Below are 70621 nucleotides of genomic sequence, written 5' to 3' on the forward strand. Positions count from 1 at the left end.
CTCAGATTATCTGTTCTTCCTGAGGTTTGATATCTACGAAAGTTTTGTTAAATCCGTCACAACATTGGCACAAATAGAGTGAGATGGTTGGAAGAGCAGCCTGTGTTATTTCTTTACCTACCTCTGAGGATGTGCAGTATGCTCTTCCCCTGTATGTGTGAGGTGAGCACAAGTGAAGAGGCAAATGCATGCTTAGTAAATTCTGCAAAGTAAAAACACAGCAGGTCCAAAGCAGCTTTCTCATCATGTGAGCTGCTCGGCCGCATGGCACCTCTTGTGGGTGCTCCTAAGACCTGTAGCAGAGGATCCATCCCCAGCTATGGAGGAGGTTGTTAACCTCTCGCAGCTTACACAAAATACGGTTATGATGTTGAGAAAAAGGAGCGGCCCAGTTCAGCAGCAGAGTTTCCTTAAAATCCTGTGTGTAGTAAACAGTCAAACTTCCCAAGGGAGGTTTTGACTCTGAGCTTTACAAAGGTTATTCCTAAAGGTGATGTGTAAGCTTTTCTCCTTCTTGCCTCACTTTTGGATTAAGCACCCTAAGTTTGATGCTTGAGGTTGATCAGGATTGATGTCTTCCAGATTGCCTCTGCATTGCTAAAACTGCAGTCTGGCTCCTTTATTTTAGAACATCCTTTATCTGATCTGCAGGTATATCTACTTCTATAGTTAATTTATAACAATTTTAGGAACAAACTTTATTTTGAAGAAAAAAAATTGATGCTTTCTATAATTTTTTCTATAGTGCATTACCTTGTGTTTGACCATAGATCATCAGCTATTTGTTTCCTTTTGATTAATGAATTTTGCAGTTCTTCCAAGTTTTCTCGAAGCTTGACAATCCTTAATAAATGTGTAGTTTTGCAAGTACTTCAACCCTATTTTAATAATAGTTGTACTTACACAAAAGCCTAGTATTCATTCCAGGTTTGCTGATTATTACGTGCTATCTCATCATAGACTGAGGCAAGAATACTGCATTTTGGGTCACGGCAGGTTTGGATTGCATTTTTCTTACGATCCTGTGATTGTTTTAGACTTTGGAATGGTGCTGATTTAGAGGGAGTGGCAAATGGATTACCCACTGCCACTCCAGCTACTCAGTAGTCACTAAGGCATCCTCACATAATCACATTTTTCTCTTTAAAGATAACCTTTCCCAGAAGGAGCTGGTGTTAATTCCATGTACTTGGGATAGTCATCATGCAGCAATATACATATGTGTAAGAGAGAAACAATTTTATGGGGATTTTTTTATTTGTGTTTTGAAGTGAAGCTTGGTTTCCAAGTTTCTACAACACACACAATGGGTGTGTTGGGTCTTTGTGGCTGAGTGACTCTTTATGCTGCTTGCATAATGGCAATGTTGGGAGTTTCTTTAAAGCTCCTTTAATATCAAACTGTAAATCTTTGCTGGTTCATTTAACCCCAAGTTCACTTTCCAATATAGTTTTAGCAGTACTGTTAAGGAAGAAGGAATTAGGATGCGATAGTCTTTAACTGGCCTTGTTTCCTTGGCTTGGTTTTGCATGCACTGGAGGGCAGAGCATCCCATGCCAGCCTCTCCTGTAGTGAGAGGTGAGTGTGCATACCACGGTACCCACTTCAGAAGCGGGTGGGAAGCGATTCCTTACCCAGCCCCTCAGCACTGCCAACTGGGAATTTAAAGGTGGGAACCATAGCTCCAGAAAATACTGCATCTTCCTCTGTGGATATTAATTTTAGATATGTTTAGGTAGCAACAATGTTTTGTCTGGTTCCCATGCTGGCCTTATTAGGCAGCTAAGGAAAAAAAATCTCATCTATATTTATCCACATTAATCCTTTTGTGATGAGGATATGTAAGAGACAAGCTTTCCATATATGCATATTATGCCTGCTGAAAATTAATGCTAAAAATACTCTCAAAAATTCTAAGCAAATGGAGAACTTCTAAGGTATTCTTGAAGTAAGCTATAAGATAAGAATTACAAAATCCTGTGACCCACTAAGAAATTGATTGTGTGGTCTCTTTGTACTGCTAAAATTTCTTTTGGAAACTAACTCCCACTGTCTAAAATACTATAACATTTTACAAGTTTGCAGAAGATGAAAATGTTACCACATGTGAAGTTCAAGGAGAAAGTTAACTGCTGTTGTCAGATGGAACAGATTTTGCTGTAACTTCTCGTTACCTTTTCCCCATCTCTTCTCCTGCCTCCTTAATTCACTTAGCTATGGCTGCTACCAAACTGCCCATCCCTTCTGCAAATAAAGTATTTCGCTCCTGTAGGTGAAGGGAGAAGTCTATGTATTGTATAGTGCAGGTAATTTATGTTGATGGTTGGTTGGATGGCCAAAGTCTTTTTTTGAAATGGATTATCAAGCTAAACTGTTGTAGTTGACTATAGTTTACTATTAAATGCATATTCAATAAGCAGAAGATAAATCACTATTAGCTGACTTAGGCACAGTGAAAATCTGTTAGCGGCGCATGAAAAGGATTGCTAATATCAGGCAGTCTCACCTTAGTGCTACTGCAATGCTGCTATTTTTGCCATAACACTTTTTTCATAATATGATTCAACTATATGAAAGGTTTATGGATTTGAAGCACATCAGAGGTCATTTCCTCCTGTGACTCACTAATCAGCTCTGGTGCTTTCATATATACAGCAGGAACTTTCGGACAAAAGTAAGATTAGTAGCTAACCAGACAAAGAGAAAATGGAGGAAAATAATAGTAGTGGTGAGTACATGCATCAAGTAAGTGTGGCCTAATATTTTTATGGCCTTTTTGATTGATCGCTCTTGATGCTTCTGGGCAACATTGAATGCAGCATTTTTTTATCTCTGTCCCAGAAGGATTATTCCAATGGTTCACCTTAGATTCTGCACAGTATATTACTTTGATACTGTAATAGCTTTGGAAATGCTCTCCTTTGATGTCAAGAGCTGTATGGAACTGGTCTTTTGATTAAGAAACACACACTTGAAAAACCTAATAACAGATTAAAAAAAGAAAGAAAAAAAATGATCATCAGTTGTGCTTTATTAAGCTATGTCTATGGGAGAGATACAGAACGTGTGCGCATCTGTATCCCCTGTCTTGATCGGTTATCTTTCTGTTGGAAACCCTCACAGTATGTATGTCTCTCTCTTGAATAGCCTGGGAGCTTATTTCTTTTTTCTCCTCTTCATTCTAGGACTCTCCTCTTTCTTCTGCCATTGAATGCTTGCAGACTGAACAACCTGGCTGGCAGGCGGATTATTATATCTCCTCTTCCCTCATACTTGATTGATTGTCAAAGATTTATTGCATACAATTTCAGTTTAAAACCTAGCCTGGCCCATACCAGTAAAATTTCTTCTTTACTAGCAAGGATCATAATTGAACTAGTGGCCAACAATTTAACTTCATTCCCTCATTTGCAATCAGTGCCATTTCAGGGAAGTAAATGGCATACAATCATGCAAAGATGCTCCGCTGATGTTGACTGTGTCTGCAGACAGAACTCAGGCTAAATGTCTGTCACGGTTCAGGGCTTATAGGAAAAAGCCCCTTGCGTTGCTGGAGGCAGGGGGGGCTGTATGACAATCCTATCAATAGAGCAGCTGCTTTTAGGTCAAAGTCATGTTAGACAAGCATTTAGGAGGTACTGAGTTAATTTGCCAGTTGAATGGGTGTTGAGATTTGCTCTGAAAACATAGATTAAATCTCTCTTATGCTTAATATATTTACTGAGAGTTTTGTCTCTTGCCCCAGATTTACTCCTAGGATGCACTGCTCTGTTTTTTGCCAGTTAATATCTTAATTACTTTGAGAGAAACTTTTAAGAAAATTTACTGATCCTGTATTGATGGGAAAGGAGGAAGACTACTCCACCCTTAAGCAAGGAAAAACCTTTTTTTTATTCTGTAATTTGTAGGTAGCCTTTTGCTTGTGAGTTTGTTTTGCATTAAATCCAGAGTCACTGCCTGAAGAGAGTTGAGAAATAACTGGGCGAACATTTCAATTTTAGATGTAGGAACGTACTGTACATTCAATATTGCAATTTTGATATTTTAACTAAGAAAAAAAGAGTTGTATGGAAATAAATATATGCTCAAGCAGATGAAATGATTCTTAGCAAAGCAAATTTGGGAGCAAAGCAGAAGTGCCAGTGAATGTGGAGCAATATATTGACCTGAGATACAGGTTAGGAAAGAGACAGGATCTGGGCTTTGGCTGAGTGGTGCCGGAACTGTGCCAACCTGCAGTGGAGTTACAAGAATAGAGGAGACCAGTGAAATAATTGTATTTCCTTTTCTGTTTCAAATTTACATGCCTGTCAGAGAGAGTTCCAGCCATTCAGGCTAAAACTGAGGCTTTGCAGGTTGTTCAATCACCACTGCTTCATGTTGAAAGCTTTAGATGAGCGGAGGAAAGTTGGAACATCGGATCACATCTTCACAAGAGAAGATGTGTTTATTTGACTGCTTCTTCATACTTGTTCATGGGGCAGACCTTTCAGACAGCATTCACTACTCCCTTTGAGTCATTTGTATCTAGCATAGGTACCTTTCCAGACTTTGTGGTGAATGTGCATCATTCACCCCATTTCGGGGAACTGGAGTAGACTGAACTCAGGCTCTCCCTAGTGGATAAGCTTCAGGGATAATAATCAGAGGACTAAATGAAGACATGATGTTCTCAAACACCCAAACTTGCCCTAAGCAGTGTCTGGGACCTCACTGAACACCAAAGAGCAAAGCAGAGTTACGTGTCTTGAAAGTCTGTTATCAGGCAGTATATTCTGGAATCCTTTCTTTGCAACATTTGGAGAAGTTTTTGATGAAGTGTAGTTTGGTGATTAGAGACTATATACTTTTTCTTCATGGTATGTAGCTCTTACTAGATTTTTAGCTTGGTTTCAAGTTACAAGGTTGTTTTTGAGAATGGTATAATACAGTATACCAGAGATTATTTGAAGGAGGTTTCTTAGTCTGTTGATATTTTACTTTTGCAAGCATTGTTAATTATTTACATGGCTAAAAGAGCATAATTTAAGTCTTCAGATGGAAATTGCTTTTGCTTACAGATGAGAGAGGAAAAAAGCCAGAATAGAGGAAAAAAAAAAAAAAAAAGAAATTAATCATCAAGAAGCTATGGATCCAGGCATGAGAGAGATGTAACAAAATGGAAGAATGAAGTGAAGGAGACCAGGAAAGGTATGACTTCTGAAAGGCCAAATCAGTTTGAAGACAGTCTCAGGCTGGAAAGAATAATTCTAGTATCTAGTATTGATATTGTCATGGTTTAAGCTGGCAGGCAGCTAAACACCGCTCAGCTGCTCAGTCACCATATCACATCTGTATACATATGATAGGTGATCCCAAAAGACTTGCCAAGAAAAGAACCAGACATGAGCCTAGATGATGAAGTAGGAACATATATCTGCTTAGGAGATATTTAGTCAATAGCTTGAAGACTATGACAAAATTGTAGGTAGCAACTGGTTGGCTACTTTTGCCCCTTTGGATTTTATCCATACAAAACATCAGGGAGTCAAGATTTGAAGGTGTAAGTGTTCACCTGTAGCCTCACAGTACTGGCATATTTGTTTAGCCTTAAGTAAAGATACTACTTTTTGCAGAAGTTATCATCCTGTGAGGAGCAGGGAGGCATAGTGTGTCTGTGTATTTACATACGCTGTCAGGTGGGGATGAAAGCAGATTGAGCTGAATCTGCTCTGTATTGGCTTCTCAGAAGTGGAGAAGCATCACTGTGAAATGCTGCTGTCTCCAGGTTTATTGCAGTTTGATGTGCAATACAACATGTGACATTTCGTTATTTGTGATGTGTCTCCCTGCTGCCCCTACTCCTAAACCTGGCCTTGAACTTCCAGCATTTAAAAAAGGCCTGATATTGACATGATGGAAGCACTGTCAGCAGCTTTTATTTCAGATATAAGTGTATACTCCATCCCTCCTCCTTTGGCTGGTCCTGAGGCTTATCTGTCAAAATCTACTGTCATATCAACATTAATTAATATGCCAGTTTGGAAGTATGTGTTTAAATTGTATTTTTAATTGCTATATGTTTTCTTCCTGCCAAAAGCATACGTATTGACAAGTATCAGTCCTAAGCTTCCAGCAGGGCAGAGATGAGTGAAGCAGAAATAGACCTGTGTTTGACAGGATGAGAATTAACCGGGACAAGGACCCTGCCAGGAACTGATTGTTTTGGGAGGAACAAAGGAGTTATCCTAATTCACGTGCCAAAACTAGCAAATGAAGTTTGATATATTATGATGTCTTGGCTGTCTTCCTGGAGAACAAGGTATGATGCCCTCTCAAGCACATCACTAGTGAGTAACATCCTCAAATCCCCACCCCTGCTTATTGCAAGGTGTTAGCTGTGGTGCCTTTATTTTCTATTTTCTCTGTGCATTCCGGATAACTCTTTTGTTCCACTTTCAGCCCGCACGCTGACGCAGCTCTCTCCCACTCTCTTTCGCCTTACGCTGTTGTTTAAGCATGCTGTAAACTTATTCATTCCCTAAAGGCATGAGCAGCTATCTGAGCAACACTTTGTCAGCATAATACATTTACAGAATGCATATTTATGAACCTTTGAGCCTTTATTGTTCCAGAGGGCAAATAAAAAACATGAAAAGTAGCAATATAGTGTTTCAAAGGTCCCTCAAGGAAAACAAAAATAGTTGGAAATAAATTTAGGAAAAAGAAGTTCTCCAGAAGACAATCTTGAATTAGCACATACAAAATATGGGCTGGTTAAGACTATTCTTGTCTTCCACCTATCCCAGATTTCCTAATCCAAGTTTTAAGAAATTTTAAGCTCAAAAAATGGTTTTAAGAATTACAAAATAGGATAAATGGCATAGATTAGACATATAGTAGTAAACCAGAGATTCTTCAAGCAGCATGTTTTATGCAATCATAGTAAAATGAATACAGTTTTAAATTGAAATTATAATCTTCCTTGGAAACTACAGGATCAGTGTGATATGGGCCACAAGATTACTACAGCTAAAAGGTAGCTGGGGGAAGCTGAGAAATCAATAAAATACCTTAATTGTTGTTATTTTAATTGACTCTATGTTCTTACTAACTTTACAGTGCATACCTCAGCTTTTAAAATGAATGAGTTGCTGCTCATTACTGCTGATAATAAAATAAAGCTAGTTAGCCAGTGTTTGTGTTCTTAGATGTGTCCATTAGCTTGATTACAATTAAAAGGTTATTATACGAATGTTCCTAGATTATGCAGCCTAAAAATTAAAACATGTAGTGTTGTCTCCTTACATGAACAGTCTCATGTTTTACAATGAGAGTTATCTGTGTGTTTTCATCCAAAGCAAAAACTGGAGTGCATGTCCAACAACAGAGCTCATGGAAATTCAGGTTAATCAAAATTTGAAGTACTAAAAAAAGAGAAATAGCTACAGAAAGCAGGAGAAAAGGGATTAACGTTCAAAACAGTCAAAAAATAAAATAAATACAGATTTTTATCTCTTTTACAGTAGCAGAGCTATAGGGATTTGTGCATTTTTCATTTGGGATAAAAGTTTGTAATTCTGTAAAGACTTGAAAGAGACACGCAATGGGCAATTTGCCTGGACGTGATCTCTGTTACTTTTTTTGGCCCAAACTAGGAAAGGAGACCCATAGAGTTCCCTGTAGAATGATGCAGAACCCTACTGACAGCAAAAACTGATCCTGGGGTGAGCTGGAAACTATGGCACCTCTGCCATAAGGTACCGGATGATTTGTATGGAGGGATGAGGGGCTTAGGGGAAAGGTTTGTTTCCTGAATCTGTCACAGTTTCACTAGTGGATAATTTCTTCCAAAGGGATGCTCCCGTATCAGCTGTCCCTGGTGCTCACAGGCACACTCTAAAATCTTGGGTGGGTCAAATAAATGAAAGGGGCTGTACTGTGTTTGTAGGACATGCTTTTGCTGTGAGCATGAACTCTGATCTAGGGGGTTTCTGGATAGAGGTTTTTTTCCAAAGACAGCAGCTGCATTACAATGGCACACCAGAAAAATGGTAAGAGTTCCCATGTGAAAATTCAGGATTGTGTGAAAGAGGCGACTTTAGCTTTTATGTATGTGTTCAGTTATTTCCAGTAATCAAAATGCAACTGCTTTCACAGATAATTCCAGTGGCTCCAAAGCAGTATTTTTAGCCACTATTCACAAATTACAGATTTTCTTCCCCTCTTTCCTTAAGAATCACTCTTCCCTGCTTTGTGTAAGGCCTGGATATTGAGACCCCCAGAGCAGGTTTGCCTCTGAATGTAACTTGCCAGTGAATTGTGGTAATTGTTTGTTAAACATGAGAACAGCTTGAAATGTTACCATCACTCAGAAGTAACTGCATGGGTAAACCCTGACCTACCACAGTGCAGTGACTTTAAAAAGGAGGAGGAAAAACAAAGTGTATTTGTGTTTCATTGATTTCTCACATTTTAGGTGTCACTGACAATGTTGATTTGCAGCAAGACGTCTGAAATATCAAATGGTTATTTGAAAAACACAGAACAAACCAAAATTAACCTCTTTCCAGGTCTACAAGCACGTTTGCCTCTGGTGTATAGCTGATGACATGGGGAGGATTCATGCTGCCAAGATGGGGTGGGTTTCTTCTAGCCCTATACTGCTGTTTAAAGGACAATGTCTTTTAAGTATATGTAACCTCACTTATAAATATGCTCAAAGCAAATGCTTGGTATCCAAAGTGCCACTTTTCTTTTTGTCTTTTAACAAGCGCAGAAAAGCAGGGCATGATGCTGAAGCCCCAGCCCATGCCCGTCCCTTCTGCAAAGTGGGCTTCTGCATCCACCCATGCAAAACAGTCCTTGCGATGTGCGGGCAGTGCTAGTGCCCAGGGCTTTCACAGACCTGCCCTCTAAGTATTTAAGTGGAAATAATTACATATATATAATTCGTTGTGGAGTACAAACTAAATGTTAGGAATGCAAGATGGACTGTGAGCCAAGGGAGGCAGAAATAGGTGCGGTGGGAGGAGGGGTGTCAGGGATACTGGTTTTGTTCTCATGTTACCCGTACTGAGCATCACGATGTAGAGACTATGATGAAGCCCCTCTGCAGTCCTGTGGTACTCATCAGGCACCCTACCATGGGGATGGGGGCCTGGATACCATGTCTGAAACAGACACTTGCTGTCCCCAGACTCCATATGGGGACGCTCTATCAGAAAAGTCAGTAATGGGGAAGAGGGGGAAGCCCCTTAGTAGAGGTCTGCTGAAACAAGTTTTTATCAACCATGAGAGTTACAAACAGGGCTTAGCCTCAGCAGGGTTGTATGACACAGACAGGAGACTCAATTAAGGTGCACGCCCTGTTCCTATTGTCACCCAGATTCCCACAGACCCCTTAAAACAATCAGACAACAACACTGAAAACCAAAGCTATCGTGCTTTGGTTAACTATGGGACTTTGCTTTTTACTTCCACTCTTGCTGCTGTTCATCCAAAATAGGACTGTCTGTTTTTACCAAAAGAGGAGGTTCTTGGAGAGAAGAAATGCTGGTGAATATACAAAATTTCTTACTGTTGTGAAAACCGTCTAAAGTCATAAAGATTATTAAATAAGAAAAGAGAGAAAATTCAGTTTTCTGTTTCCTAGCTTTCTAAACAGCTTTTCAAAGCTTATTTCACCAATGTGAAATTAAGCATAGATTATTTACATTCTTGACTCATTGTGAGAAAGGCTGATATGTGAAAAGATCCAGAAGTTAAAAAACCATACATGACTACACTGTCATCTTTAAATTCCCTATACATAACAAAAGTGGCAGGATGCAAATATGAGGCATTCTAGATCAAAGCGGTAAAAATATGAAGATATTATCCACAAAAATATACAGTGACTGATATTAATGATAAATATTTTAAATCCAGTGAAAGGAATAATCTATAGGAATCTTTCAGTGTTTGTACAATGTGGTTTCAGAGTTCCAGATTACACTGTTTTGCTTTAATTAGAGGTCTCTAGCATTGAAATAATGAAAATGAAACATTTTACATAATTTCTAGGTACCAAAGGAATGAAGGGAGTTGTCATCATCTTTCTTTTTATGATTTCCTTTTCTCAAAAAAGTAGCAAAAGTATGGAAAAAGGGGCCATATTGTCACTGCAAATCAGAGACTGTACTGGCTTCCTTTATTACAATCAAAGTTGCTGTCATAGGAAGTTATATATTGTTAAAAAAAATTTTACCTTTTCTGAGAGGTTATATTTCTCTCTTTTTCCTGATCAGATTTTTGTTAAATAATCAAAGATCTTGAATATCGTACTGAAAAATGAGTCCTTTGTGAGGGTCAAGTCCAAGCAATTGGGACCACAAGGCAGAAACTGAGTTGAGACAAGTCAAGGCCTTTCAATTTACCTAATATTTGTTTTGAAGGCTGCGACATTATGACTATATTTAAAACCTTGTAACATTAATATTGTATCCACGTTGACAATTTGATGACTATTTTAGAGAACAGCTTTTTAAACCTCTTTGACATGGTTGCTTGTGAAATTCTGGTCACACTGAATGTGTGTACCTGAGGTTTGTCCCTGATCCTAGTGTCTGGGTCTCAGAGGCTGCTCACCAGATCCGTATTTTGCAACTGGAATGAGGAGCTCATGTAATTATGAAGCAAGTAGCAGTATGCCTGCTGTTAGCTGTGCTTCATGATGCTCTTCTGTTTTCCAGTTCTGACTATATGGGAAAAGCTGAAAATTGAACATTTTCAAATGGGTGTTTCCTATGTCCAGCCCCTGCTGAAAAGGGTATTCCCTTTTAAAAAGATAAAGTTTCTCTTTGTATTTTAGCTGTGCATTGCTGGCTTTGCTGAAAAAACAATTAATTGAGAGTTTGATGTGAGAGTTAGGCTGAGGCCTAGTGCTGCCTGCCTGTGCATGAGTAATAAGTTGAAATATTCTTTGTGAGTTACCTATTTCTGTCTGAAAAAGTTTTGTTTCTGAGACATGGTGCCTCCAGTTGGTTCTCATCAGACTGAGTCCTGTTTCTCTGCCTTTTTATTTAGGGGCATTTGGAAGAACTAAGATCTGGCCTAGTATTAGCAAGAATTTGCTGGAGACTGCATGCCAGTTTACAGGGGGGGGGGGAAAAAGGAAATTAGTTTAGAGAGAACATGTTTATTTGAAAGGGACCATGCAGTTTTTTGGGTTTTGCTGAGGACACACTAATATGAGATAGCAAGAGCCTAAGGTTTTAATGAAATTATGCACCTAGGACAATAAAGAGTCTGTAAAAGTGTCTGTAGACCTATAAAAGAATTTTCCTAGTGAAGCTGGTACCAAGATTAATGACAGCCTCGACTGCTTGTCAGCTCTGTGGGCTCAGTCCTCTGGAGTGCAGCTGGAACCGCCGCACCAGGAGGTTGATTATTGCCAATAGTCTCTGCTGTGCATCTGCTTTTTTTGTTGTTCTTGCTTTCCCCCTCTCGCCTCAGTTAGGTCAGTGGCTGCCTTTTTGTCTCCTTCCTTCTCTGTTTCTCATTTGTGCACCATAGGGATACATACTGAATGAACTGAGGAAAAACAAAGAAGAAAATCGGTAATCTTGGCTAATATCCCCAGAGTATCCCCAACAGGTTAGATGACTTCTGTGTTAGGAGACTTTAGGGAGTTATTCTTTAACTGCTTGCTCTTATGTATCCTTTTTTAAAACTTGGATTAAATGTAAGAATGAAAATTAACATTCACTGCTTTTGTTTTGGGCAGGCTTCACCAGTTCAGCTTCTTAAGAGCAAAAAATGAGTTTCGGTCGAGGGTAGAAAGCCTTTTGTTGCAAACTTTCCATGAGTAGGTCAGTAATACCACCCAAAGGCTAAACCAAAAGCATCATGCTACTTGCTTAATAATTAAATGAGCTCCTCATTTCAGTCTCAGTATCTAACACAAGCTAAATCCAGCGAGCCCACCAGCTGTGTACTTGCTCGCAGAAAGTTACTGCTATGATGTTGTACTGAATTTCTCCCAGTCATCCCAGTCTTATTAATGCCTCAGAGTGGCATAAAGCTTCATTCATTATTCATAATAATCCAGTCAGAGGGCACTCTGAGACCTGATAAATTCTCACCTAAATGACAACAGCTGACAGGGCCTAGGGTTTTATAGCCTTTCTCTTGCCATAGCAAGGTGCTGTGGGCAAAGGTCCAGAATGATCTTCTACTAATGACCAGTGTGATATATGAGCAGCTGCTGATTTTCTGACATGAAGTCTACTCTGCTGAGCATCCAACCCGCCAGCCGTGAGTAGTTGGTGAATATCTGACAGGCGATATACTTCAAGAACAGGTCACAAAAAAAAAATCTGTCTCAGGTGGGAGGGAATAAAAGGGTTAATCCTGTGCTGGAGCACTGCAACATCAACAACAACAAAAATATCCTGGGGGCAAAAAATATAATCAGAAGTCTGTAAATTCTGGCCATGCTGATGTGGAAATGAGAATACAGTTCCTACTTCTGAGAACTCTTCCTTTCTGGCACCCAGAGGGTTGAATAATCATGACGTTAGAAGCCTGTAAATTGCTTTATAAAAATCAATAATCATCTACTGAAGGATATTAATTGCAATTTTTCACAAAGGGAAAAAGCTTCATAATATTTTATTGGTTTTTAATGGGCTCTTTGATACCACAGGAGGTAAGTGAAAAGCCTCTTTTTTTTGTTCAGGCACAGACCTAGCCTTTCAAAGGAACGTAGGTACCTATTCAAATTTTAACTTCTCCCTTGTGTTGTGCGTTCAAATTAAAAGCAGGTGGAATTCTTTTATTTTGCCCTTCTATTTTACTTTCAACAGTGATTGACTCAATTATATTATCTTCTCTTTCCTAAGTTATGTTGATAAAATCGTATTTTCCTGTGTTTCATTCCCATGCAATTTTAGGGGTTAATTGTGGATGTTTGACTTATTGAGATATAGCAGAAAGATGAAGCTCCAAGTGCCTTGAAAAGATTCGGGACTGACAGGGCCAAGTCTGACATCTTTTGCTCATTAAAATAAGTAGAGTGAGTAGTCATTTTTCAGTGTGCCTCATCCTTGATTTGGAAGGATAAGCCTTTGAGGGCCTTCAAGGGTGCTGTTATTGCTTTTCCCACATCCACAGTGTGTTGGGTCTCTAGGGCAGGAGTACAAGCAGTTGTTCTGCATGTGGGCTTTGCTCATTTTGAATTTCTGTCCTTTCCATGTAACACCACTCAAGTGGCAACAACAGGCTGCTCTGGCCTGAGATCATAGAGAGCTGGAGGTGAAAAGGTGGTCCTTGTATGATTGAAGTTGAAGGCTATAAATCATATTTATTTGATGCTGTGCTTTGACCTTAGTGGTTCCATGTTTTGTGTCACAGTAGCAGAGAGATCCATATGATCAATGAAAATTTTTCCCCTCTTTCTTCCCACTGATGCCGTTTTTGTTAGTTAATGGCAAAATGGACTCTACCTTATTCCCAGATTGAACTGGTAGATAGTATACCACCAGGCAGAAGCCAGGTTAGTGGAGATGGGTCAAGTTCTACACTGATTCTTATGCTCACATTATGTACAGTACATTGTGGCTGTTGGAATAATTCAGGACTCCACCACTGACAGCTACATCCATCGTTCTAGTGCTGCAGTGCTGGGACTTGCTTTTAGGACCAGACTTTGAGGGCTGAAGGCTGCAGAAATTCACCATCTACTGGCATTATAGGAAGTCTTGAGTTTCCTGACTGAAGTAATTCTGACAGCCTTATTTAGACTTGTTTTGAGAACAAGTATTTCTATTAAAAGTGACACAGACTATTTACAAATGAGGTGTGCCTGAACTATATGAAACCTAAACATATTCCAGACAAGTTTAGGCTTTGTTATGTGCAAGAGCTGTGGGTGAAAGCATTCCTGGAATCTCCCATGGTTGCCTGAGCGACCTGCGACTGTAACCAAAATATTCGTCATTCTTGCTAGGTTCCTCTCTTGGCCTCATCAGACACTTCTTCCTTCTTTCCATTATTTTCCTGTAGAAATAAACAAAATATGACATTTGATTAGGGTGACCCACCAGTCAGTTGTTGAACACAGCCTGACATGCAATTTGTCAGGCCAAGCTGTTGGATTTTGTAGTTGTCTGTTGTCTTCACAGATGTCATGTCTAGGTTCCTTCTTGTTGCTACTCTCCAGGATGAATGCAGTTGGCCGATAGATTCTTTGCTTGGAGCATTAGGAAGGTGATGGGAACGTGATCTAATGGGTGTTGCAGACCAACAAGGACTTTTTATTATTATTTTTTTTTCTTGTTGAGGTAGAACAGAAAGACTTGTCACTAATAGATACAGTGAATCTCCTGTTTAAGTTATGTTAAATGGCCAGGTCAGATTGCCTGTAATGTGGCAGTGCTTCACTCAAGTGTCCATCCAATATGTCCTAAGTTTCTGATAACCCCTCTTTTGGTCTGGGGCTTTACTATTACAATTCATCAAATATTTTTTTCATCTAAGTATGAAAATGTTGGCTTTCTTTGTGGTTTTGTTTGTGTTGTTTTTGGGTTGTTGTTATTTTGTTTGTTTGTTTTGTTTTGTTTAGCTTGGTTTTCTTTTTTGTAGAACATGCATGTTTCATTCCATCTGCTTGGAGGACCTAGAATTCACTGTTGTTTGGTTAACCTAAAATTACCTCCTCCCATAAAAGCAGGAGTAGACAGAATATGGAATTGTTCTACAAAATACTCTAAAAACAAACTGAAAAGGCTTCCAAAAATTACTTTAAAAGAAGATTAAGCTGATTCTTTAAGACTGTTAGTTGTAGCCTATGCTTTTGAAAATCAAGCTGTGTATTTAAATGTTAACATTCCGTTTCCTATCATTAAAAACTTTGTCCAAAGATCTTAAGTTTTCATATGAAGTAAATTAATAAAAATTAATGAAGGTGAGCAAAAGATGAGGGGAACCTACACCTCTAAAAAGGTGTACTCAGAGCGAGAAGACAGTTCCATCTTTAATGCTTCCTTCAGGGTGAAGATTTTTGTTCTGTCCTGCAGGCAATGTCTGTACTGTGGTGGAGAACATAATTGACTTAAATTCTCTTGTTCTTTAATTCCTAATTTATGGTAAGAGTCCCTGCTGATATTTAATGGTAAATGTTAAACAAGGGGAAGTCCCCTTTCCTTTTATGATCTCATATTTTGTAAACTGTTTAAATTAAAAAGGAAAACAATATTTCCCTTCGGTTAAAGCTGTCAGCTCCTCACAACTGGGAGTTCTGTTGCTTGGCAGTTTCCATTGCAAGGCTCTCCCAGTAGGCAGTTTGGTTTGCCTCAAACTGGAAAACAAAGATTTGTTTGACAGGAAGGAAGTCTCACAACTAGTTGCCTCCTAATTAAAGGGACAAAAAGGGCTATTTTAACAAGTTGTAGACAATATTTTTAATTTTGGTCAGTTGTAGAGCTCCTGCAAGGTTACTCGGCGTTCTAACACGGTTCTCTAATGCACCCACGGAATTAAATCAGTTACACAGTGGTACCCACCTTGACTTGTTGGCAGTAAACCAAGCAAATACCATGCAGGAGCTTGTAGCATTGCATCACTGCTCATCTTCATTTAAATTGCAGCGTTTGAGTGAGATTGCCATACCATCAGAGAAATCAAGAGTTCCTGTGATGTCCCAGAGTATCGCTTTCCCTGTATAGACTCCTCATGTAGATTTTTGTGTGTGTTTTTAGGAGCCTCTCATGTTGCCATCCCAAGCTGGGAAAGAAATCGATACATTGCTCCTGCTTTCTCAGTGGTTAAGAAGAGCTGTAGCTAGTTAAGAGACCAGAGGAATTCTTGGTGCTCGTAGACTGCCTACTGCCATTCAAATGAGCTCCTGTGCGCAAGTGCATTTTTCTGTGGTTTCTGGAAAGCCACTGTGCACCCTCCTTGCACAAGCTCTGCTGAAGCTGAGCATTTCAAGTACATGACAAACCTGTTGTCGCTTCCAGTCTGTAGGGGTGTGCACGCACTAGCCCATACCCTCATCCGGTGTGGATCCACAGGCCCTGGTGGATGAGGAGCTTACACCAGACTGAGTTGAAGCCACAACACAGTTGAACAAACTGATCGCACACAGATTAAAGCATTGCTCACATATGGGTCACAATATACTTGGCAAATACCATATTCTTCTCTACTGTATGGAAGAAAATATGGAATAAAAATTAAATTCAGTAGCATTGCCCTAGATTGACACCTGGTCGATCCAAGTGGGTGCTTCCCTGGCTCTTAGTCATTACCAGAGATGGGATTGCTTGAAGTTAGGCTCTACAGTATCACAAAGTGTGACAGTATATCCGAGCGACTGGATACAGCAGTGTCTCATTTTGATGCTTTTTGGGGAGAGTTGCTTGTCTTGTTTTCTGTAGCATGGTACTGCACAGTACTGTGATTGCCGAGCTGCATTTTTTTGTGCTGTGGGTGAATGGGGACTTTTCATTTTGAATTCAGGATTCTGGGAGATTAAAAGGAGAGGTTTTTTTGACAGTTCTGTGGTTTGTCTCTAGGCACATTGGGTGCTGATTTTCATTCCAGTACATCAAGGCAACTGTCTGAACTACAATCCAAACAAATTCCTTCAACAACAAACCACTAATATCGCGTGTAGTTCCAGTTGTTCACACTTTCCTGTGCTCCGTCTTTCCATGAAATCTCACTTCCCCAGCCCACTGCCTTGGGCTAATAGTTTGTAACAAAGCTCAATCTCTAAAATGTCCTGTATAAATGGAGAAGGGAAGATCATAAAAGAGAAAGATGAAAACATTTACCACTCTAGCTCCCGCACTCCGAGTCTCTCTTGAGTTTCCTGATTCATCAGCCAGTTAGGAGGGCACGCAGTCACCCATGCTGCCTGGCTGCTGTTGCTCTCTCCAATGCTACTGGGTACCATTCATCACAGGCTGCTAGCTGAAGGATATGGTGTCAATGCTGGCAATTGATCCAAGAAAACCTGCACATGTTATTGTACCTCACTAAGGGCCCTCTTCCTTTTCTGCTTTTTCCTTTAGCTGAAAAATTAACCCATGAGGGTTTGTTGAGATTGGAACAGTGAAAATAATATCTGTATGGGGAGGAAACATTCTGTGCTCATCCCATCCCTATGTCCAGTTCTTTATCTGGGACTGCAAACTGGGGGGGTGGGGGGGGAGGAAGTATTTGTTTTCTTCTAGCATATCTTGTTTAGAAAAAAGGAGATTTGTGGGGATTATAAATTTGTAACTGTATATATTCATATGATGAAACTGAATTACCCAGAAGACAAAAGAAACACTTGAGATACAGCGTTCAATCTTTTGTACCACTGTGTGCATTCATGTGTTACACCTTAGGGCAAATCCCAGGTAAGTGCTGTTGGGGATGTGGAGGGGAGATACGTGGAATCTTGCTTTTTCTAGATCAGCAATCCTAGATTTAATTATTGTTCACAATTAATGCACTATGCACTAAGCCCACTCATTCACACCCACAAGGATATTAATGGAATAAGGTACTATTAAATAGAGGCTCACACTTTGACTGTCACTAGAGCTGCATTTGGAAATCTGCGTGTGAGAAAGGAAGGCTTCTTTGGTAATTTGGACTCTCTCAGCAGGGGATGGGAAATATGGAAGGAGACGGTGTATAAGGCACCAATTTATGTCCATCCCAAGTCAACCATATCAATGCATGCTTTAGTGTCCATTGGCTTAGGTATATGCTTGCTTCCAAGTAATTCACTGAATCAGGACTGCAGGCAATGTCCAGTCACTGGTCCCATAAGGTACAACACAAAAGCAGAAAGTTAGGCAATTTTGAAGGGTTTTCATTATAGGAAACTTTAAATTTTTATAGGGCTTTTCATTTAGGAATCTCAGCAAGCTAAGCTACAGTGATTAATTAAATTTTACAGCTACCCTGTGCACTAAGTAAAGACTGCATTATTATTTTTTTGCTTTAATAAAGAGCAAATGTGGTATGCATAGAGGAAAGGATTTTGAAGTCTGTCCAATCAGCTGGGGTGACTCCTTCCCTCATTTGTAATCCCCTCTCTGACGCCTGGTAGGATCAGTATTGGGGTTTTTTTGATAACTAGAGTCAGATGGACAGATCTGTCTCCAATGTGCTGTAAGTCAAAGGTGAATTCCCAGAAGATAACCAGACCAGATATAAATCCAACCCAAAGAAGAGCAAAGTCCTTTTGTAAATTTAGAGAAATACTTAGTTTCGGTTTTTTTTTTTTAGTCCTGATCTCCCTAATACGAGCAGATTTGGAGTGCGCTGTAAACAGCATGACTATTTGGCCCCAAGGATACAGACCTGAGTAGCAGATGCTGGGGAAGCCTTTGTGCCTTACTGGATGTAGACTGAGCCTAAACACAATCTGTCCTTGCTAGCTGTTAGAAGGAGCAGGGATATCCTTTCTTGCCTGCCTGTGTTCGGCCATGAAAGGTGCATGAGAGACCTCCTATGTAATGTGTGTCAGAGGGAGGGGGGACAGCTTCTTTTGGCTCAGCAGATTCTGTGCAAAGAAGTCCTTGAATAGGGCATGCTCCTCCCATCTTGAAGAGAATACAGGAGAATTAAAAAAAACCCACAACCTACAAAGTAAAGATATTGAACAGTTCAGAAATAGAACTAATATTTTCTCCATAGCCTTTTGTAACAAGTGTACAAGGACATTAAACTGTTCTAGCTGTGGGAACAGTTCCTGTACTTGGTGCTATTTTCTATGATTCGTTAGGAATACAGCAGATATTCTAAATAAGCATCGTGCTTCTGGAATGGGTGGGTATCTAGTGATGGGTATCAAAAGTTTGCATGGACTCAGAAAGAGGCTCGGCACAAAGATGGGAGAAAGCTTCACTAAAGACTCTTAAATGAAAGAGCACGAAGGCCACTTACACAAAAAGAGAGGTCAGCCTCTCATCTGACCAGGTATGCTTGTTCTTTATGTACATAGATAATATCCTGTCCCTTGCAATGGACTCTTTGAAGCCCTTGTCTCCATGAGGAAAGAGTTATATTTTTAGTTTAATCATTGCGAGGAACAACTTGAGCTGAACTTACACGTTAGTGGCCAGTCTAGAGGAACTTCTTTACTTTTTATTTACTAGCAGCCATCCCCTCCTGCAGACTCTGTATGAGATGATGAAAATAGAAGAAAAGCAAGGTTCTGCCCCAACGTGTGCTCTTAGCTCAGCTGTGGTGACCTTTTGATTGACTTTAGTCTTCAAGAAAGCAAGCACTTAGCCAGACGTAATCAACTCTCATCCAGTGACTTTCTTCTGATGTCTATGCAGCAAATTGTCACCACTAATGCTGTTTGTAGGACATTCATGCTCTGCAGATGGTGCTTTCCTCTGTCAGCCGAAGGGAAACCTCTCCTGGCTGAACCAGGCATACCTGTCATCGAGGGTGGCTTCTGTGAAACTCTGTCATGTCTGTTCATAACCAGGCCAGATTGGCCTCTCCAGAACCGCTCCTTTCTTCCATGTACCTACAGGGGGTTTTTTTGCCCCATTTGTTGGACTTTGATGTATTTCCAGAAACGCCCATGTGCTATGCCAGAGAAGCGCATGGAAAGATGCAAAGGAATTTCTTAGAGCATAAGAAAGGTAAATCCTTTATCACAGTTGAATGCAGCTTTGTCAGTGTGTGGAAAGTTGTTTTTATTCTGACTCTTGGCAACTCTTATGGTGACATGTTATTTGAGGTAATGGAAATGTATAGGGTATGGCACTGGTTTGAATAAAGAGCCTGGAGGTGCTGCCATCTTTCAGGCAAGCTGGGGACAGAGGGAAGGAGGATGGCTGCAGCCCGCTGTGCGAGAGAGGCTTGCAGGCATGGCTGCGGGGGAGAGGGGCAACCAGGAGTAAATCTGGAGCCCGATCCTGGTTTCTATGGGGTGCAGGCATGACTGGAATTCAGAAAAATGTGGAAAAACAGAGTCTAAAATGTGGCAATAAGAGGCCTGGAAAATGCGAAGCCCAGCCATCAGGTTTGACTACTGAGACTGGGCCCAAGCTCACTGACATTTGGGACCAAATAAAGTAAGTGAATCCTTTGCATTCTCAGTAGGAAGTCTGAGAGCTTTAATTATTTAAAACTGGAAAAAGTAACTGAAAAGCATATTAAAAGTTGTTTATGAAGTGAAGGAATGTTCTTAAAGTGCTGGTAGTGTCTTTCTCCTGTTCGTCTTCTGTGCAAGTGCTGCTTTGAGGATGTGACTGCCTACAGGTGTTTCACTGCTCGTGGCTGCTGCAAGGCTGAACCTGGAGAAGTGTTTTTGCTCCTGTGAGGCTGTGGGACCTCTGTGAATTTTGGATCCAGTCTTCCTGGGTAGCTTTGGGAAAAAGCTGAACCTTTTTATTTGTTTTGAATTGGCTTTGGCTGCTCAGAGGTTGATACGTGGTACCATCTGCCCAGGTTATTGAGTGTGTGAGGGTGTATAGCCGCTCTGGGAAAAAGGGGCATATGGAAAATGATAGTTGGTGAATCCCAAGAAAGAAAAGTCACGGGAAACCACCTAATTACCAAGGCTTAATAGCCAGTGAATCGACAGTAAGGAGCTTGGTCCCGAGGTCCTGTGGCATAAATGCGTGATTACATTAATGCCCCATTGCTACTGGGTTACTTTTGTGTTTACAGGGCTTTCTCTGTTATTGCTAGAGGCCTTCAAATCCCAGATAGTCAAAATCTCTATTCAGTGCTGCCTGCTGGGCGTTTAACAAGGGTCCTTGTAACAGGACCCAGTACAAGTACAAACATGAATGAAGAGTGCAGGGGCCACCACAGCACCACAGGCTGCAAGGTAGCCAAATGGAGGCAGCCACAGAAAAGCAGGAAAAAGTAGACAATGACCCTCAGTGCCTCAAGGCATTGCTTCAAAAGGTGTCAACACCAATTAAATTGTAAAGGCTCTGTCAGCTTCAGAAAAGTTATCTAGACAGGGACAGAAAGTACAGAATCAAAGGGTCTGTGAGGCGGTTTTGTGTGTTTCCCAGCAGAGTGGGTGTACACATGCTCCTGACAGTGTGGGATCCGGCTGGGATCCCAAAGGCACAGAGCCATGCTTGGAGTGGAAAAGAGGCAAGACAGCTAGTGTGGGGTCTCCCGCACTGCTGGTCTTTATCAACAGTGAGGGGGAGTGTTTAATAACACAAAAACAGGGTGGGTTAAAGGAAAAGCTCAACATTTCTCCCGTCTCAGTCAGGGTTTAATACATTTGAGAACTGGATGCAGTGTCTTACCTAGTAAACTTGCTTTCTGTGTGCTCTGAGCATTTTTAATTTCCTTGTAATAAATTGCGGGTTTCAAATGTACTTTATTAATTGCTCATTAGAAAAGGAAGAAATGGTCGGAGGTTCAGGGCAAAGGTACATACAGGCATTATTCTGTGCCTTATCGACGAGGCTGTTGTGATGCACGTGAATGCTTATCTTGGTCTTTTTGGTATGACAGTCGAGCTGTGGAGTCTTAATGCAGAATAAGAGGGGCTGAATACTGAGTCTGGTGCTCGTGCGTGGGGAGGAAGACGCATGTGTCTTCTGTGAGTGGTGCCTACATTTCCATGCAGAAAGGTAAAATGCTTCATGTGGAAAATAGATTAGATTGTTTGTGCTAAAAGAAAGCTTCTAACTGTAATATTTATTCTCCTGTATGTTGCTCATTTAAAAAACTGCAAAAAGGATTTTTTGCTCTTTAAAAACAAAAAAACCAACAAAAAACCCCAAAAACTTAAAATGCTACTTCAAGGAAATCAAATTGTTGCTTTCAGTCTAAGAATTTGCTCACAAAGCATTGTTATGGCAATTCAAATGACTGAATGATGTTGATAATAACTCATCTTTGGAGGAATGCACAGCAAATCAAAGAGATTGTTCATGGCTTTGGTATATTAGGTCCTAAATACAGTATTTTGCTCCATTCTTGTTGGCATTGCAACAAATTGTTTAATGAAAAATAGGTTTGGGAGTAGGAATCCGAGTTGGAAGGTTTGGGAGAGATATTTAAATGAACAGATACAAAACTAATAGTGTATTGCTGAGATTTTGAAAGCCTTTTCCAGAAAAGTAGGCAATTTAGTTGGCTATAATATAAAAGCAACAATGAAAACTGCCTGAAGACATTCATCTATCTACAGATAATTTTTTCTTTGACTAGAAGTTTGGAAAGTCTTTATTTTTCTTTCTGTTTATTATCATGTCTTTGAAATTCATCATTCCAAAGTGTCCCAATACAATGAGAAACCATGAGAAAAGAACACTGTCTGACAAAGTTGAAGGACATGCCAGAAATTCTCCGAGTAGCAGCTCAGTTTAGCAAATGTAATCTTCTCAAACACCACGGCAGAAGTACTGTAATGGAGAAAAAGAGAAATCAGAATGTATGTGGCAGTGTTACAGCAAGGATGCTGACGATCCCCATCCCTGGCCTTTGCCAAGACCACACGATTCCTGGTGTCTGAGAGAACAGCAAGTGTATTTTGTACCATGCATGAGGATGATTTCACAAGTGTTTTTGGGCAGTCAGCTGTGCCCCACAGCTCTCCCAGCTGTGCCAGTGGTGGGCAGCAGCCCCCTGGCCCAGCGACCAGCTGGGTGAGCTTAGGCAGCAATACCCAGCTGATCTCCAAAAAGCATCACTGAGCAGCTGTGAACAAGGGGAAGAGCTTTGTGTTGGGAACGGAAGAGAGCGAATGCGCCAGAGCTGCCACCTCTGCACTCATCAGAGGTGCTGCTGGCGAGATGCTCCCCACAGGTGTAACTCAATCAGAAGTGACAGAGAAGGGGGATAAACGTGTGAGCCGCAGCTCAGTACCATTTTCATCCTGTGCATTTGTCAACTGTTGCTAGGTAGCTGCCTGGTGGGACTAGAGAAGAGGGATTTTTATATTTTTTTTTCCACCCTTAAAACAACTAATTTCAAACTGCTGTCCTTGTGCTCAAATGGGGAGAATACCTCCCAGCGCTGCTCTGCTGCCAGATGAAAGTGTGGCTGCGAGCGGGCTGCGCTCCTGTTGGTCTCTGCACCTGGGAGATGGCATGGATGCTGCAGCTTGTGTTCAAACTGTCCCTAAACAACTCATAACAGGCTTCTCCAGCTTACAGAAGGAAGGGATCAGTATGCAGAAGGCCACCTGATTATGGCAGGAAAGTAAAAATTAGTAAGGTTGTGCTGTGGTTTGGAGCAGAGTTCCTCAGTCTAATGCTGATTTGCTTTTACTGATTTGTTTTTCACATGGAACAAAAGAGCTCAAAAAGAAGAAATAATTTCCATATTGTGTTTTGCTCTATAAAGGAAAAACATTGAAGAATGGTGAGAGTATAATTTCTGTTGGCAAATAATAACACAATCAACAGTGCCATTTTTGCCCTTCTGTGTGCATCAGAACAAATTGTGCAAATAGATTGTGATTTTACTGCAAAGAAAAAATAACTTTGCATCTTTGAAGAAATGTCATAGTGCAGGCATTCCTCAAGATTTAAAAAAATTCATACAGCTCTTTTGGGGCAGCAAGAGGAGAAGCGTGACCGTGTGTTGTCCTGCAGCCAACGAGCGGGTGGGCTCCGTGGTGTCTGAGGGGTGCCGTGATACTGCCCTGCCTTTGCGTGGGCACACAACACAGAGGAGATTTTACATGGCTGAATGCATTGTAAACTCTGTCACTTCAGGGTATCACACACTTAAACAACATCCTCATCATCTTTCTTAGGAAATGATCTGAGATGAAATATTGAATTATTTAGAGTACCGCTGGGAGAGGGAATTGATTCCTTGCTGTATCAGAGAGAAAATAGCTGCTCTTTTGAGGCTTGATCCAAAGCCTGGAGAAGTCAATGAGAATCTTTCCATTGATTTCAATAGGCTTTAGATCATGCTCGTATTCACTCATCAACTATTTTTCTTTAGTTAGAACAAAACAATGCATCCTTTCATTGCAAGACACTCCGTTTGCTGTACCTGAGAGAAATACATTCTGTCCCGTTCTGCAGAATATAAAATCACTTATGGCCTGCTGAAATAAGCAACAAACAGCTTTTCAGCATCGCTGGAAGTTAGATTTAGCGCCTATGCATTTGAAATCCTTGTAGCATGTGCACACTACCTGCATACGTACATTTTAAACTCCATATATGAACTTGTGATACTGTCTCCTTTCTTTGCAAGTAATTCTTGTTTGGAATAAAAAGATGGATCCTACTTTTTCCTCTTCCTAGGCTTTTCAGTCTCTTTGCTGACAAAGGAATAAGTAGAGTACACTTTCATTAGTTAACAATCCCTGTTCTGTTCCTGGGAAATTCAAGATGCAGAATCTATGTTGGACAGCACTGAAATTTTCCACTTTGACACTGACTGAAAGGAATAGCCAAATTAGGCAGGTCTTCTGCAACTTTTCTAACAATTTATTTTAAAAAGAAATGCAAAAGTTATTTTCTTGAATGTCTGACTTGCATCTTATTTTTCCTTGTACCATGTGTATTTAAAGAAAATTTAGCCATGTTTAAACAGCACTACTCCTATGTGTTTATTCACAAAGAAGCCTTAGAGCAGATCGTTAATCCAGTCTCAGCTTGCCATCTATATAAAAATGACCCAAAAATGAACCTAACACAAAGTATAACTGGTAAACAAATAACAGTGGGTGCCACACTCAACTTTTGACCTCTTTGGTTGTGTGAGTCAGGAGCATGGTAGATTCCTTATTCACCACCTACAGTATACCTGCTTCTAACACCGGAGAGGGGGTGAGAACTCGGTCCAGCGTGGGCTTTCTAGCAAAATACATGTGTTGTAGAATTATAGTAATTGTGTAATTGGTAAATTACAAACTTGCAATGTAACTTCCTATCAGATAGGCTTTCTTGTCATGCCCTGTTTTTCAGTAGAGCAGTTTTTTCACTTTAATAATTTAATATTTTCAGTACATTCTGCTTCTTATCTTGAAGTATTTTCAGCTATATAATCATTCAGTCATCCAGAAGGACTTCTAAACAGCAGATTTATAGTAGTCCCAATAATATGCTTCAGAAAATGGGTTGAATCAAACTGTAAACATTTCAAGATGTTAAGAAATCATGAAAGCAAGATACAGTTATCACAGCAGGAACAGGGACAGCATGTTAAAGCACCACTTGTGAAGACTCCTGCTTATTTTTTTTCTTGGGAGGGGCTATCTCCACAGTCAAAGACTGGTAAAGAGTTATGAGTCCCTGAAAGAAAAAAATGGAAATATTTATATTACCCTATGATGCCTGCCTACAAGTAGACTAATGGAAAGACCAGACTGGATTGAGGTTATTTTTGTTTTTAAGATGACTGAGGTGAGAGTTGAAAGAAGAGAAGCAGAACGTGGTTTCAGAAAAATGCCACTCAATTTTCATAGCCAGAGGGTTTCTGTGAGGGAAGAGGAGAAATGATAGCTTCTATAAAATTCTGAAATTCTATAAATATTTACTAATGCCGAAACATCCACCAGAATAAATCATAGAATCAGTAATAGGAGCACATTTAAGTCTTGGCACAAGTTCTGCTGAAGGCAGTCTGATTGCTTGCACTGATTTTTGGAAGAATGACGGCAATCGAGATTTTTGTCAAAGATTTTGCAAAAGAAACCAAGAGATTCCAGCTAGCAAACCCTCCAGCTCCACAGTCACAGGGCAAGGCATGGAAGCCATCATATTGGGAGACCTTGCTGAAAAATTCTGATAGCCATTTGGGGACAATTTGTCAGCTTTCTCTGTCAGTGAACTTCATCCCTCAGCTAAGAGTTAGCAGAGACCTCATTCTGTATTTCAAATTAGGTGTTGCAAAGACTGGATTATAGCCTATTAGGATATAAACATGTTGATCTCAATTTACCAACATGACGGGAAGGTATTCTTGAGGCAAATAAATCATCTTTGGATAAGAATCTTTGAAAACCTAAACTTGCCAGGATATGATTATTTAGGTAAGTGAAACAAGCAGGATAGAAATTGTTGAACAGCACAGTAATACTATAGAAGGTTTAATTTTCTGTTTTTAATTAAAATAACTCTAAACTAAACACATTAACAAATTCTTTAGCATTTGAGAAGATAATTTCTAATCAAAACGGTACTCTTTCTCGTAACTCTTTAAATTTGGAACTTAATGACAGGAATCTTTGTGATTTTTGTAGGTGCTTAAATCTACTTTCTGTTTAAGTAGCATATCCATAAGAGAGAGAGTTTCTTTCCAAGAGTTTCTTTCCAAGAGCAAGAACACAAATAGTTATTTCACAGATTAGTGGGTTTATTTTCCTGCCCCATTCCTGCATAAGCTGTCTCTTTCCCCGTTCTTGCTCCCCTTGCATTGCAGTAGAGAGTCAGCTTTAAAAACAAGCTGGTCTCAAAAGCAGGCTGTCTATTCTGAGAGTTATTTTCCACCCATTAATTGTCTTTTATGAAGAATTTTCTGTTGATTTTGGTGACTAAAATTTACAGTAGTTGAAGGAAATATTTTACATGGATACATAGTCTGAATCTGGAACAAAATAGCTTTAATATTAATCTTGATTTTTTATTTCCTTGAAATATGAGGGCAAGTAGAAGATTACAAGACCTAAATGTTGGGTGTGTGCATGTGTGTGAGATAACTGGAAAAGAGTCGAACTGAATTTGCTGAGAATCACCAGGTTTGGCTGAGACTGAGTCAGCTGGGTCCTACCGGCTCTGCTGAGGTTTCCTCTTTGGATAAGAGCTCGCAGGGCTGGGCAGTTCCTAAGTCTGTTGACGGCACAAAGCCAGTTCCCTGCTTCATCTGCTTGTAAAATCTCTCCTTCCAAAGTAAAAAGTTCAGAGCATTTAGTAGAGTTAAAAATCTGTCAGTTATTTGATATTTTTGTAAGTATGGAAGAAAACAAAGATAATATTAGCCTGAGAGACACATTTTGGCTTAATTTTTTTTTCTTTATCTGGCTGTAGTATAAACTTCAGTAAAACTGTGATTAGTCCTGGCTATTTGCCTATCCTGACAACTATAGATAGATACTTTGCTATGGATTTGTAAGCTTGAAACATTTGATAAATGAGCTGAAAATTAGGTATTTATGTTAATAGTGCCTACTATACTTTTGTAGGTTTTTTTTGTTTGTTGGCTTGTTTTTTTCCCTTGTATTTTTAGGAAAGTGTCCCTCCCTGCATTTGCAGAAATTTAACTTTTTTTAGTTACCATTCTGATTTTAGAAGGAAATAGTACGAGTTAATCCAACAGAAATTTTGATAGGGATGCAATTACTTTTAGTTCCTTCCTTCCCATACAGAGTTAAATTTTACTGGCATGAATACGCTTTTAAAGATGTAAATAACTCTGTAGTGGAGAGAACCATATTGATTTAATGATGTTATTTTTTTGCACATAGAGAAGAAACTGTATGGGGAAGGGTTTAAAAAACCCTTGTTGAGTAGGTATCTGATGCTTCACAATTAACAGCCATGATTTTACCTGTGAACAATGGTTAGAGTTTTGAGTTGTGATCCTTCTTATTAGAATAGTTATTGCTCGGTCATCTGTTTCCTTTCATTGTTTTCTATGCAATCATTGTCATTAGAATCTGCAAGTAAGTAATGTTTGAGTTGAGATGACTTGGTCTTGGAAGATATTTCGTAATTACAAATATGCATATATCCTTCTCCCTCTCTTTTGGCATCTTAAAAATTTTCATCATTATTTGCTGATGAATAATATTCATATTAGATTGGGTCAACACTGCTGACTTGGATCCCCTGCAGTTTTCAAAAATATGAATTTTTTTTCTGCTAGAGTCCATTTCTGGAAGGAGAACTAGATCATTAGCTGGCGGGAAATGGCATAGTTAAGTTGAAAACAATTTTTGCTAATTGATTATCTGGCTGATTTGATTTCCAGTCTTGGCTCTCACTAGGACCAGATGCAATATTATCTCTCAGTATAACTTATGGTTAATTTTTACTGAAATGGTATCCCTGTGAAATTTCTGTTTGTGCAACAGACTTGGTATTTATCTATCTATCTTATTAAAATAAAAAATAAATTGGGGCAATCCCATCCCACATTCAGGAAAGTGTCCTATTTTTGGTCTCCATGCCAACTCTCTGGAGAAGTGTCTACTATTTTGTACCAACATTACAAGTACATTCTCTTGTTACAGCTAATAAACCTGCTCTCTTTTCTATTGCCCTAGTCTATTCATTTAAAAATTGTTTCATTTTTGTAACACTAATGTTATTCTCACCAGCTTGGCAACCCTGGGATAATAGCATAAATCAGTGAATTATTATTTTTGTTTAAGGCATTTCTAATTTTTAATTAAAAAGAAAAGTCACACTCTTGCTGATCACCTACAGGATTATGACTCTCCATGGTTACCTGTCACTCAAAGAGATCTAGCTCTGAGGAATGCTAATTAGCACTGTTAAAGCACTGGTAATTGAACTGCGGAGACAGCCGGCAGAAGGAGGCTGTTTGCATTCAGCACTGCTTTGCCATTTAAATGGACTGGTACAGTCATGAAGGTATGGTGGATAGAAGTGAAAAAAGCACTCGGGCTGTAATTTTTCATTTTGACTTCAAAGTTGTTTACCAAAGTGTTTCCTAGAAATGAGTGCCTGTACCAAAAAAGTGTCATGTGTAGCAACTTCACTGACAACCTACACCTAAAAAGTGCCCAATGCCCCTCATCTCTTACTTTTCTTGGTACCTGGAAGAGCCACTTGTAGCGATGGATCTCTGGATGCTGCCCTGGGTGACCCATGCGGCTCCCCATTCAGTGCTGGCATTCCAAGCAAGAGATTAAAAATTAAGGTAGCACTGAATTTAAAACAAGCTGAAGGAAAACCCTAAAATAAACCAGTGCTCATGCTGCAATTGATGGCTCTCTTCTAGATATTTATCTGACTCCTGGTGTTGCGATATCCACCTGACCTGGAATGATGCACTTTCCATCATAGTATTTTGCAGGTTTGCTGAGGTAAGGCATCACATCTTTTGGTGCAGTGGAAGTGAAACCCAAGCCTTCTACCATAAGGATAGGCTTCTTGTCTGGCACCTTCAGATGGGCTTGATTTTTCTCTGAAGGTGAATATTCAGCACCTCCTGAAGATCTGGTACTTTTAGGGTACCCCAGAAGTGAGATAGCCGTGTCATGCTGATCTAACATGTCTTTGTCACCTCTTCGATTGGTTATGTGTTCTTTTTCCCATTGTTCAGTTTAATGTCTGAAATTACTCTCCATGGCTTCAGAGAATTGCATATTTGCCTAATTTAGCAAATGTGAGCAATCTCATTCACAGGTATGTAGGTGAACAGGTACCTTGGTCCTTAGGTTCTGATGTGGTGCATACACGAGTTACATTTATATACTCTGAGAAGAATTAATATTGATTTTTAAATATGTCCATCAACTAATAGATGAAATGTAGATTTTTTTTTCCTGTTAATCAGATAAGCGTGTGCAGATTTTAGTACCTGCAAGATCATGAATTGATTGATTGATTATGTAAAGTGGATATTTGCAGCATAAGACAGCTATACTTTATTAAGCTGTGAATATTTGAGAGATGGTATCTTAAGCATTTCAGGATACTGATGACTTTTGTGTTAAAACACAAAGATACGATAATGCAGAAAGTGTTCAAGTGTTATCTTCACCTGAAATCCCTTTCCTCTTACATATAACACTCCCACCTATTCTTGACTCCAAACCTCAACGAGTCCAGGACTTCATGCAGACATTTCAGTGTGTGAGACAAAGTGTTGGCTAGGTAGCACGCAAGTGCTCTCTTTATGTATTTCCGCCTTGGTGTTTATTTAACCAAAACTGTTCCTGTGCGAGATGTTCCAAGTGCTTTTGTTCTTACTGCTTTGTGGAGGACAGTATCGATGGAAACTTTCCATGTTGTGAGGAAAAAAAAAAGGTCAATAATTTCATATTCCTGAAAGATGATGATGGCTGTTGAAATCTAACACTTTCCAGTTGATATTATATCTGGAGAACAGTATGGCTGACCTGAAGCACTGTGCCAGCATGCTTCTGCCTTGCTCCATTCTTTCTAATGCAACGCTTTGGCACAATCACCATGTTTCATTTCTCATGGGCATTTTCCAGGATGTGTAATCTCTTTTAGCCTCCTGGCTGTGTCCTGTGCCAGTTGGATGGAGGAGGACACATGTACCTTTTCACATGATTTACACTTTGTTACTCAAATGTACTAGGGGGAAAAAATTATATCCCAAGGTGTGCTCAGGAGTATAGTGGCACAGCACTGGCTTTTTTCATTTATTTGCAGGTTGGATTTGAAGCAGTATGGCCTTTCTCTCATTTATGTAAAGCTGTTATCTGTTTAGCCTTTATGTTGCTCATGACTTTGTTACTGAAATGCTTCATGCATGCCAGGACCTGTGTGAAACTTGGGCAGGGTGCTGTGTGTAGGCAATGTAGGGCATCACACAGGGTCCAAACCCAATGTGGAGTGCACAGGGCAGCCGTGGCCTTGACAGGGCCTTTGCAGCATGGTGAAGTGGTTTTGATGTCAGGCTGGCCTGCCCCCACTGTGGAGCTCCGTGCCTGGCATGCCTCATGGGCGCTATGGAGAGGTGGGGGTGCTGGCTTTGCTGCTTCTCGCTGGGGCTGGGTGCCTGCTGGAGTCTCTGGCAGCTGTGCCCACATTCCTGTGCACTGGCAGGTACCTGGAAATAAGACGGAGGATTGCCCCTAGCTCCCACCTGTCAGTTAAGCAAGCAAAGAAAATCAACCTCAGAAAAGGAGTCTCTGACTTAACTACCCCAAAGGAAGCCTGGAGTCATTTTGACAGTTCAGGCATCATCCAGCCCACGAATACATGACATTATTGATCCCCTAAATTTGAAAGCCCACTAGTTAGGGCACAGAGTGGTGCCTATGTAGACCACATAAAGCCTTTGCTGGGAATGGAGAGCTGTGTCAGTTGCTGTATTGGGGTCTCCAGACGCATGCGGACTCCCGTGGCCCAGTGCCTGGCTGGGAGGTGCCGCTGTCTCTACAGCAGCCCGTCGTACTCTGGAGCAGTGGCACAGCACAGCCCTGATTGCAGTGAGTCTTTTAAATACACAGTGTGGTTTTTGAGACTAGATCAACACTGACCTATCAGCAAACAGACTTTAAGGTCATTTAAATCAGATAGTAGACCTACTGCTTATCCCATTCATCTTGCACAGCAAGATACTGTTGTAAGACCTAGTCCTGGACATCTGGGATGGCAGTCACTGTGTCCATCTCTGCAGCACTGCAGGTAAAATGCTCTGCTGAAACAAAAACATATTCCTCTGTGGCTTCAGAGGAAGTGTCTTCAAGTGTGTCTTTGCTCTTCCTCACCTGTCTCTAGAGAATTGCAACAGTTTAGATACACACAGAGGAGCCCAGTTTTGAGCTTTGATAGTTTCTAGATGTGCAAACCTTTTGCAAGTGTCAGGACCAGATATACTGAGCAGAGGAGCGATATTTGTGTGGGAATGTGCTAATGTGCAACACTGGAGCAATAGATGTTTTGGTTTATTTTAGTCAGTGTTAAGAAGAATAAGTATCTGAATTGGGAAAATTAGGCAGTGACTGTATTAAATTGGCATTTTTCCTCTATTGACTTGCCAGAAAAAATACTGGTGATACCAACAAACCCAAAGGCAAAATGAAGAGGTGACTTACCTGGTGTCACTCAACGTGAGAAAACCCGAGATTAGACACGAGTTGTCTTGAGCCTGTGCCCCATTTGTTAGCCCAAGCTGCCTGATGTGCAGGCTGTTAATGGAGACACAGATAATCAGAGAAAGAGAAAAATCTGATGATGCCTTATTTGTATCTGCCTAGTCTTTTTGAGGGCAGAAAAACCTTTCACTTCTTAGAAGTTGTCTGCAAAAGGATATTTTCTCTTACGAATATGCCAGTGTAATAATTATATTACATTCAAAGCAATTTCAACTGAACTGCAAATAAGTACATTAATACTAGGGAGTTGTATCAGTGTGACTACAGAGGTTTAGTGCTCAGTTACAGCTGTGTAATTGCCTCAGTTAATCTCCTCTGTGTTGATAAACCCTTAGACAAGCAGAGTAGTACCAATTTCCCATAAGCAGACACGATTCAGAGTACTGCCTTTGCCCCCAGTGCCGATGACACTGAGAATTGGATTTTTGGAGCAGTGGTACATGCAGACATGCTCAAAGCAGCACGTGGCTGAATTTCACGCCCACTGTGTGGTGTATGGTGGGGTGCATTGTTTTATGAATTGGGCCAAGAAATTGCATACAGTATGCTCTACAAGAAAAGCTAGTACAAAGGCATGGCTGGTTTTGAACTAGCAGCGATCTTCTAGTACTTCTTTATACCCGACCATGCTCTTTCACACTAAAGGTTGTAGTGTGTCCATTTTCATTTGAAAACACAGAGGACCCTGAAAGCTGGATCTTTTGCTCATGTAAATTAGTGTTGCTATAAAAGCCTTCCACTTTTGCAATTGAACAATAAGTAACCATACCAATCAAAAATAGCTTAATAATAACACTAAGAAACCTTTCTGTGCTAATTGTAAACAAGTCTAGGTTTGCTTACATATATTGTGAGTAAATTTATATTTGCTTATCAGTGGAGCTGTTGGAAGCAGTTTGAGATGAACTGCATTTGAATGACTGTACAGGCCACACTTAGCTGCCATATGCAACGGTGATGCAGATGCAGCCTGAGCATCTGAATCGGATCGCACTGCCACCTGCCAGGCCTCAGAGAGGTGCATGCCTCCATCTTTGGAGGGTTATTCCCTTACATGCCAGCCTGGTCTAATTTGTTATCCTGTTCCAACGGAGTCTGCTCCAGCAGTGAGAAGGAAAGCACAATATTTAGAGCTGCAGTGTCCCTTAAACTACTCTTTTTTGGGGTCTTCATGTGATGGTGTTGGGTAAATGTTCCCTGGTGGTTGATTGCCCTGGAGGCTGTCAGGCAACTGGAGTTTATCGTGACGTACAAGGGGTTGTGTGCTGCAGCAGAGGTGCTGCTGACTATCAACCACTGCAGCTGCATGGGCTGCCCGTGCTGTGCCAGGAGAGGGGTGCTAGTCCCAGCCCTTGGTTTTCTGTCCCCCAGGAGCTCCCCTACAGCCTTATCTGCTACCAAAGTTAGCAGGTAGAAACACATGACTTCAGCAGGTGCTGGGCCATGCACAGTTTCTCTGCATTAGGTTATTTGCATTTTGTTCTTTATTCTGTGCTTCTGTTCTTCATTCTTGCTCCATCACCTTTAAAACTAGAAAACTTAACCATTCGATTTGAATATCACGTTTCCTCTTCTGATTGTTAAACCATTCCTAAAATAGACTTGGAAACCAATTTGCAGTCTTGTCCCTGGAGCTCTCACACTGGTAGTGGGATAAGAGGCTTTGTGTCAAAGAAGGATGTCTACCTCCAGGATCAAGCTCAAATAAAAAATGATAATAAAACACATTTAAGAACGCATTTCACAGTTTAACCTTAGTGTGAATTACTTCTTACACTGTGAACTTTTTGGACTGTAGGGCTGAGAGTTTTCCTGTGAGTCCATCCTGAGTTACAACCAATAAAGGCCTGGGAGCAGAGATGGCAAAGCTTCGGCTCCGAACTCCAGAGAACCTGAAAATGGAGCTCTAATGAGGATGTCTGTCCTGTGACAGCTTTCCCAGCAAAACAACAAACTGGCCCTACTCTTGTTGAGCACTAGAAACCCCTAGGGGATTCTAATGTGGCATGTACTCACTTCCTGATTAACTATACCTGCTGAAAAAGCTTTTTTATTCTCGGGATCTTATGAATTGCTCCAGTCTGAAGGATTACATTACAGAGCAGTTCATGAGTATGGCATTTCCTGGAACATATTTAAAGAAATATGGTGCAAGTGCATATACTGGCATACAGTCTTCAACCTTCCTGGAAATGAAATATTATCAAACCCAGAAAACAACCCCCACCAAGAAAAAGACAGCAAACCCTTAAGGGTCTGTGAGGCATCTAAAACTATGTGTGCACTACGTCATAAAGTGCATTTTGTTAGAATAATACTTTCTGCTTGCTTCTGAAATCTGAGTTCAAATTGCTGTTACACAGTTACATGTTTTTTAGGTTACTGCTGACGTTAGCTCAATTATACATTTGAGGAGTTTGGTGCTTCTTTGCAATGAAATGCAGAATTTAGACAGATTATCCACAGCTCAATCTGAAGATGTCCACGCCTCTCAGGTTGAGTTCACCAGGTTCTGGTACTGACCTGTGGTAGATCTCCTACAGTTTTGTGAATATATTTCAAATCTCTGGCTGCTCCACAGCCCACGTACACTTGAAAGATTATTTTTATTTTACTAGTGGATAGATTCAAATCCTGCCAGAGCTGGTGGGATTTGTTTCCATCCTCTTCTGTGACTGGTGGGATGCAGTCAGACCTGTATCTGCTGCCAGGTGGCTTCGTTCCTCCTGCGCCTTGTGGCGTCCTGCAAGGGGAGGTTCAGAAAAGCAAGGGCAGCTGCAGTGGTGAAGGGGAGCATGAGCTGAGGAGGGCCCTGGAGGGACTGTGCATTTTGGAGCAGGGAATGTGAGATGGAGAACTTAAAGGAAATCTTTTTCATGCTTTAGTTATAAATCAAAATACGTAAGTAAGCTCTTGAGAGAAGGTCTGGTGAGCAAAAAGCTGTTCACAAAGAAATATCCTTGATGTTTTTAAACAGTGAGTGAACTGAAGAGAGGTGTGGGTTTGGTGTAAGAGCCAGGTTGCTTATCACCAGAGTGAGTGGCTAAATTGCAATACATATCTGATTAATTTAGCCTTGTTTTCTTCATGTGAAATATTAATGAAAATTCACCCATACCATGTTCTCATTTGTCAGATAAAATATCTCCCTGAATTACTTACCTCCACTTATAAGGGCTGAACAGCAGTGCTTACAGTGAAAATACTGCTTCAGGCTTAAGATCAGTCATTGCTACTCTCTAATAATATAGAAGCTGTCTAAGCAACAACCAGCTGCAGCTACACAGAAAATTGGAAATAGCAGCAGTTATGAAAGCCACAGACTGGTGTTAAAGGCACGATATTCTATGCTGAGGGAGCTGGGGTGGTAAGGGGGTGGCAGAAGGGGTCCTCTGTAGGAAGCAGCAGCCATGCAGAGGCCATGAGGCAGCACACATGCACCCTGGGTGTCTTAAAGAGGTATTTTGGTCGCTAGCTTAAACATAGCCTTTCTGGCTAAACAAAATTCCTAATGATATCATACAATATGTGGCACAAGTGATGTTAATGTTCCTAAACCATCCTGAGGAGAATAGTTTTCTCCTTTTAAGCAGCAGTTTTAAAAAGATTCTATCCACTTGAAGCTGAGAGAAAATTGCATAGAAAACCCTGTTTGGGAAGGAGAAAAGTATATGGGAAAACAATCTGATATTGATAACAAGCATGAATGAATTACATAAATTTGTTAATGTTGCTGCTGACCATTTTCTCCTTGCTATTGAACTGTGTCATGTCAACTCGCTTTTTTTTTTTGTTTCATTTGAGCAGAGCAGCAGTGACGAGTTGCTGTATTCCAGACTGACTACCAAGCAGGTGGTGGCTCGTGTTTCATAACTTACTCTTCTGTTACAAGCAGGCACAGGAGATTGGTGTGGTGAAGATGATGCAAATGGCCCATAGAATATTTGGCACCAATTAAGGATTATTTCTTGTACTGGTGGGGGTTAGAGGCCTCAGGTTTTAATTAAGACCCCACAGTCCTTGATATCATGCAAACATAAGCTAGACCTACACCATTGTAGAGGAGAGCAGGCAAGAGTTATGCTCCTGTGCAGAGAGAAAAAGTTGGATTCAAAACGATCCTACTGTTGTTTTCCAGACCAGATTTCAGACTGTGAAAAGTGAGCACGTAGCCGAACACAAAGTTGCATGGTCTGTGATTTTTAGAAGAGCCATAACCGATTTTGCAGGTTTTCCCTCAGTGTGTTGGTACAGGCGGTGAGACCTCTGCAGGGACTCGCTCCAGGTCCTCCCCTGTGCCTCTAGCAGGTGGCGTGTGGGGAAGCCTGGAATATCTGAGCCTTGGGGATGATTTAATTCCTTGATTCTGCACTGTCATTTAATCTCCATTGTTCTGCCTTTTTCCTGTGAATATGGCTTCTGACAGTATGTTCACTGCCTTCTCCGTCAAGCTTGCTTGTGCCTTGCTCTAGGGACAAGTGACATAAAGCCCTTCTTGCTCAACAAGCGGGCCCCTTGTGCTGCCATTACAGAGCTCTGACTGAATGCAAAACCCAAGCTGGTATTGCTCATACTTAATCAATTGTGTCACTGCCAATGGTATTGGTAATTCCTGAGCTGTGTCTGCTAGGCAGGCTGGGAAAATAATAAGGAATGGCCAGGAACTAAAATCACTTTGCAATAACCAAATGTGCAGAGCCTGAGATGGCAAAAATTTACAGCATCTCCTTCTCGGACCCGAGACAAGATGACTCCACGCAACGCAAGGTAAGCTCATCTTTTCACTGTTGTGCTGCTTTCCTCTCTAAATTCTAAATGTCAGAGTTTTCACTTCTGTGCCGTGGTTGAAACTGTTGACTGAACTCTCACTTCTGTTGGCAAAATTTCTGTGCTTCACATGGTAGAGCTATTACTTCTCAGAGCAATACTTCTGTTACTGCAGATTTTAATTACTGCTCATTGAGAGCAAGATAAATGGAGCTTGAACCCCTTAGCATTAAAGCTATCCATAGGCAACCTAAATGTGCCTGTAACTGTGCTTAGATGATGTCAGCGGCATACTATTTACTTAACCTATAAATGTCACTGATGTGATTTGTGCTGCTAAAGTTTTGAGGAGAAAATCTAACATGCAGCAAAAGAAAGAACCCTTTATGGAACAGATGGACAGCCAGGATTTTCACACTCGCTGTTCAGATGTAAGAGCATGGAGAGCCCATATTTAAGGCAGCAGATTTTTGCTGGGGGTGAGCACATCTCGCACATCACTTGGCATGCACACAAGAACATGCCTTCTCTCAGCACTTTGCACCCACCAGTGAAGCCCTGTGGGAGCTCAGTGGGCATGAAGAGGTGCCGGGCGGGTGCCAGCTCTGTGCTTATCAAAATAGTTATCCTACCAGCGCAGGTTGAGATGAGCACGGCTGGGCCAGGAGAGGAGTAAACACCCAGATACACTGAACTGCGCCTTTGAGCGGAGCTCACGTTGTGATCCGTCATGGATGTAGGGCACTGGTGAGGGAGAGGGAAAGGCTGCCTCTGTCAGCCTAAGAATCCCAGGTAGAAATTCTGTAATTTGGGTTGAAGAAAGGAAGAAGTATCGTAAATTCTTCTTCACCTGTCTGCTCTCAGCCATAAAGTTGTCAACAGCCTGTAGTTAGTTGGGTGCACTCCCGGTGCCCTGCATGCATTTGTACACGCTGCAGTGCCAGAGCTGAAGGGTGTTGGTTCCTGGAGCCCCAGGCGAGGGTTTCCAAAGGCCAACTTGATCTCTGGGGATGGCCCTGCTACCCTGCAGCCAGCTTCTCCTCTGAGCCCTGGGCCCTCCTTCCAGCCCAGGGGAGGCCTTCTCCTCTGGAGATGCTGTTCTTCAGGGAAAGGGGAAGACAGAGGAAAAGAGGGGATTTTCTGTCTTGTTTGTTTCTGGGAGGGTTGTTTCAGTCTCACAGGAGGTCGTGAGACAATGTAGGTCAGTGACAGGGCAAGGCTGGGCACATTTTAGGTAGAGCTGCTGTTTGTGCATTGGGGTATAACACAGCATGCTCCACAGCCAATTTTAATTTTGGAGGGATGGAATGGGGGAAAGGTTACACCCTCTGAATTTAATTTCTGATTTATGTGTGTCAAGTTGGGTGTATGCTTTTTTTCTTCTCTTTATTTTTTTTTTCTTTGGGATAATTTTATACTTCTTTCCGGTCTCCATCCTGTTTGATGAATTCATGGTGCCATCTACTGATTAGATATGGAATTAGCACTAAGTTCTAGTCGGGAATAGCATTCTGCACAATCTATTTCAAAATAAAATTTAATTACATGCATAAACAACAGCTTTAAGCATGGAAAGCACCTAGGATTTTTTTCACCAGAAGAGCCCAGCACCTCTAAATCACCCTGACCCCTCTGGGATATGTGCCTGTCTCTGCAGGAGGCTGAATAAGAGCAGTGCTTTTGAAATCTCGCCCAAATGTACAGGAAACCCCCACGGATTTCTCCTTCCCGCTGTGCTCAGAGCACTTGTACACCTCTGCCACTGCTCTGGCCCTCAAAATGAGAAGTAGTTTTCAAAAACGTTTTGAGCTTTTTGGAAAACTGAAAGATTATTGTTGTGTTTCATTTTTTAAAAAATAGCAGTAACCAAAACCAACAGATCAAAATGTTATGTTCTGAGTTTGTCTGTGAAGCTGAAAAATTCTTTCCCCTTATATCTGGAATCAGCAATGTTACACAATCTGATTGCATGGCCAAATCTGCAATTTAAAAAAACCCAAACAAACCATCCGTGAGAGGGGAAAAATTGATCTTAGCTGTCTTTACAGAAGATATTTCTGAATTTCAGATTTCAAAAAGCCCTAAATATTTTCATTAGAAAATAAATAAATAAATTGGTAAATAATTTGCTGGTTCTACTGTACATGAATGGGGATGCGCTTTGCTCCTTCAGATCTCTCCTCCAGCCTTAACTACTGTCTCATGGTATTACTGTCCCTTCTGTGCTTACTGCTCCTTCTCCCCTGAACTCTCTGTTTCTCCTGAAGCATCCTGCTCTTCTGGAGTCTGTTTCCTATCCCCAGACAGATGCACAGCATCACCAACCTGGCAGTCGACCTGGCAAACAGGGTATGTGGCTAGAGTTAGAGATCCAGGACACCTTCATCCCCAGCTGGCTCTTGCCTTTTGAAGGACTCTCTGTGAGGAGTGAGCAATAGAGAATGTGTGGGGAAAAATACAAGCAAGTAGGAACATCTTTAAAAAATATAAGAGTACTTCACCGAATGCAAAACAGCCACAGCAAAAAAGCTTAATTGAGATACATTAGCTATGCTTCTGAAATATCTAGTTCTTTTTCCTTTAGAAGAAAATGCAAAATGTGTCCTAAATGGCAATTTCCACATACATCTTTAAAGCGCAGCCCCTTTTCTGTCCCTTTTCTGTAAGCACAGTGATGGCACATAATAGCTTGCCGATGTTCCTAAGGTTAATAGATAAAATAGATAAGAGATAATAGTGTTCCACGTAGTGGTGCTTTAGGGAATACTGTGAATATTGAGGTAATTGGGAAGTCTGTAAGGGATGGGGGGGGTCACTGAAGAGGAGTCAATGTAAGATTAGAAAAGCTGGGCTGCAGATCTCGGGAATACTTGATAAAGGTCAAAACTAGAGGCCACTGGATCACTTTCTCTTGAAATATTGTGTCAAATAAAGAATAAAGAGGGCAGAGTTAGAGCAGTACCCATTATTTCCGACATCTAATTATTGCATAGATACTGCTATTTAAATAAGATTATCCATCAGTAATGGTGAAGCAGTAGACCCTTCCCTTCTTTGTGTATCTGACAGATTAGTCTGCCCACCAGCAGAGCAGGGACATGCTTAGAGATGGGCATGATAGATGACACATTGGCTAAGAAATAACTTTGATGGTTTCCTCCTCTCCTTGTACAATTAGGTTCAGCTTTGCACACGCTGTTAATGGCAGGTGGTGGAGTGCCAGATACAAGTTAAGAACTGGCTCAAATTATGCTATAAATGGACAGCCAGTATTTATATGAAGAAGGTTGGGAATTTGGAGGGTCATTATTTTTAATCCAGGTCAGACTTGTTAAATAAAAGTCTTTCAGTAAAAACAATGCAAATGGGATTTTTTTTTTGTTTATAATGTGCCCTTTTAATCCCACCCCAGGGACAAACACAAGGAATATTCTTGTCTTCTACCAAATCTAAGAGGGATGGGTTAGAATTACCTACCACTTCTCAATTTAAAAAAGTCTAATGCCCTAGTTCAGCCTGCCCCTCTTTACAGTCTAAACTGATTTTAGCAAACATTTTGTTCAAGTCATAAGCAATTTGGTACAGCTGAGTTGACGTAAGCAGGCTCTAAACAGTTGTTGCGTGATACTTTAGGAAAGTCAGATTCACGTGTGCAACAGTGGGCAATGCTCTGAAGGTATTCATCGGCGACCAAACATGCAATGGACTTGCAGACCAGTTCAAGGCAGGGATTCATCAGTTTTTGTAGGGCTTGGCACCCCAGAACCACAAGCTCTGTTGTTTAATAGTAATGGTTTGTGTTTGGTAACTCCTGGGTACCACAGTTATGGACCAGGACTGCAGGGAGGGTGGGACTCAGAAGTGATGCTGGCAGGTAGGATGGGTCCCATCTACAGGAGCATGTAGCACTACATGGGAACAGGTGCATAGGGATATGAGAAAAATTACTGAGACTTTTTTGGGTAATATTATAGTCAGTAGTCTCATAACACAATTTGTTTTATGGTTGTCATGCTTTTTTAGTAGGATTTGTGGCAAAATAAAGCTTCTTATGAAGAGTGTGAAGGAGGAAAATGAAGTGATATGGTGTCTGTGAGCAATTCCTGTTAGAGAAAGAAAAAACATGAAGATGTTGATTTGAAAAAGTAATTAGAGGATAATGCAACTGGATCCATCAAGTAAGTAGAAATTAAGGAGGTTATGGTGGGTATAAATTACAATACATGTTAGAAGTAAAGAAAACCAGGTTATGTTTGGTGTGAGAGAAAACAGCCTAACGAAAGTAAGAGGCCAGGAAAGTTTTGGGGTCTTATTTTTTGGGTTGTTTTTTTTCTTCATTCTTCACAATGACAATAGTGAGTATGAGAAAGAGACTAACCAAAACAACCAATTACTTTAGCATCCACACTCTCTTGGTGTGGTAGTTATGTTTTATTTGAGCAAGGACCCTGTGAAAGGGAGATGAATTCAGTATTGAGAATTATGGAGAGATGACTTGAAGTCCTTCAGTCTCAGCAGTGTGATCTTTGCAAAACAGACCTTCTCTGCCTCATTTGTATCAGAACAAATCCACAAAAATATAGGGCACCCCAATGGTTGGTGAAAGCCACTGCAGTACAGAGGAGCTGGGTATTGCACCTGTAGCAATTTCCTTAAGGCACTAGACTGAGGTTTTAAGTCAAGAACTGGATCTTACAAGCCCATGTTGTTGGAGTGTGCTTCCTTTCGTTTATAGCTCTCTGTTAAGATTACTCTTTCAGTTCCCAGCTCTTTCATAGACATGCTGAAGCCTATAAGGTCAGCAAAAGCTTGTTCACCTACCACTCATGTTTTTCCTGTGCAAACATTTGTAACACTGCAATGCCAGTTTATTGGTTGACTTCTGGACTTGGTTGCTGTTAGTACTCTGCAAGACTCCGGCCTCACAGGAGCAGCTGAGCAGAAGCAAGGGAGTGAAATGCAAACTCAGACACACTCGTTGTGTTATATGCACCTTCAAAGTGATCTTCACCTCTCATGGACCTGAAGTTTACAAGGCAAAAGAATAGTTAAAAGAGTTGGAACAAGTCGCAGGGTGGTGGGAAAACAAAGAGGCTCATTAAACTTTATGCCTGCATCTCAACTATAAACAGCATAGTGCAGTTTTTGTTAATGCTTTGAACTTTAATTGCACGCTACCTTAACTAGTACATATCTAATCTTATCTTTTTGCAGCTGGTATAAGAGAGTGAATCTCAAGTTTAATTTAAAAGCTGCACAAGATTTTGGGGAATGCTGGAGTCCATGTTTGTGTGCAGGATACAAGTTTGCTCACTGTTTCAAGGAGAGGAAAGATATTTTCATTCTGAAGCACATCAGGGACTTGATTTTACTATCCATGAAGCAATTAATAATGTATTAGTAGATATGACTGCATTCAGTGTTTGCTGACAAGTCTACATGCTTCTGTAGAGAACATATTTTCTTCTGAATATGACATCTTTCTTAACCACCAAAGAGTATAAACATTGGTCTTAGTGCTTGAACTAGTCACATCGCAAACAAGTGAATCACATTTTTAAAGCACCATGCTATACTGTGGAATTACTGAATTTCCATGCAGATTAAAGCTGTGACAAATTTTCATGTGGTCTTGAACATGACCATAACCATTTGTTCTGTTCAAGCAGGCAGTATTCCAGGGGGTATCAAAATGTGTGTTCAGAATAAGTCCTCTTTCTTAAAGTTATTCTCATGGAAAATAATACAGCATCACAACTTAAAGCATGAGCCCATTAAAAAGCTTTTCTTGTAAACTTTTCTCAGAAAATGCCAATTTTACTGAGGCACACTCCTGCTCTGAAACTCTAGTTCTCTGGTGTAGTTGGCAGCCCATTTCATTGACAGCAGGCTATTTTGGGAGTCAAAGTGACTGCACATGGACTTGGCACAAACTGTGACCATGCACATCGTCTTTATTCTTGTGCCTTGTCAACTCCCTCCATTTCTTACTGAATCTGGTTCCAGGTAGGAGAACCAGTATCAGTAGAGCAGCAGAAGTGCTGGGACATTATGGAACAACACAGCAGTAAGTGCCAGGGGTATTCGCCAATGCAGAGCTCAGAAATTTTCACAAAGCTGAGTTGATTGCTGCTTTGTGGGTATCGTCCGACTTAGTGATGCTCAGCAGCTGACAGTCAAGTCTAAGTTGTTTTTGCCACAACAGTTCTTCTACATAAGCAAAAGTTTGGAAGGAGTGTTTCCAGGAAGCTCATAATTGCTTTGGAGAGCATTCTCCTAGGTCAGATTTAAAAACCTTTATGGTGATTATTAGGTATTTTTAGCAGTGAGTAAATGGAAAGCAATTAATCATTCAGGCTTGAATTCAATACAAACAGGTAGGAAAGCAGTTTTTGTTTATTTTTAGAGGTATATATATAAAATTATGGTCAAGAACTCAAACTGAATTAATAATAAAAATTACTTAAATTTTTTAATATAAAGGATAGACATGGAACACAATTGTAAGCATATACATATATATCTCTAAGTAAAAATTGTGTATTTTAGTAGGAATTGTGTACTTAACAGAAATATGTGAAAATTCTGCAGATGCTTTATCTTGGAGTAAATTCTTGTTTTGATGTCACTTTTGTGGGTGACTCCAAAGGGTATTTAAGAAATTATATGGAAGAATAATTGTTAAAAAAAAAAAAAGAGAAAAGTGCTGAATGTTAATTTACTTACTCCAGAGCTGAATGGAAAAGTCATTAGGGAAAAGATGCTGAACAGGTTTGGCAGCCTGTGCCATGAGAAACGTTTCCCACAGCACATGCAGACAGAGCAGTTAAGTGTTAACAGGAAACAATGCTGTTTTTTTTCCTTGAAACTAATATTAGAATATATGTTGTTAAGAAGTGTTAATCTGATATAAGACACAATTATTTCATTTATTAAACACTCTTCACTACTGCTAACAGCTGGGAAACCATGATTAAGAGGTAAAATACATCCTCCTCATGCACAGGGAGCCAGGGTTATAAAGCAGGTTATAAAGTAGCTCCTGAGGTTATTACACAGTCAGGGTGCATGTTCCTGGGCTGGTGGAAGAACGGTGCTGGTGCGAGGCAGAGAGCAGCTGCTGGGTGCAGAGAAGAGACATGGATCAGAATTCAGGGCAGGGGCAATTTCAGCACCACAGTGCCCTGTCCTTGCTCACGTCTGCTCTCTGACCTGTCACCACACTTCACTTGTGCTTAATTTTAAATGCAGGTATGAATTATCCTGCTGCCAGAAATGGGATTGCTGATATATTTGTGCTAATTCCCACAAGTAGGTCTGAATAGAAAGAAGACTGCCACAAAATGCTAGATTTATTTTCCAAAGTGACATGTGCATGGTTAAATTACATTTATGTTATACATCTGTTTTTATCTGTCTATTTTTTCTTTCTGTAAAAAAAATCAGTGCTGTGGGATTGTAAAATAAATATTTACTTGAAATATGTAGAGGAGGTTATATAAATTGGGTTATATTGACATTGCTGATCTGTTTTATATTAATATTTATGCTATATGGTTTGTTACAAGTGAATTGAATTATAAATACTCTGTTTCTTAAAGCAAAGTCTATTTAATAGCAAGCATTGAGGTAATTTTTCTGGCATGATATTTCATGGAAATCTTGTTTTTAACCAATCTAGCAGTTTTTGGTGCACAGGTCTACTAGAAATTTCTGTATTTCAAAAAGTGATATGGAAATTTCGTAGCATATTGGAGCCTGATGTACCTGTAAAAAAAAAAAAAGCAGGTATCTAGGGCAAAAGGGACTTTCAGGAATCAACCTTGGTCAGGTAATTCAGTTGTGGCATATCTTTCATAAAAGCAATGAGGAATCTCAGTAAGTTAATAAGCTTGCAAGTCATCAGATTTTCCACGTGCAGTCATGTCCTGTAAGTGCAATAGAATGTATTAATAGTACTCCAATGTAACATTTTCCAAGTGTTTTGTAGTAACACTGGTTGGGTCATGTACTTCTAACAAGCGCTAACATTCCTTGGGGAAGACTCAGGGTTTGAAGTGCCTTATACTACCATAAAATGCGGAATAATCAGATCTGTGAAGGGCAGGCTACTGTGAACCTGGCAGGAATATATGACCCTTGTGTATTGTGTAGCCGGCATTTCCTCTCTTTCTATGATGGACTGGACAAAATTATTTTGAAGTATGTGAGTTGTAAACATGTAGCAGAACGTAACTTTACATAAAATTCGAATTTTCAACTTAACACATGACTGTGGTGGGTTCTGGGAACAGAAAAGAACTGGAACTGCTGCTCTCACCCCAAAATCTTTGCCCAGTATCCTTTCCTCCGCTTGTGTTTGTTTTCAGTGGCACCTGGCTCCCCATTCAGTTGTTGGACCCTCGGGGAACATTCTTTGTCCCAAGGTATGGAGAAGGTGACAATGAGATGCCACACAAATGATTCTCATGGATTAGTGTTTTGACAAGGACATCCTAGAGTAGGAACCTGACAGCTGGCTGGGTCTGAAGAATAATTGTGTCTAGATAACATTTGATTAGTCTGCACACTGTTATTTGAGAAAAGACAAATCCATAGTTGAGAGATGCTGTGCGTTCTCATACAATCTTAGTTAAGAGAAATTCCTGTTGGAGGTAATGTCTTCCCACTGAGTGGACCACAGGGGCAAGGTGCACTCTTCCTTTTCTAAGAACTGTTTCTATTTCACAGTGGCTTATGTTTTTAATTGGTAACAGTATAACCTGCCTGTCAATATAGCTACTAGCCAATGCCACCACAAATGTTGGAACGTATTCCTTAGTATCCCAAAAACATGTTTGTATTTCATCCCCAGACTCACTCTGAAGTCTCACCCTGTCTGGATATATACCCCAAGTTTGACACAGCCCCTTGCTGCAGGGATGCTCGATAAATCCTTACAGGTAGACATAATTCCTGCTTTGTCTGCAGTTAAGAATGCTTCTGGGCAAGGCTGCTTGTGAAAGTGTATATCTGCAGTTTCACATCTCCTCTGATTGTATGTCATGGCAGTCTGTTGTCACCTGTCCTGATGTAGTTCTTGAGCTCTGCAACAGCAGGTCATCTCGTCCCATTTTATTACGAGATGCTGCTCAGAGCCCTTGAACTACAAAACCTTTTCAGTCAGGGTCTGAAATATTTTGTTCTGTAAAGAGCTTCACACATACACTTATATCCTACATATGATTTACGAGACCAACTTATGCTTTACAGACTGCATGAGCTTCCAAGTATAATTTAATATGGAAAAATTAATTGATGAAACTATATGCAAGGAATGAAATCTGATTTAAGTTAATATCACGATCCACGATTATGATGGGCAGCCAGACCTGTCCCACTCCACCCAGAGAGCGGGGCAGGTGAGGGCAGCATTGCACACTGGGGGCCTGGGACGGGCTGAGAACAAGCTGGGAACTTGAGTCACGGTGAGAAGCACATCGTGGGGGGAAAGGGAGTGCGTGGTCAGGGCCCTTGCAGACACCATTGAACTGATGTTTGGTTAAACCTCGAGGGCTTGGTTTGCTCAAGGGTGATCTAACCAGTCATTTTTAATCACCTGTGGTAGGTAATGGCTAATACGTAGTAACAATTTTTCCCTTTTTTATGCATTTGAGAACATTTTGAAATTAAACTTCCTCGCTTCTATTATATCTTTTTATTTTGCGTGGAATGATTATTTGCTGTTATCCTGAATATGCAAATGCCACATTCGAGATACTCTGTGCACTTGTAAATTCAGCAGGCATTTTCTTGGCACCTCAATATTCCATTGATGCAGCTGGTACTTTACACTTTTCATTTAAAAAACCCTATATCTTGCCAAATTACATTAAGTCTAATTTGACCTTTACCTCTGTACAGCTAAAAGTGGTGCTATAACCACCTTTTCCCTGTCCAGTGGTAGGAATGATTGTAGAACAAAGCAAATGCATAGCGTGCTCAAAGGTCTCAGATTTACATCTCTCAATATCAAAGAGCTAATAATAAGGAACTAATTCCTTTTTCATGAGTAGTAGCTCTTCACTTGGGCTATAGATCAAGAAAATAATCATGTTCAGAAAGTTGGAGTACTTACGACCCAATTTATATCTCAGGGATGCAGGTGAAGAGTAGAGAGTGGCCTTGAAAGGGCAGAAGCTTTGTAAGAGGAGCAGTTGGTAACAGAGGACAGATTTGGGCAAGGATGAGAGAAAGGGGAAATGTCATTAAAAAAAAGCATAGCAATGCAGTTAGACAAAGCTTTATTTGATGTAATCTGGGTTGCTGGCCTCCTGAAAAACTGCTCCTATAGCTTGCTGCCCACCATGCTGTGGCAAATCTGCTCTCACTGTACAGGGGTGCGTATTGTTATCCCATACAGCTGGCATTGGAAATTAATTGCTTTAATTCTGCAGCTGAACCTGCAACATCTCTGTATGTTTAAAACTGATAGCCTGCGGAAAGGGTGCTGAGGTAGCCCAGAAGGGAAAGTGGAGCAGTCCTGAACTTTGCAGCAAGTCCTTGTGAGAGATTAGTGTCCATCTTGGTGACCGTTTAAGTTCAGAGAAAAGATACGCTTCACAGTTGAGCACTGCACTGGGACTGCAGCCATGACCCAAACTGGAGGCATGTGCATCTATGCAGTGAAGCAACCCTGACTGCCCTGTGCCACACAGGAGGGTGCCTGTGTCGGCTCATGTGCATAGGCTGAGACTGGAGTTCCTTCATCTGTCCAGTAAACCAAAGCCTATCACAACTTGATTCAAAGAACTCCTAAATAAATGAGCCGTTCGGCTGATGTCAGTAGCATTTCTGGTCTCCCTCCCATTCCTCAGCATCCTTGTGTCCCCAGAGAATATGATCAAGCACAGGAGACTGCAACAATTGTGGGCTGGAGATTATGTAGCATCAGGCACAGCCTTGAGGAGCCATGTTTGCTGACATTAAGTTGACTACAGCTTTACGGTCATTTTACACATGACAGCGTGTCAGCTGCGTAAACCTTGCTGGAAGAGATTGCCTATGACTAGCTGCTGTGAAGTTGAAATTGTCTGTGCCTACGTGGACTGAAAATCATGGCTGTTGTTTGCTAGTCCCTGCAATGTCTCAAGATTCTTTTCTAATTCAATGTAATTTTGTAGTGGAGACAAGGCACTAAGGGGGTTCATGATGCAGGTGTTTGCCAGACCCCCACTTCATAAGTGGCTCCCATCACCCCCCGTAATTTCAGTAAAATTTATTCCAAGGGAAATCTGTGCCATTGCAGAGGGATGTATTACTCACGATCACTTGGGGTAACAGAAGTGAGCTCCAACTGATGTGATCTCTGTGAATTAAGGTACCTTTTAGCATAACTGGGGTAGAATTTGAGCCCATGGATTCCTGTGCTTTTGGTGTAACTACACAGATATTGATGGATGTGCTAGTCTGCACCTTGAACCAAAGCAATTTAATAAATAATGATTATTCCTGTTCTCATTTTTCAGACTTAACAAAGCTATATAAAGCTTGTGGTGTAGTTAAACAACAGAATATTTTGTGTATGGCCTTTGAACAAAATTTTCTGTACAAATCAGCTATATTTTGCTTTAAATTAGGATACAAAAACTGAAAATGTTTTGGCCTATTCTTTTTTACCAAAAGCCTCAAGATTTCCTGTAAGTTCTGTAACTTGCCCACTCAGTGTGTCACAAGAAAAACAGAAATGCTTTAAGTTTTTGTGACATTCTGTTTCATGTGACTTGAAGTACACCAAAGATTGGGATAAACAAACTTTATGTAACGCCACATCCTAGTACAGAACATTTTATAAGGGAAAAGGAATAAAGACTCCCACTGAAAAGCTGCTGGTGTCAAATAGTCATTTATTCTGCTGTTGACTTGCCCCAGTCTAAATGAACAGGGGCTTCGCTACCAACAGGAAACAATATTCCAACAAATGCTTGTGAAACCCCATATAATTCTTGTCACATCAAAAACCTATGTGGAACTGTGTGCTTTTGGCTTTAGTGTTCTTTTTTTTCTCACACATACAGAAACAACAAATGAGGAAAATATTTATGCTTATCAAGAAAGAAGACTACTTTTAACAAACATCTTTCTGCAGCATATCAATGAATCTTAAACTGCTTGTCTGAAATTTGGGTGAACTTCAGGGTTGATGTCACATATCGTGCTCAAAAGCTTTTTCATCATGTTCTCCATGTTCTTGTGGTAGCTGCTAGTGAGGTTTCGGACAGCTTCTTTTGTTTGCTCTTCTATTTTAGCAGAGAGGTTACCTTGGGAGCCCATCACCTGAAAAGCAGAAGTCCTCTGAGCAAAATAAAGGGTTATTTGCCTATGTTTATTGTACTTTTCTTCACCTTCTAACATGAACATAACACAAACATGTCACACTGCTTCCTAACAGTAAGGGTATGATCTAGGTTGAACTGTATGTACAAAAGCAGGATTAGAGGGAACTCTTTCATATGCTCATTAGCAATGAGAATCTCCCCACATAATGAAAGTGTCCCAGCTCACTGTGGGAACAACATAGTACATGTTTTGTCTTTTATATTGCTAATTTTAATTTGTTTTCTATTTTAATGACTAGTCAACTAAGTTCTATCACCAGTGTGGTTCATTTGGCCTCACTGAGAATGAACGTGAGCGCGGCTAAGGAGCAAAACATGGGAAAGCCTTCCTGACAGTGCATAATTACAGTTTCAGAGTACTTGAAATGTCTTCAGCAGTTAGTGATGTATAACCCTCAACAGGCCCAGACAAGGTCTTTTAATGTTACATTTTCTTATCTGGCGAAATACCAGACAGCTTCTGGCACAGTTAATATCAGGACATTCGCTTAGAATTTAATTGACTTTAGACTTGCTGAACATTTTAGCAAGGTTATGTTATAAACAGATGCACGCGTTCCAAATCCATGACTTTGCTGCCTCCTCCCCCACTGCCCCAACATCCCTTGAATTCTTCCCTTATGTAAAAGTCCTTCAGTTACTGGCAGAGAAATCAGTTTCCAGCTAAACAGTTCCATGGGGAAGAGCAGAAGACAGCTCTGCATGCTGACAGAGGAAGAAAGGAATAAATAACATATTCTTCTTGTTCCTGCCATAGTTCTCTGGGATGGACTAGCAGCTGAAACTAACCTGCAGTGTTAGTGGGCTACCCTGAGGATGACCAGAAACAAGGGAGGAGTCTTTCATTAGCTTTATTTTTCCATGTCATTTCAGCCCAACTTAGTCCTTAAAAAGAATGAAAACCATCTGAGTTAAGATCTTTTGCACAAATCACCTTTGCAATTTTCTTTATCCACACCTGGCAACTTAGTAAGAAGTTTGTCCATAATGTAGAAGTAAAACAATTTCTGATTTGGAAGAAATACAGAACGTAGACGTAATTGTAAATATCAGGAAAAGATTATAGTTTTCCATAGTAACTATTTTTAGCTGACATTTTATTTTAGCTTTTAGACGAGTTGAAAGGGTCTCATGTGGGAAAGATCGTACAATGTAGACCAGATTTATGAAGCTGATATTTTCCACTGGGGAAAATACCTTTCTAGAGATCCCAGATGGCTGCATGTTATCCAGCTACTAAATACTTTTGGAAAACCTCAAGGAAAGCGTTACAATTTTAAGAAGAGCCTCTGTAAACTAGGAACTTGCTCTCTCAGTTTGTGCTAATACTGTAACTTTAGATAGTCAATTCTTACTCTTCAATATTTTTTTCCTTTTTCTGCTTCTGAATTTGAAGACCTTTTTCTTGTCAGAATGCAGACAATGCTGTGCTTAGTCTGATTTCAACTGACCCTAAAGATCTGTCCTTTGTTTTGCCCATACTGGTTTTATGCTAGTGTTGTTTCAAAGTTGATAAAACTTTACAATGACTTGGAAGCTACAAAATTCGGAACTAAGCTTCACGTCTCTGGGGTTCAGTGATCTCAGACTCTGAGTACAAACACCATGAGAAAAATTGGTTTGAGATCTGGGCTTAAATTTTGTGTATTTTGAAAACAAAAAAAGATCTTGCATATTGTCACTCTAACCTCAAATTAATCATTATTTTGTGTTGCTGCTGTGGTTTATTCTAGACTGATGTAGGACATCTCATAATATGAGAAAATTTACCCCAGTTTGGATACAGCAACACAAAGTAGTAGGAGGAGCAGCATTAAATGAAACTGTGACAAAGAATTAAAAATACTTGTGTCCAAATACCTGAGTGAGTAAACTGGGCACTGGACTTCACTCTGCACTGGCTTAGCTGGAACTCCTGACTGTCTTCCAGGCACAGGTTAATAATGATGATATTTGTCTGGGTAGATAGATGTTGGACATAATGGGGTCAGAGAATGTGAAGGAGGACTGCAAAGATCTTGTACAACATGTGTCATCTGAGGAGCAATATGTCCTCCGTCCTGCTTGTGTGAAATGCACAGTCAACAAACAGTGGTCTGTCCCTGCAGCTTTAATTTTGTTTGTGATGAAAAAACTGAGTTCACACCAAAGCAACATCTTTTCTTTTCTGCTACTTCAGACCTAAAACAAGAATTCTGTCTTGACTGAAAAGGTGAACAAATTTTAGAGGCGTTTTTACGTTATTTTAGTGTCAGTAAACATCTGAAATTGTACATATGAGGCAATTCCACCTGGCCTGGCTGTGTGACAGTGTGTCTGGGGGCTGGCAGTGTATGTTAGAGACTTTGTGTGTATATCTGATCCTAAGGCTTATGATCTCTGCTGGAAAATGTTTTATGTGAAGTGTGACTGAAATGACAGGTTTGTAAAGCAGTTTTTATTTGACCTCTTTGGCTTTTTTTTGTGGCTGCTTTTGCACATGTAGTTTCCTTGCCTTTGCACAATACAAGCATGGGAAAAAAACCAAGAACAAAAATGTGAGAGGAAGGTCAGCAAGTAAAAAGAGAACGTTTTGTTGAACCTTCACGAAAACACTAGCAAAAACTGCAAGATGGCATAAATGTATAAAATGACCTACAATTCAGATATGAAAATACCAGCTAGACTACTTTTACTATGAAATGTAGCAAAAACTCCAAAGTCTGGATAATTTCAGTTCATCAAATATGTAGTCTTGTATGCAGTCAAAAAAAGTCGGCTACTGTGGAACAGAAATGGAAAGATTTTAAATCTTTGCTTTTACCAAACCATCGGTCTTACTGAAACCTCCAGTTTCAAGACAGGAAAAAGATCTATCTGCAGCTAAAACAAAGACGACCCAAAGGTGTTTTTCCTTAAGGGAGATAAGTCCTCAAAGGACAAACATGGACCAAATACAGAATCTGGACAATTTTAAAAGTCCACAATACCTTCTATAAATGCCTGTGAAGAGGTCTAAATGAAGCATATACCCATCACAGGTGATATTTGTGGGATAGGTGTGTTCTAGAAGAATGATCAAGTTGGTTTGTAGAAGTCTCCATGTAGCACCATTTGAAGCCATTTGTTTTACCACTGGGCACATTGATGCTACAAAAGAACATGCAGGTTTCTTACTTACGTTTGTTTGCTTATTCCTAAATTCCTTCTCCCTCTGTAATCGGTAGTGGTCTACCTCAGCTATGGCTTCTTCTTTTGCCTGCTTCAGCATCTTTCCCTTTCCTAATGGGGGAAGAAACAGGGGTTTACTGCACACTTGTCACTATATCCTAATAGATTAATATCTCTAAATCAGAGGTATTTTGCATGGCATAGTAGAACAAGCAAAGCTTCAAGCAAAGTCAACAGCAGCTTTATTTGCACAAGAATGGTCAGGAGAGCCAAAGGGTACTTTTGGAGTGAAAGTCAGCCACGCAAGTACCTATCTTCTGAGACCAGCTCCTGTGTGAAAGCACACATTAAAACGAAAAGCTTGTTGGTTTGCTAACAACTGAAGTCTTTTTTGCAACTACACATTTTCTCATAACACAAATTATTTTTTTTGGTCACAGCTTGGTGTTTAAATAAATATCTCTCTTTCTTTCATCAGCAATAGTAGCAGCCAGATAGCAGATTTTAGTTGTCACTGATGGGAAAAGACGTTATTCTGTAAGATTTGCTGTATTGATTGGTTGCCAGCATCCCTTCATCCCACACCAACTGGATTCTGCTTAGAGCTGGCAGATTTTCAAAGTACTGCAAGATATGTCTTAACCACTACTAAACTGAGTTGCAACCTTCAGGCTTTGTCCTCTTCTCCTCCACCCTTTTCCCCTAACATTTGTTAAAAGCAGAGGTGAGTGATGAAGAGAAAAAGGAGGTCAATGGTATTCTCTACCCATATGTTGAAAATATGAAAGTGATTAAAAGGTCTTTTTTTCTGTTCTTTTAAAGCAGAAAAGGGATCTGTAAAGTGACATTTTAGGCTATAGTGGAGCCTTCCTCCTGAAAAGGCTTATTTACATGCTAAATTTTGTTCACTGTGAATAGTTACTTTGTCTTGGGTAAAATGCTAAGGATTTGTTAAATCAAGCCCAGGTAAGTCATAGCAGGACTGGCCATAACGTAGTTCCTGGGTCTATCTGGGATGTCACATAAAGGATAGATTTGATGGGAATGTGGTGCTTACATGGAGTAAGTGCTGAACATGGCATAACCACCCTGTGGTGATGCATCTCTGCCCATTTTTCTATGAAGTTGGGAAAGTTGCATGGATCTCCACAGGATTCTGCTACACTACCAGGGAGGAGGAGGTCACTTTCTAACTGAGGGGCCTGTGAGGCTCTTGCATTGAAAGTTGGTATGTTATATTTGACATTCCTGAGGTGATGCTGATTTTTTTGGGATCTCTTTCTGCTGTACAGCTAGAACATTAAGAGTGGGAGGGTATAAGGTTACTCCCTTTCTTAATGGGGGAATGGTGTCTGATGGCTGAAAAGCTATTGCTTAGTTGCTTGAATTAGAATATCACAAGAATGAGAGTGGAGTCTGGGCCACTGAAAAAGACATTTTGATCTGATGTATGGAACATCCATTTATTTACTTACTTATTGTAACCACCTGCTTAACATCACTGATCAATATGAACACTTTTGGAAGATTTTCAAAAAAATCTTCCAATGAAAGCATGAAAGCTAGAACCAGCACCTCTTTTGAAATCCTAAGGAACATTCTGCAAGTAAGTTAGAAATTCAAGCATTAGTATTTCTGATTTATTTTCTCCAGGCTGCTACACTGGATTGGCTTACACCTGTGCTGGTCTTCTGAAGCCTTATCAGGTGTGGCACAGAGCAATCTGCTTCCACTGAGCATGGCACAAGGAGGAAGCTGAATCCTGGGAGGAAGACTTGGTTTTGATACAGCTGAGATTCAACAAAAGCCTGGGTAAAATGCTTGATCCAGGAGTAAATTTTTTGCCCAGCTGACAGCTCCTTTTGAAGTTATTACCTGCAGATTGGTGAGTAGAAGCAGAGAGATGCCTGAAACATGAATTTCTTTTTAGAGTCTTGGTTCTTCCTGTTTGATTTTGTGGGTGTGCTTAATGCGTGATCTGAGGAGTGTGATTGTATCAAGGCTTTTTACAGCAAGGTGCAACCTAGTGAGGAACTGGGTACCTTTACTGACTCTTAGTTCATCACTGGGTTGCTCTCTTGTGTAGTTAATTATATTTCTCAGAGACCTTCTGCTACCAAGGCTCTGTACTTATGTATGATGGGGCAGATAGGCAGTTTAAAACTTAGCATGTACTTTCCTAGTGTTTGTATTTGTTTGATAAGGGCTTATTCCCTCAGCTTCTGTCCCTTACTGTATGAAATGTTGTGCACGAGCTGGGAGATATGTGTAAGAGCCTGGTGTCAGTCTGGACAACAACATTTGGAACTGGATTTAGGTCTGTATTTTTGAGTTTCTCTTATTCTCCTCTCCACATTCAGAGCTGAACAGCCTTTTATAGAGGTTTCCTCTAGAAGCGGAGCTGGGGGTGATTCTCTGGAACTGGAAGTAGGGGTGGGGGGGTGGGGGGTGAGTGACTACTATGAATCTCTGCCAATTTCACCAGCTGAGGAACTGGATCTCCATAGCAAATTAAATTATTTCAGAATCAGTGGGATTTTAATTTCAAATTCCATCTGGGGGGCCATCTGTAGTAAATATGTTGCATATTTGGCCACCAGATAGATAAATAAATCCATTTAAAAGGCACAAAAATGCAAAGAGATTAACTGTAAAAAAAACAGTTCATTTGCCTCTAACAATGTAGCTAGTGAACCAAAAAGTATATATATACATACATGTCAACTCTTGACAGTGCACTGGAGTAAGCACAATACATAGGGTGTCACTGTAGGGTGGCAGCCATTTCATTTTTCCATGATGCCTTTAGGATTGGCACAGCAGGAACCTGCTGCTTCCTATTTAATTAAGTGGAAAAGCTGTGAGTAAATTACTGCTAGTTCAACAACGTTGTGGACGGAATCGGCAACTGCCAACATATGCGATAGTGCATATGCTGCACCTGATTAAGTTAAGCAGAAACTAGAGCTTAACCTGCTGTTTCACTAGAGACAAACCAAAATTAATTAATCAATCTGTTATTAACCACTTGTCTGCTACCTTAGTTGTGCAATATGGGATTGCCTTTTCAAGGTCTTGCTGATCTTCTGGACGGGATCCTCTGCATGGGACCCTCTGCAGAGCACAGCCGAGCTGAAATCAAACCTTACACACTGAAGGGGGGCAGAGCACTGAAACTCAGTCAAAATCATGCAAAAAGAGGGCAAGAAATACAGGAGGATGGGCAAAACAACCTCACCTTATGAAATTTCTTCTAGGATCAGAAAGGTGAGGTACAGAAAGCACCAGGTTTGAAGAGACTTTTGCCCCAAAGGACATGCTTTGGGGATCAGGTTTGCTACTGCCCCTTTGTCCCCTCGTCCCATCCTTGAAGATGGGGAGCAGCAAAGCAGCTACATTATGCCTGGTTTTGTTGTCCACTGTTGTCCATGCTCGTGGTAGCTGACAACCTATAAATTTCTAGGCATCATATTAAGTTGGTCAAATCTTAACCAATTATCTGTAACAAGTCAGCCCTGTATTAGATTTTCTTACCTAACAAGTGAAGGCATGGTTAGCATGGAGAAAGGCTGTATTCTTTTTTCCTAGGTATTCCAGTGATGTTAATGACATACCTAGCTCTGGTTAGATTCAAAAGAACTGGTGAGATTTTTTTAGGTTCTAGGGATTTTTTTAGATTTTGCAAGAAAAAGACAGCAGAAAAAAAAGTTGCATTCTAATTTGTTCAAACACTACTTACTTTCCAAACCTGCCATGCTAAAATTGGCTTTCTGTTTTCAAACATATCATCTAGGCTTCTAGCTGAATTTCTGCATAGAAATGATGTCATACAAAGAAGTTGCCAAAAATTAATTACAATTTCTTTAAATAGGACCATTTCAGTTGTATTCAAGAGTGTTAAATTGTCTGCAAAATGGGATTTAGGGATGCTCATTTTGAGAAGACTATTTTGCACTTTTAATAAAATACAATGGAAGCAGCTGATCAGCATGTATAGCTTCTTCAGTAGATAAAATATGTCCTGGACATTATCCAAGAGAGCGCGATGGATATAATTCTGTTTACAATATCTTATTTTGATTAACATTTGGTTTTAATCTGATTTCCTGAAATCTTTCATCTGAGTTTTCATTTTGTTAGGCACTGGAAATTCAAGTCAAGATATTAAAATCTATAGGAAAACAAGTTTTGCTCCACGTTCATGACACATTTGTTTCCCTTGTTGTACCCCAAAGGATTTTCAGGGATTGATGTCTTGGCTCTGACAGTGCTCAGTTATTTCTGGCAACCAAATTATGTTTAAAGCAAAAATGACAGATAAAACAGTGCTGTGTCTAAAAGGCCAAAGGACTGCAGACTGTTTTGGTTTGTGGTTAATCAATTTAATAGTTTCAGCCTTGCGTGTGTGCATGTACCAACAAACTATTAATAATTTGCAGGTATCAATTACATCAGCCAATGAAACAGTAAAGATATTGCAAGCCAGGATAAAGGGTATTGAGCAAGAAGTATGAAAAGTATGTACAGAGGAGCTTTAGCACTACATTTTTACTTTGCTCCATGTCTATAATTCTATTTATTTGCTCAGTTTTCAGTTATCCAAAGTGAATCTTGCATTTCAAAGAGCTGCACACACATCAGCAAAAACTAGGCCCATTATCTGCTTATATACAACATAAGGTGTGTTCACTTTACATTTTGTTCTGCTTACGTGAGTATCAACTGTAAACACTGAGGGGTTTGCATAAGGGTAGTTTTGCTAATTGCATTTCCTTGAAAATTACTTTTGCTGGTTGTGTCCCCCAAACAATCTGCCATTCCTTCTTCTCATGTTACAGTGTAAATAGCACAGCTGGCCTCGCTGGTACAGCGGTGTTGTGCAATGTCTGTTTGCGGTGACTGAGGAGGTCGTGTGTTTGGTTTAGCAGGGACAGGACTGCATTGCGCTCGTAGGACAGGTTCACTGCTTTCCCGTGCAGCCCAGATCTGCAGAGTGCCAGGCGCTGAGCGGAAGCTGCTGATCTGAACTGGTACCAGGTGGATCTGGGCTGGTGTTTCCCAGGGTGAAGCTGTGTGTCCTTGCCTTGTTTCTCCAAATTGTGTGTGCGCTGGTTAACAAACTGCACTGGAGGCATCGGCTGCGTTTCATCTATTTCCTTTTATCTTAGTTTTTATGCTCAAACTATGCAATCCTTTATGCTGATCTAACTGCAGAATCGCTCTGGGGAAGAGACTATTTGACTTATTCTGATGTGGCACAAAAAGAACTTGTTTTGTCCTTGTCTTACAGTACTTAAGTTATGCTAGAATAGTTAGGTATCTAGGGTAGTATAGTTACTTTGCTATGAAAAATACTGAAATTAAGGACAACATGGATTTTAAATTTTTATTTTGTAGCTTTACTGTAAACCTATTGTAATGTTGAATATCATAATGATTTTCTAGGTATAATTATTCTGCTAGATCAGCTATAATGCTTGGTTTAGCACCAGGCCGGAGTAGTCCTTAAAAAACCTGAATCGGAAACATTAAGGCCTGAACTTGCTCATGTGATGCATGAGATATAAAATTCACAAGAGCTTTGCTGTTCACACCCCAGTAGAAACTGTTGGCAGTATTTAACATGTACAGAAAGATCCACCAAAGTCTTTAGGCTGTAGATGAATATCCCACGTCAGCAGTTATTTGAACTTTTAGCCCGTGATACCTAGGAATAAAATATCTTAAAAATGCTTGAGGTCTTTCATGGGATCACACAGGGCTGCTGAGGCTGGAAGGGGTCTCCAGAGTCTGCTCCAAGCCCCTGCTCAGAGCAGGCACAGCGAGGGTGGCTTGGTCAGGATGTTACCCAGGAGGGTTTTGAACGTCTCTGAAGATGGAGATCCCACTGCCTCTCTGGGCAGCTTGTTCCTGGGTTTGACCTCCCTCATAATTACAGAGTTGTTTTCTTATGTTTACATTTGTGCTATTGCCTCTTACCCTTTCAGTGGATGCCATTGAAAAGAGTCTGGCTCTGTCTTCTGTTCTTACCTCCCATCTTCCTCCAAATTCGCCCCCCCCGCCTGTTTTTATGTATGAAAAAAATTCATTTTCCTTAATTTTTATAAAGGCAAAAAAATGTTTGGCCTTAAAAGTAATAGAGACAAAAGTCATACTGATGAAATATTTTTACTCTAAATATTTTTACCCATAGCAAAATTCTTACTAGCAGTTTTTCTGTAGCTGCTGAATAGCTCCTACCAGTGTATTAGTCTTGAGATAAGTGTAGGCAGTGGTTTAATTGAGGTTTCTGACTCAGAGGGGTCTGTAAGATACTTTATCTCTAAGAAGCCCTGTGCTTATTCCAAGCACTCTGTGTGGGGCTGAGGTGATGAAAGGGGAGTGTGGTTTTTGCAGAGTAGAGTAAATGCATCTCTAACTGTGTCTGGATTCTGCAAGATGCTCATCTTTGTCATTACTTTTATGTTATGACACTTTTCATTTTTGGAGTTCCTTCATTTACAAAACCTCTTTTTAACTGGCTGTTTTAGAAAAAGTTAAGCTGATGTTTTTGGTTCTAAAAACACAACCAAACAAAATTAAAACAACAAGAAGGAAGAAACCCAACCCCTAGAGTAAAGTGTAATTACCATCAAGCTGTAACAGCTAAAAGCCTCTTTCTGCAGGCTGTGTTCAGACTGAACTGCCACCCCCTCCACTAGGCTGGGCCTTCCCAGCTCATGCACTGTCTTGCTTTTGGGAACAGTGCATTTCCTCTGCACGACGTGAAAAGGGAAGAACCATCTCACCCACAGCACCTCATTTAGCTATATAAGAGTCAAATAACTTCTTAATTATTCCTTGCTTTCAGGCTGGGAGCAGCAACCCCCAAACACCTTCTTTTTGTGAGCCTTCTGTTTCGTGAAGGTGGGAATTTATTTTTTTTTTGTCTGTTGGTGCTGCAAGGCACAGGCAGCGGCTGGGTGCTCAGAGAAGGGCTGTAAGTACCCTTCTACTTACTTTTTGTGTGCTGCTGTACAAATTAACATGTCACACTGATAATTAATGAACACAGCAGTGCTGATTTGTGTGTAGAAGGGATATAGAAACGACACAAATTATTTTTGTTTAGCTTCTATTTCTCCCTGGAAAACAAAATATATTCTGTCATCATGGTCTTGCTCCCCATGACATCATCTGCATGCATTTTAGCAGAGTCATGCAGGACAACATTGTTTTCTGCTGCTAGTTCCTAAATCAAGATAATGCCATGAAACAGTATTAATGTTTCAGCGCTACTGCAGGTCAGTGACTCCTGTGGTTGGTATCTATATTCAGGAGAACAAGGTCACTGTATTTTGCATTAAACCACTGTGAGATGAATGCAGACAATGAAGGAAATAGATAATGGAAAGACTCTTTATTATTATTATTTAAATTATTTCTTTGATTTAAATTATAAGACTCGATGCTTTCATTTTTATATCAGTTATTATTATTATTTTTGCTTATTTTTGACTAGAATAAAAATATTTGAATTCTTATTGGGTATGTACACATGCTTTGCCCTGGGCATTTAGGCATCCTGTAAACAAGATGTCTATTTTAAATTGAACATTTAATCACTTGCTGGTTACTCGCACTGTGTAGTAAGACTTACATGAATGACCTATTACAGTACTGACAGTGCTTGTGATTGTACCATGACTTTGATTACTATCGTTGTGCTGAAGCCTCCCTTTGTTTTCATATAATTTTTTTGAAGCCCAGCTGAGATTCAGTGGCTTGTTACTACATTTCCTAAGTAAAGAGGAACACTGAAAAATTTATACAAGACCTCTAAAGAGAAATAAAGAGTTTGGTCCTCCAGAGCTGGCAGCCAGAGGTATGTAGGTTTCTAGTTTAAATAGCTAAGGAAGGCCATAATGACATTATCAGTATCGAGATAAAGCAAGAATAAAGCTGGCTGACAGTATGAATGTAACAAAGAAAACCTCGTTTGAAGTAATAAGGCACGTGTGTGTGCACACAGAATTTTAAGCAAACTCTGAATGCTCAGGTTTGGTTAAATGCCTGGCTTCAGCCAAGGCACAGCACTAATGCAAGTAAGAATAAAGCACAGGAGCAGCACAGCTGTGATGTATATAGATGAAATAATGTTGTTTTTCTGTGAGCCACTGTAATTCTGAAGCACTTACAGTTGAAAACTACAGTAAAACCAGGCCAGCTACTTACTTTTTTTGGCTTCCTCCAGTTTGTCCTTGGCACGTTTTTCTGCCTGCAAAAGCTGCTGGATTCCCTGAGACTGGCTGGTCATGCTGATTGCCAAGGCTGGTGCACTTCTGTGGGGACTGGAGCTCGGAGGGAGTTTTATACAGCCGCCAGGCTCTTCTCTGTGCTTTTTGTTCTGCCTGTGATTACTACAGCCTTCCAGACTGCACCGACCCAGCCGGCTCTGCCTGGATTGCTGCTGGGCGAAAAGGCCTGCTAGTGCAATCAGAAAAACACAGCAGAGAGGTTGAAAGGAGTGTTCTGCCCTCCTCAGGGTCACAGAACAGCTGAAGTGTCCAATTAACACATTGGGGGAAAAAGAGAAGAGCACTCCAAATGGCTTGTAGTTTAATGGTTTGTTTTGTATTTTCATTTTTAATCTTTTATTGCTGAAGCAGAATATGGTTAATCTTTTCAGAGGAAGTGAGAAAAAAAGCATTGCTTCTTGGAATTTCCTTTTAATAAAACTTCCCCTGTATGTGAAGAATCAGGCTTGGTCAAGAAGTAGTTTTGGTTGAACACAGTGAACTGGTTGTAGGCTTCTGTTTAGTGTTACTTCTTGACATTATCTGTTAGAGATTTAAATTTGAAAAAAGGATCTTAATTGGAAATGAATTCATCAGGGACCAAATTTTAAAAAAGCATATGGTGGTTGAGGTGTGCTTTGTGTTGTAATCTGCCACGAGGGTGATAAGTGCTGTGATGGGAAACTGAGGGAATGGCTCTAAGATCCAGGCTCTGGGAAGGTATGGCTGGTGGTCTGGGTCTTATGTTCAAGTCCTAACACGCACTACAGTCAAATGAATGCGTGAGCATGGTTGTAGGTGCACATACCATTTCCTATGGTAGGACAGTGTTTTGTGAGCTACTGCATGAATAAGCAGCATGTTTCTATTTTGAATCCTTATTAAAAAACCCCAACAAATCCCACTGTTATGGGTACTTCAGCCATTGCACAGGATATGTCAAGATGCATAATGAAAATAGTGTTGTTTGTTTTTTTATAAATATGTCATAACATGAGTAAGGCATCTTTATTCCAAGTTCTCCTGGCACAGCTATGTCAGGACCAAAGATTACTTTTTGATGTAAATGGGTTTTTCTGGCTGCAATTATATATAGACAGATATATGTTTATACATGTATGTATATAGGTATTATTTTTGTATCTATATTGTAAAATATGTATATATAAAAATGATATGGCTCTCTCTGGTAATGGCACTTGCTGTAGGGTCTTTTCTTTTCTGGAGCTTCCTAGGGTGGCTGTGCCATGCTACTTGCTGCAAGGCTGTTACCTGGTCCTTATGAGGAAATGTGTACTGATGTTATGGAGTTGTTGTTTGTTTGTGGTTTTTTTTTCCCCAAATCTCCGCAGGCTTGAGGGAGAATGGAGGAAGAAGCCTCTTGCCCTATTACTGTCTTCAGCTGTGCTCTGAGTGACGGTAGCACTGAGACTTTGAAGAGGAAGTTGTTTTGTTTTCAGACTTGTAATATCATGGAATCAAATTCCACTCAGGCTCTCTCTCGGGAAAACGCCTGTTTCTTACAGCGTATTAGGCGCAGAGTTTCTTCCTTCATCCAGAAACTGTGCGAGATACCTCCTCATCTCCAGCAGTGAAATTCGAGGTCTGTTCTAGCTGCAATAGAGCAGACATGGCACTATTTTTAGAAGATTTTAATGCATAGCCTTGAAGTTTATTTTATTCAGACATAGAAGAGGAAGCGATGATCAATTATACAAAAAATGTGGAAAACTGTAGGGTTAGGAAGCCTGTTGTGCCACTGGGGCTCTGCTCCAAATGATCTGACTGGCAAAGAAAAGCAGAACTGGAAAATGAAAGTAAAAAATGAAGAGATTTGGTTTACTTGGGGCAGGAAACCTGGACTCGGAACTTTAAAGCAATAGTTACTTAAAAATTAAATAAGAAGTGGAAATGTCAGGCTTGTCTCGGATATCCAGGCAAAGGGTCTTGTCAAGCAAATCTTATTTCTGCAAGAAATGTAACAAAACTGCTAGCAAACTAGCAGAGTTTCAGAGTTTGTAGGCTTGGCTGAAAGCATCAGACCCTTTGATTTTTCAGAGCTGTTCTCAATGCTGTAATTACGTTACATGGGCCTCAGTAATAATCTGAAATTTTATATTTACAGTCTGTTAATTTTGTTTAATATTTTACAGAAAATAGTTGTACGTGATGAATTTTTATGGAAAAAAAATCCACCACTGAACAAATTACAAAGATCTTCCATTGTTAAAAATTAATATATTTCTTAAGCAGATCATTTGAGCTGCAGATGTCACAGTTCACGTTTCCATGTTTTTCTCAACAAAAAGAAATATCTCAGTTTATAACTTTCTTGTATTTAGCTCATATACAGTGTGGAGGCGTGCCATACTGGCACATCTCATGGCATCAGACAGGTATACCTCTGCAGGGGAGGATATGATAATTTATGTTGGCCAGTGCCTATACACATTTTGTTAAACTCCACACAAAGTACTGCTACTTAGAACTAATTTCAAAGGTTGTCTGATGATGACAGTGATGATCTCAGACTATGCTGACATGGGACCTCTGTGTAGCCCACTTCATGGATAATTCATTAAAATAAAGTAGGTTAAGCCACCAACTGACCAAACAGGCTCCTACTTCATCACACAAGCTAATAAGAAACTCCTGTGTCACAGTCACTGGTTTTCTTTCCAAGTCAGCTCCAGACTCATTTAATTAGAGAAGAGAAGCTGATGTGGTGAGTGGTGATGGCGGGGAGGAGAGGTGTTACCAGAGGGAGAGAGGACAGACATGAGTTTGGTTTGTTGGTTCCTTGGGGGTTTTTAAGACTCCTCCCTTTTCTTCCCAGCATCTTATCCAGCTCTCTTAGTTCTCAGAATTTCCTGAGCACTTTCTGGTTATCCCTACTGACAGCAAGGGAAAAAAGGGACTTGGTTCTGGCATTCTCACTTCCCCAAAAGCAAGGCCATGGAGCAAGGAAATGTAGAGTCTTACAAAGGATGAGAGACCCTGCTGAGTTCCCTCTGCTCATTCACAGCTTAACCAGCAGAAACACTTTAAATCAGGCATTTCTAGTTTAGACAGAGGCTGTGCCACTGCTGTCCTCTCTCTGCAGCAGGAAGGTCAGGCCCAGTGGGTAAATTCACCCTAGGTAGTTCAGATTATTTTATTTGGAAAAAAATCTGCTTGCTGTTACTCAGATTGAGCCTTACTTAGTATGAATATAACAACTTCTCAGTCTGTCTACCACTAAGCAGCAAAAGCAGTGCTCTGGCATCCTTTTATTGTGGTTTAAGTGTGCCCAGGCTCTCCCGTATGTAGGAGGGCAGCAGGCAGAGTTTCCACTGAAACGTGTTTAAGTTGAAGGTCTCCCATGCATTGTCTCTGTGGCTGTATTTCCCAAAGCACACACATTTTTTTAAATCACTTTTTTATTATAAAAAAATATTCTTTCCAAGTGAGCTGCTATGACTACTAAGCAGTATGCTTTGTTCAGGCTACAGCTTCAAAGCAACGACATTGATTCGATGATAAAAAGTTAAGCACGGCAGGCGGGGCAGCTGGTGGGGATGCTTTTGTGTGTCAGTGTGTGCCTGTTGTTTTGTTGCTCTAGAAAGGCCTAAGTAAGGGTGCACATCTGCACAGCTTCCTACATCACGATGGGGACTCTCTTATGATGAAAATGGAGCACCTTCAAATGGAGTAAGATCTATCATATTGAGGAAGACTACTGGGCTCCTGTCAGCGTTAATGTCAAAAGGTCTTTGTGCATAAATTAAAATGTATGCAGTGAAAACCATGAAACATTTCTCAAAATCGTGGCCCTTTCTCTTTGAATTCAGCAACCATGTTTACTTATATTAAAATAATAGTTATGAACTTTGTACTGAAGTTGCAATTATGTCTGGAAGCTAGGATTCTTGCTACAGCATTTTCTGATGGTGATGTTCTCGCCCTGTTGACATCAGCGGAGTTGACCTCAGCAGGCAGAATTTCACCTAGAGGCCTGAAAAATGTGGGAACAAATAGGTAGGAAAAGATGAATAAATATTAAAATATTGCTAGAGGCGGGTTCCTGCCATACTGTTTGGGTGAGCTTATTGACTGCTGGCCAAGTCTGTCAACACAGTCCCAGCTTCAACTGTCATAGCAGTCTGCCTACCCTATATTAAACATCTACCTGTAAACCAACTCATGTTTTTTCCTAAATTTGGCCTGTGTGTAGATATGAGTAATTATGTTTGCAATTACAGTTGATTTAGCATTCAGAGAAAGCTATTGTGAGTTGCGTATTTAATAATTTTTTGCTAAAAATCTCTTCAACTCCCAGGAGAAAAATTAAGAGAAAACAATGTATCTTTTTGTTTTTCTTTTCCTCACTACCCAAGTGAGAATTCAGATAAAGGAAATAATTAAAAAAGGAAAAAAAAAAGCCATAGTATGTAAAATTTCCTGGTTAATTTATAACTTGACCATCAGTATAGTTGTGATTATTTCCTATTCTCAGTGTATGGTGTGTTCACCCCAGCCAAGTAACCCACCACCCAGCAGATTGCTCAACACACTCCCCCACAATGGCTTGGGGGAGACAATGAAAATAGCAAAAGCGAGAAAACATGTGGATCAAGAGAAAAAGTTTAAAAAGTGAGGGGAAGGAATGGGGGGAGGCGAAGTGGTGCAAAGACGTCGCTCGATGCCTCCCATGAGCAGACCAACGCCCAGCAAGCCTCCAAATAGCGGCTACTTTGGAAAGACCAGACCCCCAGTTTATTGCTGAGCCTGGCATTGCAGGCAATATCCCTTTGGTCAGTTGGGGTTGCTGTCCTGGCTGTGTCCGCTCCCAGCCTCTTGCCCACCCCAGGCTGCTCCTGGGAGGGCAGAGTGAGGAAGAGAGAAAGCCTTGATACCCTGCAAGTGCTGTTCAGTAACACCTAGCCACAGTGAGTTACCAACACTATTTTAGTTACAAGCCCACAATGTGCAGCCTGTGGTGAAGCGATTAACTCCATCCCAGCTAGTTACAGCATGCAATGTTTCATTTCAAATAATGTTTCCTCTTTTGTGCAGCTATTTGCTATCTTCTTTCCTGCTCTTCTACATAAAGAGCATGCCCTTACTATATCTTCCTGATGATTTTTAGCTTTGCTGCCTTCCCCAAAAGACATTTGCAGCCTCAACAGTGTATGTGTGCAGGCAGGCAGGGAGGAGACGGGAAGTGGGGAGTCACATAAGTAGATTTTGAACTATGTAGGCTAACCAACAACTCGCATCCATGTCACAGCTCAATGTTCACTTGAAGAAAACCAAGTGTAGTATATCAGAAAGTTTCAGTGCTGTCTCTAATTAGATTTACGAAGATCAAAAAAGATACCACAAAGAAAATAGTTCTACTAGTGCAGCCTAGAGGAGCCAAACTGTAGTCCTCTGTACTGTAATTATGTGCTGCTGCTTTGTGTATTTGTATATTCCATTGTATTTCATTCCAGCTCAGAGTAACAGCAGTTTAAACTGAAAGTGAATAAAAGGAATAAGAGTAACTTCCTTTCTTCAGTGAAAATAGAAGGAAAGCTTTTTTTCCTTTTTTTTTTTTTTTTTTTACCCTCATAAAGCAAGTGATTATTTTGAAAGGTAAGACACAAAACCTAGGGTAGGAAAAAATGACTAATACTGGCAATCTGTCTTTAAGACCAGACCAGACATTGCCTTAGCTAAGCTAGCCCCTGTGAAATTTCCTGACATTATTCCTGATACAGTTACAACTGTGATGGGGATGTTTTTCTCCTTATTTTCAAAGACCTGCTTTTGAATTAGTGTTCCTAAAACAAGAAATGTGTACATGTACTTATGAACACGTGTATGTACACAAACATATGTTTGTGCATTGAGATATTTCTTCACTTTCTAGTGCCTTCTAGGATTTTTGGTTTAATTTAAAAAAATAGAACTTACTCTCCCTTAATGAAAAGAAATAGGAACATTAACTAATTTTAGCCTACTTACCACTTTACATCATGTCTCTGGTATTTCTGTTCTCTGTTTCTCTTGCTCCTTGTGTGGCTGCGAGAGTAGCAAGTCTTGCATGTCAGAGAGTTCCTCATCTTAGAGGAGGAAGGACTTTTTTGTTTAGCCATTCCCTCTGTAACTCATAGGGGTTTGAGTTTTGCTTCGCAGAAAGTAATTCTGCTTGTGCGGATCTCTGTATGTTTTATGTAAAGCATTTGTCCCTCTTACGGGCTTGGAAAAAAGGTTGAAATTCACCATTAGTTTTGCTTTTCTTTCAAACATGTCACTTGCAAGTAATTTCGGAGCTTCGCTAAGCTAAGCACAGTTAAAGCACATTGAATGCGTCCTGACTTCAGGTGTCAGACTTCTTTAAAAGCTGGGTGATTTATGCAGCTGCATGCAGAGCTTAAAATATGCCAGCACGCCTGTGTGCAGAATGCTTCTTTTGTACCTTGAGGAATTTTGCTGCTCTACCCAGCAAGGACATGTATCTTAGGCCTTCCTGATAGATTTTTTCCTTATATTTTCAGGGCTGCCACTGCAAAATTGCATCAGATTATTTTCTCAAAGTCAGCTCTGATTCATATTTTGGGCAATGGCATGATGCGTCGTCAACCGGTCAGTGTTTCTAATCCAGTACTAGCATGCGAGATTTAAGATGCAAATGCTGTGACAGAACTTGTGAAGGAAAAAGCGGGATCTGCAATCAGAGAGTTAGAGCTAGCTAATGCTTACAGCTGACAGAAAAGCAGCTCTGTGCAAGGGTGGGAGGCTTTGTACATCAAAGGAAGTCATAGTCATTGGATCCAAAGGCCCCTCCATGTGGATTACCTGCTCTCGGTGATACACAGGAGATGACCAGTCTCACAGTAAAGCAAGGGATGCAGTGGAGTCCTCCCTTCTCCTTGTGGCCCTTGTGCCTGCCACAGGCCTGGCCCATTCTAGTCAGGCATGGAGCTGCCAGGCTGGCTGACAGGAGAGGGAGCGAGGCGTGGGGTTATGGGCCTGGTCTGAGGCAGCGGGACTGGGTTAGGAAGGTGAAGCTGGAGGGAGCCAGCTGCAGAGGACTTGGGGCCCTCATCATAACATCTTTTCAGAGGAAGGGCGAGACGGCTAGAAACTCTTGGCCCAGTGTTCTTTGAGGTTGTCCTTTGTGTGGGAAGGAAAACAGGAGTGATGATCCAGAGAGAGGTCAAAGGTGATGTGTATCATTGTCCTGGAAGTGTGGTAGACTGAAAAGGTACATTTCTGACAGGATTTGTGCTTTAAATGGAGGAACTTGGAGCAGGGGCCACCATGGCCACCAGAGCTCCTGTGCGTCTCCCTCGCAGCTCCTGTGGTGAGGTGTTGGCTCTGCTTTTCTGTGGTTTTTGCACAGAAGTTTTATGGGTCAGACTTTGACTGGAAGATACAAAGAACAAAGAGGAGCAAAGTATTGTACAGTAGGAACATCTTGGAAGTTCCTTGTCTACCCACAGGGAGTATTTTCTGGCCCTGTGGAGAACCACGGGATTTCTGGTATCACACAACATTTTGAAGGGGAATGTCTGACCACTGAGCCTTGCTGTTTTGAGTCATAACAAGAGCAAGTGGATGACTTTCTCTTAAAAAATATAAATAAATTTGTATTTTTAAATATAAAATGGAACATCATTAACATGCAGTTTATGCTAATATGAAGAGGTTTCTTTAGTAAATATATTGTCAGAAAAAGCTGCTGGGAATTACAATATAGATTAATTATCTTAAATAATAATTGCTTATTGATAATAATATAGTATTAATAATTATAGATTGTTATTATTGAGCAAACTATTATAGGACTGTGCAGCTGCCTAATTCATCTTTAAGAGGAAGAAAGAAGAAAATTGGATTTAAACTACTATGAAAACAGGAAAATATTCTCTATATTTCTGTCTGAGGATAATATGAATATTTGCACTGCTCTCTTTTGACATTATGGGTAACAGCAGAAGCAGCATGGATTAAACCTCCTGTTGGAGTATGACACAGACTATAATAGAAGTCTCTCAAAAGAAAAAAATCATTGCTTTGAAAAACCTCAAAAGATACATTAAAAAAAAGAAGCTTCATGCTTATGGTAAGGTAACCCTTGATAAAAGGCTACACAATATTGGCTCTCAAAACCTTCTTGAAATTAAATTAAATCCATTTAAATTCTTAGTAAAGACCTAAAAAGTAGTAGCTTTTTTTTTGTCAGTGTACCCTACTGGATCTTTTCCTTCCAAGCCACCTGAGATCCTCCTCTTAATAGCAGAGGTGATTGTAGATATGTGTCCTAGAATTCAGAATATTACAGCAGTTCAGCTGTCCATTTCACTCATCCCCCTTTTCTAGGTAGGGGTGAACACCTTATGCCAGAGTACTAAGAATCTCAGAATTTTTTCTCCCCCTTCTGGCCACTTGACTCCTCCTTGGCTTCAGAACAAAAAGGACTCTGGCTTTATGAAATAACCTGTGATAGTACAGAGAGCAGCACCTGCATTTTGTAGGTGCCAGTGGCTCGCTCTCATGTTCAGTATGACCTTCAGGCAGGCTTCTGCACCCACTTGCAGACGTAGCACAGCCTGCCCTTTTGCTGGCTCCTACAGCTGTGTTGTTTTGAATCTCACCTGAGAAGGAGAGGAATAGAAATGGTGATGAAAAAAGACTTTTCTCCTTGGAGTTGCAGCGAGTGTGTGGGGGAGCACTCACCTGCGTACATCAAATAACCATTGTGTTATAGTGTCAGTCTTTTTGGATCCTGTGCAAACCGGCTTTAATAGCAACAGATTGATATATTTTTTGTAATGTGCGTACTATGTCCTATGTAATCCAGAAAAAAACAAACCAAACAACACGCTATTACACTGAAGACTGCTTTGAAGCATTACAGCTAGAACACTATGATTTCCCTGTAATTTCCCAGTATAAATTACCTCCTCTCATTGTAATGTTTTTGATATCAGTGTTTTCTTCTGACCATCTCCCATTTCTGTTTTTGCAGTTCCACAGTATGTGAAACACTTGTTATTACAGCAGTGATGATACTGAAGAAATAACAAGGCTCTACAGCATAGAAAATTGTGTCGATAGGTATGTGAATTAAGTGGTGGGAGGGGAACTGGCGGTAAGAAGTTCAGAAACCTGACACATTACAGTAACTTTGACTTCCTCTATACGAATTTTTGCCGTTTTGAAGTTTGCAGATTAAAACTATAAAGGGATGATTTGGTTATGTGAACTTTCCCACTCCCCAAACAGTATCTGATAGGCTTGTTACCAACAAACCAAAGGTTTCTGTGAACATATACTTATGCCTGTGGCTAGATAGATGTTGTGCTGTTTTCTGGCTTACAAATCTTAATAACATCCTAACACATTCCCTTGTCAAAGATTTTATATTTATTTTAGAAAACTGACCTGAAAAATAATTTTGCAAGGAGAACCTTTGGAGTTCTTTGCAGGAACATGATTTGAGCATATTGAATCCTACCAGCATTTGAGGATGAAGATACTTTAGTTCCTTATCTACCAGCTGTTTGCTTGAGCTCTGAAGGAGCAGAGAGTGCTGCAGTGCTGTGTCCTGGTCAAGAGAGGATGCAGAGATGACCCAGTCCGTTCCTGTACTGCATGATGTCTTTCAGGTTGTCTAACAGCTGCAGGCAGCGGTAGGGAACAAGCAGTGCACCCACATTACTTTAATGAGCGATGTTTCTTTTCTAGTGTTTATTCAAGGAACCTAAAGTGGGAAAACTGCTGCATACATCTAGTCTTAAAATGCTTCCTAGAGCTAGCGTTCTCTAGCTTGCATTAATGTTCGTGTGGGAAAATGGTGAGGCCTGAAAGGCTGTATTTGCTGCTATGAAATCACCAAGAGCTCAGTTAAATGTTTTCAGGCTTATCTTTTTTGGTTTTACCCAATCACAGCCTCTGCATAAGTATCTTAAAGTGGCAGACTTCAAAATTTGAGCAAATGAAAGTATTGGGAAATGACTGGAAGACTTCACTGCATTTACTGCAGTGATTACAGAGGCTCTTAATGTTCAGAGTTTTAGTAGAAGGTGAGTAGTAGGCTCTGCGTTTGGAGAAAACCCTCACATTGAAGAGAAGGTTTCAGAGCAGAAATATTTCAGATTTTCATGAGAATGGAATGAAGGGTCACTCCAGAGTGGCATAAATGAAAACCTTTGTTTCACTTTTAAAATGATACAGTAAAAAATTTCTTCTTCATAGACTGTTCAATCTAAATGTGGGTATTTTAGTTCTTGTTGTTTGTTTTCTAGTTAAATGCCATAAAAATGGAAAGA

The 70621-nt window shown here is 40.4% G+C and overlaps 1 protein-coding gene across 1 annotated transcript; it reads right to left on the reverse strand.

The window, feature by feature from the left end:
- Positions 1–48658: 48658 nt before the first annotated feature.
- Positions 48659–60340, reverse strand: ATP6V1G3 (ATPase, H+ transporting, lysosomal 13kDa, V1 subunit G3). Its single transcript, XM_010191011.1, has 3 exons — positions 60259–60340; positions 52055–52155; positions 48659–48832 (listed from the first exon to the last, which is right to left on the reverse strand). Exons 1-3 carry the CDS (start codon positions 60338–60340, stop codon positions 48659–48661), a joined length of 357 nt encoding a protein of 118 aa, XP_010189313.1.
- Positions 60341–70621: the final 10281 nt, after the last annotated feature.

This window comes from Mesitornis unicolor, unplaced genomic scaffold, assembly GCF_000695765.1.
Source record: "Mesitornis unicolor isolate BGI_N332 unplaced genomic scaffold, ASM69576v1 scaffold24320, whole genome shotgun sequence".
Classification (NCBI taxonomy): Eukaryota; Metazoa; Chordata; class Aves; order Mesitornithiformes; family Mesitornithidae; genus Mesitornis; species Mesitornis unicolor.

Excerpts from the sequence above, each read along its gene's own strand:
- ATP6V1G3 (XM_010191011.1), bottom strand. The coding sequence starts at position 60,340 with ATGACCAGCCAGTCTCAGGGAATCCAGCAGCTTTTGCAGGCAGAAAAA. Across the intron at positions 52,156-60,258 it reads ACTGGAGGAAGCCAAAAAAA|GAAAGGGAAAGATGCTGAAG; the intron begins GTAAGTAGCTGG and ends TTCCCCCATTAG. Across the intron at positions 48,833-52,054 it reads TTAGGAATAAGCAAACAAAC|GTGATGGGCTCCCAAGGTAA; the intron begins GTAAGTAAGAAA and ends TCTGCTTTTCAG.